The sequence below is a fragment of the Gossypium arboreum genome, chromosome 3 (assembly GCF_025698485.1).
Source record: "Gossypium arboreum isolate Shixiya-1 chromosome 3, ASM2569848v2, whole genome shotgun sequence".
Lineage (NCBI taxonomy): Eukaryota > Viridiplantae > Streptophyta > Magnoliopsida > Malvales > Malvaceae > Gossypium > Gossypium arboreum.
Window position 1 is genome coordinate 41,884,159 of NC_069072.1, and position 72,089 is coordinate 41,956,247.

The 72,089-nt window shown below is 33.9% G+C and overlaps 1 protein-coding gene and 2 non-coding genes across 5 annotated transcripts; 1 reads left to right on the forward strand and 2 right to left on the reverse strand.

Moving 5' to 3' along the window:
• The first annotated feature begins 10,873 nt into the window (after positions 1–10,873).
• LOC108465126 (protein PHYLLO, chloroplastic) lies at positions 10,874–36,418 on the forward strand. Of its 3 annotated transcripts, XM_017765441.2 has the most exons (28): positions 10,874–11,257; positions 11,351–11,551; positions 11,985–12,199; positions 12,861–12,978; positions 13,135–13,251; positions 18,691–18,792; positions 19,381–19,440; positions 19,611–19,679; positions 20,267–20,371; positions 20,439–20,633; positions 20,900–20,998; positions 21,242–21,811; positions 22,020–22,244; positions 22,886–23,188; positions 23,592–23,659; positions 29,115–29,273; positions 30,499–30,624; positions 30,718–30,846; positions 30,942–31,059; positions 31,244–31,399; positions 31,580–31,825; positions 31,999–32,166; positions 32,287–32,430; positions 33,064–33,537; positions 33,872–34,171; positions 34,252–34,409; positions 34,508–34,615; positions 35,004–36,418. In XM_017765441.2, exons 1-28 carry the CDS (start codon positions 11,114–11,116, stop codon positions 35,296–35,298), a joined length of 5,172 nt encoding a protein of 1,723 aa, XP_017620930.1. In that variant the 5' UTR covers positions 10,874–11,113; the 3' UTR covers positions 35,299–36,418. The 3 variants fall into 3 exon arrangements, with proteins under 3 accessions (XP_017620930.1, XP_017620931.1, XP_017620933.1); XM_017765442.2 differs by lacking the exons at positions 10,874–11,257; positions 11,351–11,551 and having other exon boundaries at positions 12,062–12,199; positions 12,850–12,978; XM_017765444.2 differs by lacking the exons at positions 10,874–11,257; positions 11,351–11,551; positions 11,985–12,199; ... (1 more) ...; positions 13,135–13,251; positions 18,691–18,792 and having other exon boundaries at positions 19,387–19,457.
• Positions 36,162–36,245, reverse strand: LOC128290894 (small nucleolar RNA R160). Its single transcript, XR_008280672.1, has one exon. It is a non-coding gene; the product is annotated as a small nucleolar RNA R160 (small nucleolar RNA).
• On the reverse strand, positions 36,341–36,420 carry LOC128290895 (small nucleolar RNA R160). Its single transcript, XR_008280673.1, has one exon. It is a non-coding gene; the product is annotated as a small nucleolar RNA R160 (small nucleolar RNA).
• Positions 36,421–72,089: the final 35,669 nt, after the last annotated feature.

Genomic DNA, 72,089 nt, shown 5'->3' on the forward strand with positions numbered 1-72,089 from the left:
ACTCAAGAACTTACCCCGGATGTTGTCGAATGATTCCGATGGCTATTCGACCACTTTTTCCTTCCCTTTATCGGATTTAGCTCCCCTTTGCTCTTGAGCTTAATTTAACAAATAAATTGATTTAATCATTTGAGCATCGAAAGAGCAATTCAAGTACTTAGCCCACATATTTTCATTAGACATTTAAGTCACATATGTACGGAAATCATGAATCAAACTCAACACATTAGTTAGTACTCTCCTTAGCCAATTTTCCAAGCCAAGAATAGGCATCAATATGCTTGCCTCTAACTGAATGCATGCACACCAATCCCCTCATGTGGCGAATATGCATGTCCATGTTGAGGCAATTATACACTTAATACCACACATAAACGGCATACATTTTACTAACTAACGATTCCATATTGTAACTCAATACGCATCAATCATTTACTTCATAACCAAACATCATCATATGAAAATATATACCTTGAGATAGTATATATGTCATACCAATACATCATGTGCAAACATATATATATATATATATATATATATATATATGTATATGCTAGAGCCGAATCTAAAGGTTGATTATAACTAAACATGAACATAAATCCAAAACACAAATCTTACCTACCATGCAATAAGCATAAATTATACTTATGGATGTACATTGGCCGAATACATCACAACACCATACCATTTCAATTTTGGTCATGGTTAAACAAAGAACTTAATGTCTCACTCAAAAATGCTAAAAAGAAAGTCCAAGAGCCATCAATCCACCATCACATGTATCATTAGCAAGCTTCATATTCAACATGCAATGGCATTAACACAAAATCCACCTTGGCGAATACCACCCCATGACATAGCAAGGATTTGAACCATGGGCTAATAAGAACATCAAGTTAGCAACCAAAACATGCATGAATCTCATGGCACAACATCAAACATACCTTAATCTTGATACAAGTATGGCCAAACCTCTTCCTAATCCTCTTCCAAACCAAACATGAAGCAAGAACTCCTCTTCTTCCTTAGAATTTTCGCCAAGAGAGAATGAAAAGGATGAACAAATTTTTTCTTTTCTTTTCTTCAACTCACGGAAATGGGGGGACACTCACCATTCTCTTTTTTTTTTCCCTTTCATTATTCAATTCCCATGCTCATTATTTTATTTTTTCTTACATACACCATTGTCCCAACATGTTTTATGACATGTTTTTGCCCATAATCCCTTGTCATGGCGGCCACTAGCTATTAGGGGGAAATTTGACATGCAAGTCCTCCTTTTGATTACATGCACTATTAGGTCCTTATAGATTGGCCTATCACATTTCAAAAGTGTCACACAAGTCCTAATAACTGAATTCACATGCAATCGACTAAATCGAAGCTTGAAATTTTCACACATTTATAAATACATATTCTAGACAATAAATATTACGTTCAAACATTTCGGTGACTCGGTTTAGCAGTCCCGAAACCACTTCCCGACTAGGGTCAATTTTGGGCTGTCACATAGTCATTTTCTTGGTTTCAGTTGTATGAAGAGAGATGAAAATGTTTTGTTCTTTTCCTTCCACTATCTATATTACTTAATTTATGTTTTATTTTGTTTAATAATTTTATCACATTTTTCTTAAAGTTACCATCCACTATATATAGTATAATTACTTCTTAAATCTATTCTAATTAAATATTCCTTAAGAATATAACTTTTGAAATTTTTACGATTTAGCCTTTGTACCTTAACTAAGCACTACTTCGACAAAATTACTTGACCAAAATTAAATTCACTTCTAATTTAACTCTGTAAATATTTAATAAAAATATTTATGAGTTCGGTTTACAAAATTGGTGTAACACCCCAAACCCAGCCCAGACGTAGGTGAATCTGGTAATGTCACATGATAGGGTGTTTGAAAACTAAGTTTCTACGATAAATCCATTTCCGTTTAATTACTTTTTTTATCTCTTATTAATTCCAAAATCCTTACTCGTTTAATCGATTGTTTTAAACATAATCCATTGCAGAAGCTTTTAAAATCGTTTTGAGTAAATCGTGTGTTTAGAGAAAACTTTGTCTTTTCGAAAACCGAGTTTTTGTATGTCTAGCAGTTATAAATCCATAAAAACAAATAAAAACCAAACTTAAGCAAAATTCCCAAAAAGTCCCCAAATTACATCCAAATAAACTACGGTAACTAAAACCATAAATCATAAATTATAAATTGTAAAATTCCAAAAACTGTGGCCATCATCGAGTCCTCCGCCGCTTGATCCATTTAGGTCTGGAGATTACCTACACATTAAACAGAGAGGGGTGAGTTTATGTAAACTCAGTGTATAATCCCATAGAAACAAACAACAGTAAACACAGTGCACCGTTAAAAACAGTCTTGGGCCTAAGCCCCTTTCAGTATCAGTATCAATATGCACAAGAGTCTTAGCCCATCATAATATCAATAACAGGTATACAGTATTCAGTAACAAAGTCCTACCCAACCAGCCTCTACACACCATCTCCGTCCAACCCTACACTCCATATGGGGATTAAATTAACCCACCCATCCCTACACTCCAGGTAGTACCAAATACAGCACAAAACAGTAGTTTGCAGCTAAGCTGCCAGTATATTAAGCTTAAGAGCCTTTCAGTGCACTTCCTCCAAATAAAATCCACCCAACCCCATGCAATGTAACATACAATATGTGACATGCTATCTCATGATATCAATACATATAATCAGTAAATCTATACATGCATACTATCATCATACTCAATATATATCCATCAATCAGTCAGTTCACATAATTAGGTGTCTAAGTAATGCGTACCGACCCTACAGTAGGTTCACAGCCGAATTGGGTGACTCGTGCAACCTTAGCAATCAATTCAATGAAAATGGGCTCACACGCCCATGTGGCCCACACGACCTAAATTGGCCTTGGCCGTGTGGCCCAGAACTCTACACGCCAGTGTGGACTACCCGTGTGGACCCACACGCCCGTGTGGCCCACACGCCCCAGATCAGTCTAACCCGTGTGTCACACACACCTACTTGGCCATCACACGATCGTGTCTTTTGCGCACAACCTGGCCTCGTCGACCACACGCCCGTGTTAGGGCACATAGCCTACCACATGGACAACCACATGCCCGTGTGGCGTCGACAGTTGGGTTTTTTGGCTTTTCGCTGAACCTCATTTTCTACGTTTTGGGTACACACCTGTATCGTTTTTGACGCGTAAGCTCTCCTAAGCCTCCAAAACCTAAAAATCGACCAATGTAACACTCAACTAAACACTTGTTTCGTCATTCAATCAAAAGCCTATCAAAATCTATCATCAGTAATCTAACGAAACCCTTATCGTCAACAACCGAAATCGCAACTCTTAATTCTCTATAATAGCACCGATCAGTTATTGCCCTTTGCCTAATAAAAAAGAACCAAAACAGCCTTCTTTAAGAGACTGTTCATGAAACCAAAAAGAAAAAGGCAGAATCGCTTCTTACCGAAGAATGAAATCACACGCTTAAACAATATGAACGGATGGAAAAAAATGAAAAGAATAGTTGAGGGGGAATGGATTTCGATAGAAATGGTGGGGGATGAAGGAGGAAAATGGCAAAGAGAGAAAAAAAATTTGAGATGGGAAGTAGTTTTGGAAAAACAAAATCAAATCCTATTAGATTTTCCCCAACTCCCCACTATCACACAACTTCACAGACTTTCAATCCCAATCAAACTCATCCACGCCACACGCCCAATGCAAAAAGAATTACTCCCTCGCTTATGCAGGGTTTCGAACACAGGACCTTTAGCAAATTAACACTCCACTTAACCACCAAACCAACTGGCCCATTCTGTTAATTACTTGCAAACTTTTAACTAAAAGCCTACTGAACAGAGATAGAGCTTAACTCATAAAAATATCAAAATTTGCCCAAGTCATGGCTTGAACTTGGGACTTCCCACACACACCCAGAACACTTAACCACTGAAGCAGACATATACTTGTGCCACACATATGCCAAAACAAAAGATTACAATTTTAGGGTGTTACATGCTCTTACTGAATGAGAGTGAATGTTAATATGAGGGCATGTTGAGCATACTACTAAAATGATAATGTACTGGAAATTTGTTCTGAATGGAATTTGTATGACATATCACATGTGCATGGGGTGGGATATTGTGGTTGACGGAGGAGTTCCATGGAGTAATGGCGGCATATTAAGTCAGCGTATATGTTGTAGTGCACTGCACTGGGAGTAATAAGGAGAACGACGATTATATCGTATTTTATGTTATTTTTCAGTATAAATGCATTATGTTTTATGATGATTTAACCACATCGAACTTTGCTTGCAATAGTTGGAGTTTGGCAGACGGGTTTTAGGGAACTTGTGTTGTACAGTAGTTGGTTTGGGTAGGAATTCATTATACATTAAGATATGTCCATGACACTTATGAATGATCATCTTTATGTTATGATTGTGATGCAAATTTGATTAATGGTGAATGATTTTTGCATGAATGTTTGAATGTACTTATGGTTTAGACTCACATTGATTTAGCTAACTCGCCCTATAGTTTCAACTATCTCAGGTAATGCTCAAGACTAGGATCGAACATGGCATGAGGACATACGATGGACTTCAGAATTTATTATTCTTTTGCTTGAGTTTTAATTAAATTTATTTGGTTTTTGGACTGTAAAGCTATTTGAATTGTGGTTGGGTCTTTTTTTCTACTTTGGTATTTTCAAGCATGCATACTTGACATATATATTTGGTTTTTATAGAAATATTTGAAATTGGACAAAGCATGATATTTGGCTTAAATGACTAATCTATTAAATACAGAGTTTTCTGTTGCAATAAAATATAACAAAGTTTCTGATAAGAACAATAGGTTGAGTGTTTTATAAACCATGCTAATGCTAATAACATGACCTAAGAATGATTGATTTAATTAATGTATTTTTTTCCCAAAATTAACAAAGGTAAACAGTGATTTTTCCTAAAAGAAAGGGAACTTAAGCTTAAAACTCGAATTAATAGAACCCTTCATAAACTCAATAGAACACATTCAAATTTTTCACATTTATACTACATTCAAACAATACAACAATCAACATGTCATGAATAAACTTAACCAATCAATCACTTAAAACAAGATGTTTATTCATCAATATACAAGAACTTTCAAGTCATTACAAAACAATTTGATACTAACACATGGCATAACTCAATTTGAATCTTCAAAACTCAAACATGTATGGAGATCTCAAATCAACATCCAAATATTTGTCATTCAAGCATTACAATATGGCTCAATACCATACCACACAAGTTATGCACCAAACTTTCCAACCAACTCCAATTCAACCTATTTGCATCTCCAAAATGACTAAATGAATAGTACCTAAACCTTTTGACATATCCAACTGCATTAAAAACATATGCAACTCATCAAATCCCATTCAACGAAAGTCAATTCATGTCTAACATGGTACACCACAAACCTATTTAGAATTCAAGTTACATATTTATATATACATTATGCTAACCACACCAATCAACTAGGGTCATAAGAAAAATAACCATTTGCCACATTTTCATGCCATTTCACTTACCTATCATTCTACTACACCATATCAACTAACCTATATCAAAACTTACCATTTTCAATTAGGCCTCAACCTTTCATACCATATTTACTTATCCAATTCACAGTTAAGCATATCACAACACCTTATTATTCACAAGATTCAAACCATTACCATTTATCATATATACACACACACACACACACAAATATATCACTACAAATATATCACTATAAAATATAAGATCCTATAGGTACATGCCATCAAAATAACAAAACACATCACCAACATTAAAACATATAATCTAATTAAAATAGCTTCCATTTCCAACTTTACAAACATAATTATAAGCACTGCATAGCAAAATGCAAGAGACTCTATAAAGTACATGCTCTTTTATATACTATAATTATTCACATCCAATTTCATACATTAATTAAATCATACAACTTTATATTATATTCAATTTAATCCAAGTCTTGACATTCACTTCCACTCTTAGCATTTTCATTTAATATGTAATACCCTATACCCGGCCCAATTGTCGAGCTCGAGTAATAGGACACTATATTAAACATCAAACTCATACATAGTCATACCGTCTCAAAAACATGCAACCATCGCCACTTTCAAATATTTAAAGGAGTAATGAGTCTTAAACACCTTATACAATATTCAAAATGATTTAACATACCTTAGTCAACATTAGAAATAATTTAAAAATATGCTTAAGGAGTGGGTGAGCTTAAACAAGCTTGATGAATGTTGAAATAACCATAAAGTATATACAACATCAAAGATTAAACAAGAGCATACTACAACATATCTACAACCATATTCTAACCAAGTTAAAATAACTATTCACACTTCATTAAATCATAAAACGAGCATATACTCTCACATGTAATTACACTCAACTCATATATATATATAATTCAAGTAACGATAATTTATCGAGACAAAACAATGTATTTCTACTTTATTGACCCACAAGTCTAGTTTATTTATTCACATGTATTTAGACACAACATTTTCATGTATTAATCAAATTAATGATAATTTGACAACCTGGAAACATGAAACATAAAATTAGCTCTATCACTACATTGGATATATGAATCTTCATCAAACCAATGACTCAAAGAGTCTTAACATATCCTATAAGTGTAGCATAAAGCTAAACACTCTCAAATACACTAACATATCCTGGTGAACGGAGCTTAGCTCGACATTCCCTTATCCCTCCAATCTGTCTTGGGGTTTCAATGCCCAAATCACAAAACACAAGGGTGAGTACTCACAATCCTATAACATGGCAACTATATCCAACATTTCACGAGATCACAAGGCCAAAGTATTCACAAATACACACATTTAATTAATATTCTTATGCACTTAATCTCTGTTCATAAACATCAATTCATATCATAATTTGTATGCATAGCACACTTATCGGATTCATATTAAATTACACTTTAAATGCCTCAACTATGCTTATTGAGTCATCACATATCCGTTCACATATGAATGCATTAAAAATCAGATTATCACATACCACATACCAATATTCATTTACTTTACTTGTCACATTAGTATCACATTCTACAATTCAACACATATGTACTTATCGTTTTCTACACACTTTCATTGCACATTTATATCGCTAACACAACATCATCACTGTCATTCGACATGTTTAGTATGCCCACAACTAACACATTCACAAGAGCTATCCCAATATATATTACATGTCATATTATCACAACTTAATACTCAATCCACTTCACACAATCACATACTTTGCAAATTAAACAAGAGGTATAAGAAAGCTTACACTTGGAACTTAGGATAGGGGTTTAGGCTATTCCTAAGCTCCTGATTAACACTATGAATTGTGTCTACAAGCAGTGATTCCAAACACTCACCGTTCGCACTTTCGCATTGTCGCTGAAAGCTTAAACTAGCTTTTCCTTGCCTTTCGCTTTACTCGCAGAAGGTCCTAACGATTCCGAAGCTTCCCAAAGTAAATCACGCAATAAACATAATTAATGTTCAGCCATAGATACTCCTAAATAAACCAAAAACGTAGACCTATGTTAGTTCCTCTTGGAACTGAAATTTTTGACTTGCAAATTTGAAACCCAAATATCTTAATCTCTACTCATTCCATTGCCTGAAATCAATTCCTATCATCTAATTATATATCTAAGAATAATTTTCAACCCTCAAACTACTCTAAACTACACATATTCATGGTTCTGAAATTTTGACGTACAATGGCCATTTTTCATGAAAACACAACAAAACCTTTGAATTCTTTAACGAAACTTTAGGGAAAGTTTAAAAACCTTCTAATAACATTAAAAAAAGTTGAAAAACATTTTGCAATATCATTTTCATTCAAAATCCTGAATTTCACCATTAATGATTTTGGCATTTACACAAAAATTTTAATTCAATGAATAAAAACTCAATCTAAAAGGCTAGATATCATCAAAAACTAATAGGAAAATGAAACATTACCTTTGTTGGGAGAAAAAAAAATGTTTGATTGAAAATTCAAAACCCACAAGTTGAACAATGGTAAAATTAACGATGTTTTATGATAGCAAGATGATAGAAAACAAGGGATTGGAGCTTTTGAAGATTGAATTGGAGGATGAAGGTTTGAGATTTTTCCTTCCTAATGGGCAGCATAAGAAAAAGATAAACAATGTTTTTGTTTTTTTTTAAATGTCAAAAGTAGGGTAAAGAAGGGGGAAAATAGGCTAATTTTAAAACTTGGTATATTTGTCCTTGTGGTACTCTTAATTTTAACCCCTTTTTCAAAATAGTCCTCTTTTCAAAATTGAAGGTCTTTTCTACATTATTTTAAAAAATTGATTTAACTTTCAAAAAGCCATAGACGAAGACATTTTCGGTTTACCATGCTTCAAATTTGTGAACACGTTTTAAGCTAAAATCCCTAAATTACCCTCAAAACTTCTAGGCCCAATGTTGGGTGTGACATAATATCTATTAATAGCTTACCTTAATGTTATATAATGTAATATATCATAAATAAGCATTAGCTAAAATTAGTTTCAAGTCATAGAAATACAAATCAAAAGCTCATGTCACTCGTTGTCGAATCTCTCCTTCCCTTTCCTTTTTGACGAACCTCCATCGTTTTTAGCTACAAATAATAATTCAGTAATGGTATAATATCAAATTCTATTTAAAACACATTCAAGTTCAAGTCATACATATTTTACAAATGATTAAATTTAATCCTCTATCTTGATAATCAATCAAATTCATACCAATCCTATTCAATCAATCATAATCAAATACCAGTTCATTAAGTATCTCAAATTGTAATTTATCATATTCAATATATCATTTCTTTATGATTTAGTCCATATCACACATTTCTGTACTAAATTGTAAACAATTCAAATTACAACCACACAAAAAAATTCATAAATCAAGAATATGGTACAATTATATATAACCATACCCTATGAACTCACTTGGTTAATATAATATACAAGTTGAAACTTTAAGGACTATTCACCAATTTTGTCTTTTCCCTAATTATTTTTTATTTAGTCCAATACTTGATCTAGACAATTATTCAATTCAATTTATCAATTTCAACTCACTTGTTTCATCCCATTATAAACATGTATAAACTCAATTTTATTTTTTGAATGCTCTCTAAAGTTTTGCATTTTATTCAATTTAGTCTTTAAAATAGAAATAGTTATAACTTTTAAATTTGAGCCTCGATTTCGAAACCAATCTCAATTTCATCCTTCTACAGCCACTGCTATCCATAATTACAGAAATTTCATACCAATTTTAAAATATTTAAACTTTAGTCCATATGTTCAAAACTAACAACTCTCACTTTGCAAACTAGTTCTTTTTCATATCTAAGCTTTAAATCTAACCATTGAACACCAAAAGCTTCAATATCCAATAATGGAAATATTTATAACTTTAAAATTTTTAAAAATTAACATATGAGTTAGCTAAATCAAACCCTCGAAACTTCAAAAACATAACAATTACAAGAAAGGAACTAAATTAAACTTACCAATTTAAGCCTCCAATTTCAAAACTCTTAGGTTGAAAGCTTCATTCTTTCATCTACAGTGGTTCAATGCATGGGAAAGAAGAAGAGAAAATGTTTTCTCTTTCTTTCCACCACATTTGTTTTATTTTATGTTTTATTTAATTAATTAAGTTTTATACTATTAATCATCACTAATCCATCCACCATCATTATTAGAAAAGTGGTTTAATTGCCACTTAATTCCCTTGTTTATTTTCTAATTAAAGATTCTTTAGCAATTAAACTTTTACTATTTTTACAGTTTAGTCATTGAACCTTAATTAAACACTAATTCAACAAAATTGATTATCCAAAATTCAATTCACTTATAATATAACTTCTTAATTATTTAATATAAACATTCAAGAGCTCGGTTTACGACAATGAGGTCCTGATACCTTATTTTCCAATATCACTGACTCTAAGGTCGAAACATTTGTACATGAACTAACTATCCAAATAACAAAATTAAAGAACCAAACTTTAATTAAACTTCATAGTAACCTCTTAATATTTCGAAAATGGGGTTTCGAAACCACCATTTCCAACACATTTGATTTTTGGGTCATTACACATTAATTTTCTCATTAGCAAAACATGTGAAAAACTCATAAATTAAAGCTTTTTTTAATTCAATCTATTTTGACTTAGTCCCTTTTTTCTTTTGCTATATTATTCATCTCAAATGCCTAATCAAAACTCAGAAAGAAGCTTAAAATTAAAAAATTCATAAACCCAAAAAATGATTGAATTGACGACCTCAACTCTAATCGCCTTACTCTTTGTTACAGGGATAGTACTAGTTTCAAGCTCTAATGTTCTTGCATCTTTATCATTTTTAGCTCAAGTATTAGAGAGAGATTGTAGGTTAAGGTCATAGCATTAAATATACTATTGAAAATCATTTTGGATACAAAAATATTAAAAATACATTTACTTTTACTTTTTAAAATATTAAGATTTTTAAATATTTTATAAATAGAATTAAAATGATAAATCTTGTAAATATTAATGGCCAAATTTATTAAAATTTTAAATTTAAGATTAAATTAATAAAATTTGTAAACTTAGACTTCTAAAAGAAAACTAATAGAAGACTGATTAAAAAAAATTGGAGAATAAAATAGAAAAAACTACAAAGTTGAGTGACGCTTCTTGGACTTCACTTTTTCTTTTTAATAATTAAGTCCGGTGTCGGACCGACTCACAAGTCTATTTTCTAATTTCTTCAAACTAAACAACAATTAAGCTTCCTAGCGAAGCCCGAAAACGGCCCAGCTCCGCCATGTAGCCAAGTCAAGCCGAGGCAATCAGTTTTCCTTATCTATCCGTCTCGTTTTATCCTCTAAATTTAACTCCATTGAAAACGTCTTTCTTCTCTGCTTAAAAAAATCTCCAAAATTCTCTGATGTTATTACAAAGAGACATTTCCGTGCCATTTTTTGCATTAACACCAAAACCGCACCTTAAAAACCATGTTTTTTGCGCCAAAAAAGCAATCCCATTTCCAGGACGTCCACTAAAAAATGATTTCGTCTCCTGCAATCTTAAGGTGTTTTACCTTTTTTTTTTTAAAATATTCTTCTAACTTATAGTTGGTCAATAAACGGGTTGTGATGGTTTCTTGTTGTTGGGATTTTTTTAGATGGTCAATGGGGCGAGGTTTCATGGTTCCGTAACGGATGCTACTGGTTTGGAAGATGATGATTTAGTGGTGGAGACCTGCATCACTCGCACTTTGCCACCTGCTTTGACACTTGAGCATGGTCTCCAGAGTATTACACAGGCTGTAGAAGAGTTGAAGTTTAATCCTCCATGTGCTTCTAGTGGAGTTTTGAGATTTCAGGTATAGCGCACACACAACACACAAGATTTTACTTACATGCAGTATAGGATAGTATGGTGTTGCTGCTCTTTTTCGAGTAATGAATGTATGGACATCATGTTCCCTTTTTAGAATAATTCTAATCCATGATGGTTCTGGAAGTAAAATGTGATCCTGTTCATTTAAAGTTCCATTTTTTAAAATCAGATCTCAAGGTGGTTTCCAATGAGAAATGAAACTTTATTCATGAATCATGATGTATCTTCTACATAAATTTATGGTTGTAGATTTGTTTGACATTAGTATATATGTAAGTAAATTAGTACTTACATAGTTGAAGTGTTTTATACTTCAGGACATGAAGAAAATAAATTTTGAAAATTACATTGTTAATTAATTTATTTGTTTTGATTTGTTTTTTAGAATCAATGCAATGTTACTGTTGTCTTTGCAGGTTGCTGTGCCCCCAAGTGCAAAAGCTTTAAATTGGTTTTGCTCTCAACCAGAATCTTCGGCTGTTTTTCCTATGTTTTTTCTTTCTAAGGAGACAATCAGCCCAACATGTAAATCATTATACTTGAACAAAGTTCGTGGTGTTTTTGGAATTGGAGCTGCCATTTCCTTTACAAACTCTATTTGTATCCCTGGAGGGCTAAGGTCAACCAAGAGGTTAATGCCATTCTTTCTTGTACATGTGTTTCCTCCTTTTTTACTTGTTAACTTTTTTGGGTAGTAAACATGCTTTCCTACAAAATTTGAGTTAATATTCTTGATATCCATGTGAATCAAATGATTCTCTCGAGGTGCCTTTTGATTCTTTGTTAGTTTTGCTAGTAAATAGTATTGCCCCTAGTTTCAGCTTATTGCTTTATGACAAGATAAAACACACAAGAACCCTTTATTCATACATCCAATTTATTCTGCAAAATTCATAAAACGAGTAGTGTGTAAAGAAGTAACTAGAAAATGGTCATGCTTTAATCTCCTAGGAAGTTAGTGTCTCTGTCCGGTTTGACCTGGAAAATTTGTCTCTAGTTCAACTTCGACTCCAACTTGCATGTCTGATATGAATGCAACTCACACTGTTCCAGTTCTGAAGGATCTTGTTGGAGTATGAACACCAAATGGAGGAAACTGAACCATGAAGTTTAATGTTTTGAATTATGGTTTTATAGTAACTTAGATTTGAAGTTCAGATTTTTTTCCTTTCATGTATTTTTTACCCAATGTTCTTCAGGTTTTGTTAGATTAGCTGGAAGACTTTATTATTTACTTCATCATTTTTTATGAAATAATTCACACTAAAGAATATACTATAGCTTGTTTGCAGATTTCTCTCAAATGATTCAGTCCTTATGTCAACTTATGGTTTTCTGGATATTAATTTCAACACAGACTTGTCTTCTGTGAAGCATAAGGCTGGTTCTTTTTACTTTTTCATTCCTCTGGTAAGCCTGCTTGCATTAGCAGTTAGCATGTATTTTCTGCAGCTAATACCATTTTTTGGCATAATTGCTGATCTAAGTTTGTTATTATTTGATCACTGTCAAACTCCTTCTGAAAGTGCTGCCTATATTTATGATTTTTTATTCTTTTTTCATCAGATTGAGTTAGATGAGCACGAGGATATCTCTATTTTAGCAGCCACATTGGCATGGAGTGACTCTTGCTTGTGTACATTTGAGCAGGCCATTCATTCGTATGAATCAGCCCTTTACCAGGTTCTCATAATTTTCCATACCTTACAATGTGTAGTATTTTGATGCCAAGTTCATAGGACTAATTAAACCAAGGAGCATGGATTTTTTATGTTGACTTAATTTTCATGACATGGTACCTGTACATGTCCAACTAACTTTTTGCTACATGAAACATTTTTTGTATCTATTGCTAGGAATTATATGATCTTATTCATAGTTTTCAAAATTAACTAACTGCCCATAATTATCTTTCATTCTGTTTTGCATTCTAAAATTTGGCTAAATGAATTATATATGAAATTTAAGCTAAAACTGAAGCTGCTTCAGCATGTGTGAGTGTTTGGTTTGTCAGATTTCAGAATATTTGAGTATATCAAATATGATTCTAAAAATATTCTATCCCTAACTTTAAGGCTGTACAGTATCCCTACAATTATTTTGTTTTCTAGCATAAAGTTACCTTAGTTAGGCTAACTATGTGTATAAAATGTCTGTAATCTCTTGTGGAAAATATAATAGAAAATATTCTGTTTTCACATGGTATCGAGCTTTGTTATTTAGCCAGATTTTTGGGATTTTTAGCCGCTTTCTTTGCTTTTTTTTTTCGACTCCCAACCAGTCCTCAAGTCTATAGAACTTGTTCGAGACACAACATGATTGGCTGTCAAGACCAAGAACACTGGAAGGGCTCGAAATTTCGTAAACAACTCAAATCCAATGAGTGAGTTTGAGAATATCCAAGTAGCCTCTGAGCTAAATGGAAAAATTATCTGAAATGGTCCCAACTGGTTCGTACCTTCTTGAAAGGAAGAGGAAAGTGAGTCACTTACTCAAATCTGGACCTAAAGAAGGGGACCCTAAGTTTGATGCTTGGGATGAACAAGACTCTATGGTAATGTCTTGGTTATGGAACTCTATGATGCCGAAATCGTTGATACATGCATGTTTCTTAGCCCATCCAAAGAAATATGGGAAGTCGTGAAGCGACTTATTCTAAAATTTGATATGTTGCTCAAATCTATGAAATCAAGAGTAAGATTTCATCCACCAAGCAAGGAAGTCGATCAATCACGGAGTATTCCAATCATTGCAAAGTTTGTGGCAAGAGATGGATCATTACCAGTGCATTCGGATGAAGTGCAAGGTGAAGATGCAAGACTCTTGAAAAGGTTTGTTGAAAAGGATCAATTTATGATTTTCTTCTTTGACCTGAATGTTGAGTTTGATGCGAGAAGAGTTCAAATACTTGGAAAAGAGGAACTACCATCACTAAATGAAACAATTGCAATTATTCGTGTTGAGGAAGGAAGAAGAGGAGTTATGGTGGAGAACAATCAAGTGGATAGTTCACCTTGGTTACTAATGTGTAAATGAGAGGAGATTTGGCTTGGAGCGACCAACTAGTGAAGATCATAGATGATAGAACGTACAAAGTCTTTTAACAAGGATTCCGTATGGTGCACCCTCTTGCAAAAAGGCTCGTCACACTAAAGACAGATCTTGGAAACTCTATGGGAAGCCACGGACAACAAACAAAAATTTTTCGAAAAAGGTGGACAATCAAAGGGACAAGGACGAGCAAATACAAATTTTGACAACTAGATAAAAAAACAATTCTCGGGAATTACCTATTGAATTCAATAAAGAAGAAATTGAGAAGTTAAAAATTTCTTTGGGATCATTGGAAAAACTTCTTCAACAGTACTTGTAGTTTGGCCTTTTCGGTATATCCTTTCCTCAAAGTTCTAAAGTCTCAAATCAGATACCAAAAGTTCTTGGGTCATTGACTCAGAGCTACTGCACCACATGACCCACTCCTCACAAAAATTTGTTTCATATACACCTTGTTCTAGTAGTAGAAAAATAACAAGATGTCGATGGTTCTATGATCACAAAGGCGGTCAAGGTGATATTGTTATAAACAAAACCTTACTCTTAAAAATGTCCTTCATGTTCCAAAATTATTTATCAATCTTTTATCCATTAAAAAATTACCAAAGACTCTAACGTAAAGTGGTTTTCTATCACAATCGGTGTCTTTTTAGGAATGTAATACGAGGAGGATGATTGGACATGCAAAGGAAATAAATGGCCTATACTATCTTGAAGAATCCAATGAAAAGTTAGTGTTCAATTCCTCACCTTTATCTCTCATATCCGAGTCTATTAAAACCAATAAAGACCAAATTTGGCTCTATCACCTTCGCCTTGGTAACCCATCGTTTAGAGTCCTTAAAATTATATTTCCTTCACTATTCAAAGGATTAACTGTTGAAAAATTTCATTGTGATATCTGTGAACTTGCAAAACATAAACGTACCTCTTTTCCATGAAGCAATAAAAGAACATCCACTCCTTTTACTCTTGTTCATAGTGATGTTTGGGGCCATCCACTATTTCAAATATTTCGAACTCGGTGGTTTGTATCCTTTATTGATGATTGTACTCGTGTGTCTTGGATTTTTCTTTTAAAACAAAAATCGATGTTAGGTCTGTCTTTCCAATTTTTTACAACATGATCAAAACACAATTTGGGGCCGAAATAAAAAGGTTTAGGTTAGACAATGCCAAGGATTATTTCAATCAATTCCTCTCAACATATTTTCAAGAAAGAGGCATTATACATGAGTCATCTTGTGTTAGTACACCCCAACAAAATGGTGTAGCCGAAAGAAAAAATGGTCACATTTTAGCCATTAAAAGAGCCCTATTGTTCTAAAAACGTCCCTAAACAATACTGGGGAGGTCGTTCTAATCGCTACTCATTTGTTAAATAGATTGCCTACAAAGGTCCTTGAATCTCAAAGTCCTATGCAAGCTCTAGCCAAATTTTTCCTGAATTCAATACCACCAGTAATCTTACTCCCAAAGTATTTGGTCATGTCGCCTTTGTCCATGTTCATTCTCAAAATAGAGGAAATTTGATCCACGGGTCATCAAGTGTGTCTTTCTTGGATATTCTTCCACTCAAAAGGGTACAAGTGCTATCATCCACCACAAATTTTTTTTTTGTAACGGTGATGTTACTTTTCTTTGAACAAGAAAATTTCTTCACTCGTCCTTATCTTAAGGGGAGATCTTATTCACGAAGATAAGGACAAAAATTCTTTCTTCTTGACATTCCAGCTCTGTCCAAGAACCAAACACTCTCATTCCAGCTCTAAACACTCCCATTTCGGCTCTGTCCAGAATCAAACACTCTCACTCGGACTTTGCTCGCTACCCAACCCGCCTAACTTGAAACAATGACCCTATACAACCTGAAATCGAGCCTAATACACCCAAATCACCAAGAGGAATTCAGGACACTACTACTTGTTCTTTGGTTTACTCAAGGAAGAAGGCACCAAGTGCAAGTTCAATCATCTTCTTCTCCTATACGACTGAGGTGACTCTTGAACCGACTTTGAATTCTAATACTACTGATTTAGATGATTTTCCCATTGCTATTAGAAAGGGACTAGAGCTTGTACAAAACATCTCTTGCACCTATTCATGTCTTACAAAAACTTGTCCCATAACCACAAAGCCTTTCTTACTAGCCTAAATTCTATTTCCATTCCTAAAACTGTATTCGAGGCATTAGAAGATGAAAATTGGAGAAATTCCATGAAGGTTGAAATGGAAGCTCTTGAAAAAATAAGACATGGGACTTAGTGAAATTACGGAAGGAAAGAAACCGTGGGATGTCATTGGGTGTACACAAGTGAAATATAAGTCGATGGTTCTTTGGAGAGGTACAAAGCAAGGTTGGTTGCTAAAGGGTACACTCAAATGTATGGGATAGACTATCTTGAGACATTTGCCCCGTTGTAAAGATGAACACTGTAAGAGTGTTGTTGTCACTAGCTGCCAACCGAGGCTGGAAATTACAGCAATTTGACATCAAAAAAGCCTTTTTACACGGTGACCTTGAGGAGGAAGTCTAAATGGATGTTCCTCCGTGATTCGGTCCGAATACTGAGACGAGCGCGCTTCTGACTAAAAAGGTTTTATATGGACTAAAACAGTCCCCGAGGGCTTGGTTTGGAAGATTTACCAAAGTGATGCTCAAGTTGGGATATAAACAGAGTCAAGGAGATTATACTCTATTCGTAACACATTCATCTTTAGGGGGAGTGACTGCTTTATTAGTCTATGTTGATGATATTATTGTGACTGGTGATGATCTAGAAGGAATGGAGAAATTAAAAAAATGCCTAGTAAAAGAATTCGAAGTCAAAGAGCTAGGTAAGTTAAAACATTTCCTTGGTATTGAAGTGGCACACTCTCGGAAGGAATATTCATATCTCAAAAAAAATACATAGTTGATTTGTTGACGAAAGTGCAAGTTAATGTAAACCAGCAGAGATACCCATAGAGGTGAACCACAGACTGGAGATGTATTAGAAGATACAATTGTTGATAGAAGGTCATATCAAAACTTGTGGGGAAGCTTATTTACTTGTCCCATACCGGACGGATATTGCCTATGCAAGAGGTGTTGTAAGTCGGTTTATGCACAATCCTAAGGAATCACATCTTAGTCTTTGTTTATCGATTTTACAAGATTTAAAAGGCACGCTTGACAAAGGAATCTTATTTAAAAAGGAGAAAATTTAACCCTTGAAGCCTATCTTGATCTGATTATGCGAGAATCTATGGTTGATAGAAGATCAACCTCTGTTCTCGCACTTTCCTAGGAGGCAACCTTGTGATTTGGAGGAGTAAAAACAAAACGTTGTGGCTAGATCTAGTGCGAAGCTGAATTTAAGGCAATAGCTCTTGGAGTTTGTGAGTTGTTATGGCTAAAGATTATATTGGAAGACTTGAAGATCAAGTGGGAAGGCTCAATGAAGTTGTATTGCGATAATAAGTCTGCTATCAATATCGCACATAATCCAGTTCAACATGATCGAACGAAGCACGTTGAGGTGGATGACATTTCATAAAGGAAAAAGCGGACGGTGGCTTAATTTGCACTCCATTTGTGTCCACCGATGAACAACTAGCGATATACTTACCAAAGGATTGTCAGGAAGTTGTTTGAGAATTAGTAAGCAAGTCGAGAATGGATGATATCCACTTCCCAGCTTGAGGGGAGTGTCGATTTCGAATATTTGAGTATATCAAATATGATTCTAAAAATATTCTATCCCTAACTTTAAGGCTATACAAGATCCATACAATTATTCTGTTTCCTAGCGTAAAGTTACCTTAGTTAGGCTAACTATGTGTATAAATATGTATGTAATCTCTTGTGGAAAATATAATAGAAAATATCCTATTTTTCACAGTTTTCATGTAAAATAAGTTCTTGATTTTAAAGTTGCAAATATGCTTATGTCCCAAGTCAATGGTAGTTGTTGAAACCTTGATTTTCTGCTCTTCACCTGGTTGGAATTCTTTTCCTGAGGTGTTTATGATTTTCACTCTCAGTCTTCTTCCTTTTTAAAAATATTTGTTGCTAAATTTGTTCAGGCAACTTCTCATTTTTGGCCCACTACAGAGAGATGCCACTCTGAACGCGTAAGAGCTGCCATTAGAAAACTTAATGTGGTTGAGGATAATACAGTGCAAATGGTATGCATTCTACGCTCTGCTTTTCCTTTTTCTTTCTCAAGTTCTGTCTTGTTTGTAGATTCTTGTTTGGATTCAATGAATTATTTTATGATATCTGAACTTTTGATCTTTACTTGTTTGAGGATGCTGAACAATTTTGCTTCCAGCAAATTATACTTTAATATGGTAATCTGTAAATTCTCAACTTTTTGAGGATTTATGCGTAAGTTTTAAGTCTTTGATCCCAACAATTTTCTTATCTCCTTGGTGAGAGAATTGAGAATTGAATGCCTTATTGTTCATTTAGCTAATGTTTCACATCAGCCTAGTTCTTTTCTGTTCTAATCTGTTGGCAGCCTTTCTCTATGTTTCTTGAAGCGGTCCGAGTTGCTGTATAACATTTTTTTTCCGTTTATTGTAATTATTTTGTATTTACTGTTACAGACTTTTCTGGTGTTCATGTTGAAGAGTAAAGACAAATGATTCTGATATACGTCTTCAAGCAAATTCTTTGTATGCATTTTTGAGTTTGTCTCTAGGAAGGGACATAATTGAGAGTCATGTCAGTGTTGTTTTTAGGTGCTATTATTGATGACAGTGTTTTGCTAGGCATACACGAATGGTATCCTGTTGGGCAGAAGGGATTTTGAAGCTCACACCATGGAACTGGTATCTCCTTTTTCCTGGTAATTATTTATTCTTTATTATTCGTATTTCAATTTGCTTCAGTATTTTTTTGGGTACTTATATACATTTCAATAAGTCCAACTATTGTTTACTTTTCTTGGTTAAAATGAATTGTCATTTGAATGGCCTTATGTACTAATATATTCTTGCAGAGAGGTGCACATTTTTTCAAGCAGTTCTGTTTCAAGTTTTCACCAACGATTGGTGTTGCCTGCAACATGGTATAATGCTTTTTGCTGGTTACTTTCGAGAACATTCTTTTAAATACTCTGTTTGGGCAGCTTCTGCGAATAGTTTAAAGAAAAATATCATTCTAATATTCTAAATACTAAGTTTGAGGAGGTGGATATGCTATTTGTATCAGTTTCATTTTTCAGTTAGTTTTTGTGCGAATACATTATTTCTTAAAAGGTATTTCATTGAACATAATTGCAAAGGTTACCAATTGCTTCATTTGTGTAAAGAAATGATGATGCTTTGCGGATTGAACGGACACATGGCATATTATATTTTTGCTTGAGTAATTTTGTTTATCCAAAGAAGTAGGAATAAAATAATTAAGATGCATGCAATTAATTGCTTTGGCAATTCATGTAATAGAACTTGAAGGCTATTTATTATGTTGACCGAATAAAGGTATCAATATCATCTTTAATCTTACCGTGTATCAAAGATAATAACCCAAAATATGCTTGTTTTTCCAAGTCAATGCAGAAAATGATGTGGTAAGAGGAACTTTGTATAGAATGTTGCCATAAACAAACTGGATGATGCTTATTGAAGTATTATGTCTCTTTCTGATTGTCAGTTGGATCATGCCAGTGAAATGGCCTATACCATTCAAGATCGTGCTAATATCAATGCTGTTTGGGCATCACTTATAGTTGAAGAATGTTTTCGCCTTGGTTTGACTGTGAGTTTTATCCCTGATCTGACATGTCTATACTCTGCTGCATCAGCCTGATAATTCTTCATTGCAGTATTTTTGTGTAGCTCCAGGATCCAGGTCATCCCCCCTTGCTCTTGCTGCTTCTGCTCATCCCTTAGTGACCTGTATTTCTTGCTTTGATGAGAGATCACTTGCATTTCATGCTATTGGGTATGCAAGAGGATCTCAGAAAGCGGCAGTCATCATAACTACATCAGGGACTGCAGTTTCTAACCTTTTTCCTGCTGTAAGTTTCATGCTCATCTATGAAAAGTGCAGTTCTAGTCTAGGAAGATCATATGGTCAACAATTTTTCATTTTTTAATTAATCAGTATGTCTATAGGGCTTTCACTACATATTTCGTTACGACATTCTATCTTGCATAATCATCATTGTGGAAGTGAAAAGTCTTCAATTGCACCCTCTTTCATCATTTACTTACCAGTAATGTTCATTTGTATTTCTCATTCACCAACATTGCCCACTTGATGCAAATATTTGGCATACCTTAGGTGGTTGAAGCCAGTGAAGACTTTGTACCCCTTCTGGTACTCTCAGCAGATCGTCCGCCGGAGCTTCAGGATTGTGGAGCAAACCAATCAATCAATCAGGTGAAACAAAATTGAATAACTTCTTTTCAAAATTTGTTTTGGGTTTTCTTGTATCAGGGTTATTTATAGCGTCAATATGTTACATGAAATATATACACATACAACAGTTTTTTATTTATGAGAATTTATTATCTTTTTGCTTGTATCACAACTGAATATTCTCTTAATCTTACACTATACACTTTCACACACACATATCCATCTGCTTATTTGTTAACATCTTTCTGTTAATTTGTGTGCTAGGTAAATCATTTTGGTTCTTTCATAAGGTTCTTCTTCAGTCTTCCTCCTCCTACTGATCAAATCCCTGCACGGATGGTGCTTACCACGCTGGACTCTGCTGTTCACTGGGCAACATCTTCACCAATTGGTCCTGTTCATATTAACTGTCCTTTTAGGGAACCATTAGATGATTGTCCACAAAATTGGAAATCAAGTTGTTTGGAAGGATTAGATACTTGGAGGTCTAATACTGAACCATTTACTAAGTATATTATAGTGCAGCATTCTTATTTATGTAATACTGCTACACGCGGTCAAATGGAAGAGGTTCTAGAAAAAATTCGAAGGGTTAACAAAGGGCTCTTAGTTGTTGGTGCCATCTCTGCAGAGGATGAGGTATGGGCAGTTCTTCTCATGGCAAAATACCTTCAATGGCCTGTTGTGGCTGACATATTATCTGGGATAAGGTTGAGAGAGCTCTTGTCTTCCTCTCCTGAAGTTGAAGAGAATATCCTTTTTGTTGACTATCTTGACCATGCATTGCTTTCAGATTCGGTTAGGGATTTGGTCCAGTGTGATGTAATTGTTCAGGTGGGACATCACTTCTTTCCTCTTTCACAGGGTTTAATACACTATTGCATGCAAGGGAAAATGCTTTCATTTACTGTAGGTAACAGCACATGGATTAAATGAATAAATGTTAATATATTGTATCTAAGTGGGTACTTCTTGATACCAAGTCATTCATGGTCTTATGTCTTTCTTGTTTATGATTTCTTCTGATTCCAATTCTTAACAGATTGGGAGTCGGATTACAAGCAATCGAATCTCTCAGATGCTGGAGAAATGTTTCCCATGCTCATATATCTTGGTTGACAATCATCCGCACCGTCATGATCCTTCACATTTTGTAACACATAGAATCCAAAGCTCTACCATTGAATTTGCTAATATTTTAATGAAAGCCCAAATTCCACATAGAAGCAGAAAATGGCATTATTATCTACAAGCATTAAATATGATGGTATTGATCTAAGGCTGTGATTCTCTCCATGTTTCGTTTAGCTGTGTGTTGAGCATTTTAATGCTTCATGCATGGTCTGCCTTTCTCATTTTATGTTTTTCTTGTCGATTATTAGGATAAATGAATCAATAGGTTGAATATGGTTGGACCATGCATTTGGTTGGTCTAGCTTGTAACAATTTGGTAAAAGCAAAATTTGAAAATGCAACTAGAATAGTCTTTGCATATGATGTTATTCTATTGTCATGGATACTTGTTGCCTTGTTTTATGCCATTCCGTAACTTTCGGCATGAATTAATTCAATATTTTTCCGTATTCAGGGCATTAAATTCATTTTCATCTTTATTCTAGGCTTTAGCTTGACTTTCTTTTTTTGTCTAAACGGAAGTCTCTACAGCCTCTCTGTAGTATCTCGTCATTTTACATATTTTTGGTATTTTTCCTTATTTGGCATGGATGTTATATGATTACATCCAGTGGTAGGATAAATGAATGTACTATGATATATATATATATATATATATTCTTTATTGCTTCCTACCAAAATGACTGATAATTTGCCCTCTGTAAATTGTTTATATTATGGTCTGTCATCTTTGTATTCTTCTGTATCTCTGAAGTACTCTTGCCATCTATGTAGGTTGGACAGGAGATATCATTTCATCTTTCTGTTGAATACTCTTTGTCAGAACCTTATATTGCACATGTAATCTCAGAAGCACTTTCAGCTGAGTCGGCTCTTTTTATTGGAAACAGCATGGTAATACGTGATGCAGACATGTATGGATGCAATTGGACAAGTGATAATCACAGTGTCGCAGATATGATGTTAAAGACAGAATTACCATGTACTGGGATATTGGTTGCTGGAAATAGGGGTGCTAGTGGAATTGACGGTTTGCTTAGCACTGCTATTGGTTTTGCTGTAGGATGCAATAAGCGAGTATGTATTCACTTTAGTCCTTTTGACATTCTGAAGCAGTTATACATATTACTTCTGGTAGAATGTGTTCATTATGGTACTATTATTTCTTATTCTTTTCCTGTTTTTCTTGATTTGGGATGCAAGAATGACATCTTTCATAAAGATAGAAAACTTGTTGAAACTTTTGAATTTCCATAAACAGATGCTTTTCTTAGTTTACTTTTTCATTTTCCCATAATTAATGATGCTAAAACTTCATAGGGAATTAGGGAAAACTTTGTTAAGTTCTTGCTTCTTTTCTTCTTCCCGTAAACAATAACATTCCTGTCATACCCATGGCTTATATTATGTGTTTAGTTTCTGTTTTTGTTTCTATTTCCCATTCCATTTTAAGGATACTTACAGAAAAAAATATATTTAGGTGCTCTGTGTGGTTGGAGATATTTCATTCCTTCATGATACAAATGGCTTGGCAATTCTGAAGCAGAGGTAGGATTCTTTGTTCTCTTTGTTTTTAAGCAATAACCTAAAAAGAGAAGAACCTAAAACTGGCAGTGTTCCAATACCCATTAATGGGATGTACATGATAGAAAGGACCGAAATAAAGAAAGAAAGAGTTGTAAATTTTAAAGCATCTGAAAGCTCAATGAAATAATAGGTAAAAGTCAACTTTATGTCTTGAACAATAAATTTCGTGAAGTGTGAAAAACAGGATATTTTCTATTATATTTTCCACAAGAGATTACATACATATTTATACACATAGTTAGCCTAACTAAGGTAACTTTACGCTAGGAAACAGAATAATTGTAGGGATACTGTACAGCCTTAAAGCTAGGGATAGAATATTTTAGAATCATATTTGATATACTCAAATATTCGAAATCGACACTCCCCTCAAGTTGGGAAGTGGATATCATCCATTCTAAGCTTGCTTACTAATTTCGAAACAACTTCCTGCACAATCCTTTGGTAAGTATATCTCGCTAGTTGTTCATCGGTGGACACAAATGGAATGCAAATTAAGCGATCGTCCGCTTTTTCCTTTATGAAATGTCTGTCCACCTCAACGTGCTTCGTTCGATCATGTTGAACTGGATTATGTGCGATATTGATAGCAGACTTATTATCGCAATACAACTTCATTGGACCTTCCCACTTGATCTTCAAGTCTTCCAATATAATCTTTAGCCATAACAACTCACAAACTCCAAGAGCCATTGCCCTAAATTCAGCTTCGCACTAGATCTAGCCACAACGTTTTTTTTTACTCCTCCAAGTCACAAGGTTGCCTTCTAGGAAAGTGCAATAACGAGAGGTTGATCTTCTATCAACCATAGATCCCGCATAATCAGATCGGTATAAGCTTCAAGGGTTAAATTTTCTCATTTTTTAAATAAGATTCCTTTGCCTAGCGTGCCTTTTAAGTCTTGTAGAATCGATATACAGACTAAGATGTGATTCCTTAGGATTGTGCATAAACCGACTTACAACACCTCTTGCATAGGCAATATCCGGTCTAGTATGGGACAAGTAAATAAGCTTCCCCACAAGTTTTTGATATGACCTTCTATCAACTCAGTGTATCTTCTAATACATCTCCAGTCTGTGGTTCACCTCTATGGGTGTCTCTGCTGGTTTACAGCCCAACTTGCATGTTTCACAACAAATCAACTATGTATTTTTCTTTGAGATATGAATATTCCTTCCCGAGAGTGTGCCACTTCAATACCAAGGAAATATTTTAGCTTACCTAGCTCTTTGACTTGAATTCTTTTACTAGGCATTTTTTAACTTCTCCATTCCTTCTAGATCATCACCACCACAATAATATCATCAACATAGACTAATAAAGCAGCCACTCCCCGAAGATGAATGTTTTACTGAGCAGTATGATCTCCTTGACTCTGTTTATACCCCAACTTGAGCATCACTTTGGTAAATCTTCCAAACCAAGCCCTCGGGACTGTTTTTAGTCCATATAAAGCCTTTTTAGTCTGCAAACCGCTGTCATCAGTATTTGGACCGAATCTCGGAGGAACATCCATATAGACTTTCTCCTCAAGGTCACCGTGTAAAAGGCATTTTGATGTCAAATTGTTGTAATTTCCACCTCGGTTGGCGACTAGTGACAACAACACTCTTACAGTGTTCATCTTTGCAACAGGGCAAATGTCTCAAGATAGTCTATCCCATACATTTGAGTGTACCCTTTAGCAACCAACCTTGCTTTGTACCTCTCCAAAGAACCATCGACTTATATTTCACTGTGTACACCAAGCGACATCCCACCGTTTCTTTCCTTCCTAATTTCACTAAGTCCCATGTCTTATTTTTTCAAGAGCTTCCATTTCAACCTTCATGGCATTTCTCCAATTCTCATCTTCTAATGCCTCGAATACGCTTTTAGGAATGGAAATAGAATTTAGGCTAGTAAGAAAGGCTTTGTGGTTATGGGACAAGTTTTTGTAAGACATGAATAGGTGCAAGGGATGTTTTGTACAAGCTCTAGTCTCCTTTCTAATAGCAATGGGAAAATCATCTAAATCAGTAGTATTAGAATTCAAAGTAGGTTCAGTGATTACCTCGTGTCGTATAGGAGAAGAAGATGATTGAACTTGCATGGTGCCTTCTTCCTTGAGTAAACCAAGAATTGACGAGTAGTGTCCTGAATTCCTCTTGTTGATTTGGGTGTACTAGGCTCGGTTTGAGTTGTATAGGGTCATTGTTTCAAGTTTGGCGGGTTGGGTAGCAGGCAAAGTCCGAGTGAGAGTGTTTGATTGCTGGACAGAGCCGGAATGGGAGTGTTTAGAGTGGAATGAGAGTGTTTGGTTCTTGGACAGAGCTGGAATGTCAAGAAGAAAGAATTCTTTGTCCTTATCTTCGTGAATAAGATCTCCCCGAAGATAAGGACGAGTGAAGAAATTTTCTTGTTCAAAAAAAGTAACATCGCTTGTTGCAAAAAAATTTTTGTGGTGGATGATAGCACTTGTACCCTTTTGAGTGGAAGAATATCCAAGAAAGACACACTTGACAGCCCGTGGATCAAATTTCCTCTATTTTGAGAATGAACATGGACAAAGGCGACACTGACCAAATACTTTGGGAGTAAGATTACTGGAGGTATTGAAATCGGGAAAAATTTGGCTAGAACTTGCATAGGACTTTAAGATTCAAGGACCTTTGTAGGCAATCTATTTAACAAATGAGTAGCAATTAGAACAGCCTCCCCCCAGTATTGTTTAGGGACGTTTTTTTGGAACAATAGGGCTCTTGTAATGGCTAAAATGTGACCATTCTTACTTTCGGCTACACCATTTTGTTGGGGTGTACTAACACAAGATGACTCATGTATAATGCCTCTTTCTTGAAAATATGTTGAGAGGAATTGATTGAAATAATCCTTGGCATTGTCTGACCTAAACCTTTTTATTTCGGCCTTAAATTGTGTTTTGATAATGTTGTAAAAAATTGGAAAGACAGACCTAACATTAGATTTTTGTTTTAAAAGAAAAATCCAAGACACACGAGTACAATCATCAATAAAGGATACAAACCACGAGTTCGAAATATTTGAAATAGTGGATGGCCCCAAACATCACTATGAACAAGAGTAAAAGGAGTGGATGTTCTTTTATTGCTTCTTGGAAAAGAGGTACGTTTATGTTTTGCAAGTTCACGAGATATCACAATGAAATTTTTCAACAGTTAATCCTTTGAATAGTGAAGGAAACATAATTTTAAGGACTCTAAACGATGGGTGACCAAGGCGAAGGTGATAGAGCCAAATTTGGTCTTTATTGGTTTTAATAGACTCGGATATGAGAGATAAAGGTGAGGAATTCGAACACTAACTTCTTCACTTGGATTCTTCAAGATAGTATAGGCCATTTATTTCCTTAGCATGTCCAATCATCCTCCTCGTATTCATTCTGAAAAAGACACCGATTGTGATAGAAAACCACTTTACGTTAGAGTTTTGGTAATTTTTTAATGGATAAAAGATTGGTAATAGTTTTGGAACATGAAGGACATTTTTAAGAGTAAGGTTTTGTTTATAACAATATCACCTTGACTGCCATTGTGATAATGAACCATCACCATCTGTTATTTTTCTACTACTAGAACAAGGTGTATATGAAACAAATTTTTGTGAGGAGTGGGTCATGTGGTCTCAGTAGCTCTGAGTCAATGACCCAAGAACTTTTGGTATCTGTATTTGAGACTTTAGAACTTTGAGGAGAGGATATACCGAAAAGGCCAAACTACAAGTACTGTTGAAGAAGTTTTTCCAATGATCCCAAAAAATATTTTAACTTCTCAATTTCTTCTTTATTGAATTCAATAGGTAATTCACGAGAATTGTTTTTTTATCTAGTCTGTCTAGTTGTATTTGCTCATCCTTGTCCCTTTGATTGTCCACCTTTTTCGAAAAATTTTTGTTTGTTGTCCGTGGCTTCCCATGGAGTTTCCAAAGATCTGTCTTTAGTGTGACGAGCCTTTTTGCAAGAGGGTGCACCATACGGAATCCTTGTTAAAAGACTTTGTATGTTCTATCTGCTATTATCTTCACTAGTTGGTCGCTCCAGGCCAAATCTCCTCTCATTTACAGCATTAGTAACCAAGGTGAACTATCCACTTGATTGTTCTCCACCATAACTCCTCTTCTTCCTTCCTCAAGACGAACAATTGCAATTGTTTCATTTAGTGATGGTAGTTCCTCTTTCCAAGTATTTGAATTCTTCTCGCATCAAACTCAACATTCATCCAAAGAAGAAAATCATAAATTCAATCCTTTTCAACAAACCTGTTCGAGTCTCTGCATCTTCACTGCACTTCATCTGAATGCACTGGTAATGATCCATCTCTTGCTACAAACTTTGCAACAGACTAGAATACTCCGTGATTGATCGACTTCCTTGCTTGGTGGATGAAATTTTAGTCTTGATTTCATACATTTGAGCAGCATCTTGAACTTTAGAATAAGTTTGCTTCACAGCTTCCCATATTTCTTTGGATGTGCTAAGAAACATGCATGTATCACTAATTTCGGCATCATAGAGTTCCATAACCAAGACATTACCATAGAGTCTTGTTCATCCCAAGCATCAAACTTAGGGTCCCTTCTTTAGGTCCAGATTCGAGTAAGTGACTCACTTTCCTCTTCCTTTCAAGAAGGTACGAACCGGTTGGGACCATTTCAGATAATTTTTCCATATAGCCTGTAGGCTACTTGGATATTCTGAAACTCACTCATTGGATTTGAGTTGTTTACGAAATTTCGAGCCCTCCCGTGTTCTTGGTCTTGATAGTTTCAGTCATGTTGTGTCGAACAAGTTCTATAGACTTGAGGACTGGTTGGGAGTCGAAAAAAAAACAGGCTAAAGAAACCGGCTAAAAAATCCCAAAAATCTGGCTAAATAACAGGCTCTGATACCATGTGAAAAACAGAATATTTTCTATTATATTTTCCACAAGAGATTACATACATATTTATACACATAGTTAGCCTAATTAAGGTAACTTTACGCTAGAAAACAGAATAATTGTAGGGATACTGTACAGCCTTAAAGTTAGGGATAGAATATTTTTAGAATCATATTTGATATACTCAAATATTCTGAAATCTGACATGAAGTCTTTTCTCTTTTGACATATTATATACACTTCTCTCCTATAATTATCTTAATAGATCTTTTATTCAAAAATTTAGAAATAAAAAGGATTGAGATATGACATGCTAGACTAGACCTGCCCATGGATGTCATCACTAGAGTCTTGTTAGTTAACTCTTTTCTGTTAAGTTTCTCTATTTTAACAATGTATATGAATGTCAGATGCATGGTTTGCATTCTCTAAATGGTTGTATAAAAAAACTGATTTATCCTTATTTATTTCGTACTGACCATGGAAACATTTTAACTTTCAACCTTTTTGTTTAAAGGATGTTGCGAAAACCAATGACAATACTTGTGATCAATAATCGTGGTGGTGCAATATTCAGCCTCCTCCCAGTTGCAGATAGAACTGATCCAAGAGTGTTGAATCAGTATTTCTATACATCCCATAACATTTCAATCCACAGGCTATGTGAGGCACACGGGTAATTTCTTCAACTTTTTGTTGGCAATTACGATAAGTGAATGTTAAATCAGAGAAAAGAGCAGTGAATAAGAGTGGGAGAAGAATTTCTTTGATTTCTGATATCCCAGTTGTGAAGAATTACAAACAATTTATACACATTCAATAGAGAAAGAAAAGGAAACTAAATAATTTTATTATCCGTAATAATAAGCAATTAGCTGATAATAATCTCTAAAATTCTGCTATACACTGTCAATTAGTCAACAAGTAATCATGTAATTATCATGAGTGCAGTGGGCTTTCACCCTATATGTATCGAGTTGCATGTGCTTTATATTAAAAGCAGAATGTATTAGGTTTTTGTCAGCTTAATGCCTACCACATCTTATCTATTTAAACAATTTGTTGAGGGCAGCAATATTTCAGGGTTATGTTTCTTTTTTTTTCTTTTTCTTTCTAATCTTTTACATTTTTTGAGGTTCAACCTCTTATGCTATTCTTCTGCAACTGTATCAATCCTTGTTTCTGAACAATTTTGTACTAGTGTATGTTTCAGTTAAATAGTTTGTTAGAAGATTATAATTTGTTGAATATCTCAACAACAGAAGTAAATGTTGAATGCTGGTTACAAACTTTAGTAGAAAGAAAAGAAATAGCTGAAATGGCAATAATTGGTTCAAATGAGTATGAATCCAGGAAGAAATAGAGTGGCAATCAAATGTGAGTTAAAGAAGATGAATGTAGACTTATGATGGGGATGATAGGAATCATTTCCTAAATGTTTTTGTTGGTCATAACAAATATATGTAGCTGATCATAATGCTGATCTACCGAGCTGAAAGCGGGTACTATGGATGAATTTATTCATGCCATTTCCAGGTCAAAGTGGAATATGAGCTAAAGCTGCAAGATAAAGCATTATTACGATGTGTTCATTTGACTATTAATAGAGCTTATTGGTGAGAAAAAGATGCACATACATTGTTTAGGTTTTGTCTTAGTCTATTGTATTAAAAAAAAAAAAAACTTTGACTTCAATTTAAGGAATATGTGTCATCCAGGTCGTTCTGGACTTTGTTCATTGAGAGATGATACATCATACATATTCATTGATTTGTATGTCTTTATTTGTGTTGGGGATTAAATAAATCTTTTATGATTTACCTTTCACTGTAGCAAATTAGTTCCAAGCCTTCTCATTAGGGTTTACATTGGAAAGTTCTCATTTGATGCTGAATACACAGGGTGAAACATTTGGAAGTAAAAACGAAAATGGAATTACATGAGGCTTTAATCTCATCTCAGAAAGGAGACACAGACTGTATCATTGAAGTTGAGAGCTCCATTGATTCTAATGCCACTTTCCACAGGTAGTTAGGTTCTAAAGTTTATTCAGCAATTATGATTCTTAGTTAACAGGTAAATACCTGGTCAATCTGCTGACATATCTCTCTTTTTCTCAGTTATATAAGAAAATTTGCTTGCCGAGCGGCTGAACATGCTTTGGGTGTCATTTCAAAACTCTCTCCTCCAGAATCTATGTCACAAGGGTGCCACTGCAAAATCCAATCAATTAGTTATTCAGTCTATAGGTATACTTTTGTAAGAAGAGTAGATTTGAAGCTTTCTTAACTTTGCCAGTTGCAGGGATTATTTAGTATTCATCTTTCAATTATGTGTGGTTCAGGATTCAGCTTTGTGCTCCACCTACTTCAAGCGCGCTCTATCATGACCGTACTGTATTTTATAGAGAAGGTTTTATTTTGTCTTTGACTCTTGAAGATGGAAGTATAGGGTATGGAGAGGTTAGGTTCTGCTAAATTCTTTTTTTGTTTGTTTATGAGTCTGTATGTTGTTATCACTGGTTCTTTTTCTCTTTTCTTGAAATAATTATTCCATCTTTTTTACCTGTTTTTTCCCATAAATTTCTGTTATCCTTGTTCTTGTATAAGCTACTGTTCAATCCTATTTATTTTTGTAAGCAAACAGGTTGCGCCTCTTGAAATTTCCCAAGAAAATCTGCTGGATGTAGAAGAGCAACTTCGTTTTCTTTTTCATGTAATGAAAGGAGTTACCATTAATTATTTTCTACCAATGCTCAAGAGTTCATTTTCATCTTGGATATGGAAGACTTTAGGCATTCCGGTAGGTAGAACTATCTACATTCTATTAATAAAATGTGTATCTAGTAAATAGGGATATTAGAAAGGAAAAATGTCGGTAAGAGGATTAGAAGAATGGCTGTTCCTAGGCGCATGTATCTTTAACATTTCTTGATTGGATCCTGATATTCTATGCTTGGCTTATTTAGTTTTTGTTATACAGGTATGTTCGCTCTTTCCAAGTGTCAGATGTGGTCTGGAGATGGCCATTCTCAATGCTATAGCAATGAGCCATGGTTCAAGTTTATTGAACATACTTTATCCTTTGAGGGAAAGAAATGAAGAAAAATCTGAAAATTTGGCTAGCATACGGATATGTGCTCTTATTGATAGTAGTGGTACTCCAGAAGAGGTTGCTCGTATTGCTGTTGATCTTGTTGAAGAAGGATTTACTGCAATTAAGATAAAGGTGAGCTAAACCTAAGTGATTATGCTTTTGATATTGCAATTCACTTATATTAACTGGTGTCTTTTCCAGTACTTTTGCCTAGAGTGATGCAGCATATGTTTAGTTAGTTTTATTGAGTCTGTTATATATATATATAAACCTTAATTTGCTCTTTGATGATTCTTCTACAAAAGGTCGCACGTAGGGCAGATCCAGTCGAAGATGCTGCTGTAATACAAGAAGTAAGAAAGAAGGTCGGTTGCCACATTGATCTTCGTGTTGACGCCAACCGTAACTGGACTTATGAGCAAGCTATTAAATTTGGCTTCTTGGTTAAGGATTACAACCTGCAATATATTGAGGTACATCTCTGTGAACTTGACTGATTTACTCCCACATCGGTCCCAATTGGACTACTGTCTTACTGATTTGGATAACAATTCTGGCATTTTTTATGTGACTTTAACATTGATATATTTCAGGAGCCTGTTCAACATGAATCTGATATTATAAGGTACTGTGAAGAAAGTGGCTTGCCTGTGGCCTTGGATGAAACTATTGATAATTGCCCTGAAAATCCTCTGAATATGCTTGTCAAGTATAACCACCATCAGATAGTTGCTCTGGTGAGTGACATTAAATTAACATTTATTAAATCAACAGGGCATGGGCCATATACCCTTGGTGACATGCTTTATGTAGTGGTGAGGCACTGTTAGTTGAATGTGTTTATTGATTAAGTTGAATCACTCTAAACCTCAACCTGTATGCTTAAATTTACCGGGCAAAAATCATAGGAATGTTGAGCTAGAATTCTGCAATCACTTTGTTGGAATCATAATGATAAGCACATTCGTAATAAGGCTTTTTTGGTATCGCAATGTATGCTACAGAAATAATCAGCAATTAAGCTAATCCATGAGAAGTCAAAGAGTGAATTCTATACTGATCTCATTTCTAGCTTTCCGGGAGCATTGTTCTGTTAAGTATCCATCTTCTTATTGCTGTAGTCATCATAAATCATAATCATCATTGTCAAGAGCAGCATGATTCTGATAGGAGTCTGTGTAAGATTTTTAACTGGGGCCAACTTACCAGCATAACTTACAACTGGTAGGAGGCACACCATGTCTTTGATAAAAGGAAACCACTCATATTTTGTGCATCTTTTAGGGCATACCAATGTTATCAAAATCTTTCACCTCGAAGTGACTTTTTGGTAAAATCCTCATCTTCATCAGCTTTATTTGTTCTTCCAGGTCATTAAACCAACTGTAATTGGTGGATTTGAAAAGGCTGCAATGATTGCACAATGGGCACATATACAAGGAAAGATGGCCGTAATTAGTGCTGCATTTGAAAGTGGCCTAGCTTTGTCAGCATATATTCTGTTTTCCTGTTATCTAGATTTGCAGAATGCTGATACATGCAAATTGATGAATAATAGCCCAGCTTCTTCTGTTGCTCATGGTTTTGGGACATATCGCTGGCTTGAAGAAGATATAACAACTGATCCACTTGGCATTGGTCGGAATCCAAGTACTGGCTTTATAGAAGCATCTGTTGCTGATGCCACCCATCTCTTGCATAAATTTCAAATGAACCACAATTTTATTCGTAGAACCTTTACTGGTGAAAAGGTCCTAGGATATCACCTGGATCTGGATTCAAATGATTTCTCTTTCTCCGTCAACGTACAAGAGATTGGTCAAAGAAATAATTTGAGGAACTCGGTAACATCTACATACCTTGTTTTGCCCTTCCCCTATTTCTTTCCTTTCATATTGAAAGGAAATATCTTTCAATACCATCTTCTTATCCACAAGGAAGCGGCAAATATGAAATTGATCGGATTCATCTCTTTTTTGGTTATGTTTAGCTGAAAATATTAGTGCTTGTGAAATTCATTGCACATATTTGTCTTGACTGCATATCTGTGGTTGGAAAATGGCCATGCATGAAAGAAAGCTTGAGATATACTGTAGCTATTGCTTTCAGAATGATGCAGGGCATATTTTTTGTGCTCCCTTCTCGAGTGCTAACCATACCTTACCTTTGCCAATGCAGGGTAGCACAATTCTATTTCTTCATGGTTTTCTTGGGACTAATGAAGAGTGGGTACCTATCATGCATGCCATCTCAGGATCTGCAAGATGCATTTCAGTTGACCTGCCTGGTCATGGGGCAACAAAGATAAAGAATTGTGATGATGACAAAGCTGCGCTGCGATCTCTGTTATCAATCGAGATTATTGCAGATTTGCTGTTGAAATTAATTGAACATGTCACTCCTGATAAAGTTACTCTCGTTGGATATTCTATGGGAGCAAGGATCGCATTGTACATGGCGCTGAAATTCAGTGATAAGGTAAATTTATGGAGTATGAGATAGCGGTAGTCTCTGGAGTAAATTATTATATTTGCATTATTGAAGGCAAACCTTTTCAGATTGAAGGGGCTGTTATATTATCGGGAAGTCCTGGACTAGAAGATGCAGTGGCAAGAAAAATTCGTAGGGCGAAAGATGACTCTAAAGCTCGTTCTATCGTTACACATGGTTTACAGCTCTTCCTAAACACCTGGTATTCTGGAGGCTTGTGGAAGAGGTGTTTTTCTTGTCTCTGTTCTCAGCTTTTGATAATTATATTAAAAGTGCTTTGCTAGTGTGCTGTTCTTCACCTCTTTGCTGATATCCATTGAACAGCTTGAGGAGCCATCCCTATTTTAATCATATTGTTGTTAGACGGTCGGTGCATGATGACTTGCAAGGTCTCGCGAAAGTCTTGTCTGGTTTAAGCCCTGGAAGACAGCCGTAAGCCCTTTCATTTACTTATTTGTTTATTTTTTGCTATTTCGTTTTTGGTTAGATTTTTAGTTTGTTAATAGTCCCAACCCATGTTTTATTTTTTCCCTGGAAGACAGCCGCAAGCCTTTCATTTACTTTTATTTGTTTATTTTTTGCTTTTTCATTTTGGTTAAGAGTTTTAGTTTGTTAATAGTCCCAACCCATGTTTTATTTTTGAAAGCAAAGGCTTTTATTGAAGTTTTAATGCAAAGTGCATGACTGATGGTAAAACAATGGAAGAGCCATGCATCAGTTCTGATTTCTGACATAGATTATCTACCTTGAAGGCCATTAAGTGGTTGAACTTGTAAATGCATGCTCCCATTTTAACATGTTTTTTCAATTTATTATACAGATCATTATGGGAAGACTTGAAACATTGCAAAGTGCCTCTTATGCTCGTAGTTGGGGAGAAAGATGAGAAATTCAAAAGGGTGGCTCAGAAAATGTGGCATGAAATCGGGCATGATAGAGATGATGCAGTGAGCAAGCTCCATCAGATGGTTGTGGTGCCCAGCTGCGGGCATGCTGTTCATTTAGAGAACCCTCTTCCCATCATCCGATTAGTGAGACAATTTGTGACCAGTTTAAGAAGTGTTAAGTTACAAGAAAAAGGGAATGTTAGAGATTTGTTGATTTATAATCAGTGACAAAGATACCATCTCCAGAATCTCCCAAATGATTCATCTGTAATACTTGAATTATAAGATTGTATACATTCACAATATGTAAGTTGTTAATGTATTTAATTAAGTTGAATAGGACAAAAGTCAAATCCTCATTTTAGATAGAAATCCAGGCCAAGAAACATATTTATTGCATCCTTCAAATGTCAAGCTCAAAGTTAAAAAGCAAACGAAGAATCAGATCCATTCCCATGGTATCATATCTTAAGCCTCACAAAAGATGCCATTTTCAACAGTACAGTTTTTCAAATAGTGCAAATCAAGCCCATTATATAGTTTTTAAAATATAGTGGTCGAAGATGTCATATTTCTTTCCCAGCAGATACAATGTAACAAATTAGATCCAATACCCTAAACAGGAACATTGTGGCCATTCATTTTAAAGGGTAAATCAGCACTTCCAACCTGAAAAAGTCACTCATCCCAACGTCAAACAAGTAGCATTGACACAAGAGACGGGTTACTTTCAAGGATGCAAGTAAAGACTCGAGAGATACATCCCAGCTATATGATATAAATAAGATGGAAACCAAGAAAAAGCAAAGCATGTGTTCTTCACAGTTCTTGCTGCACCAGTCATTTGATATTTCCAAGTCCAGCTATGAGTGAACATAAAGAAGAAACAATTTCTATTGCACCATGCTCGTATAGCCTGAAGTAATATATACACATCAGACTATGAATTTTGGTGCCCAATTATTCTGGCCCTTAACTTCCCTATGCAACACAACTTAAAACCCGTAATAGCAAATTAACGGAAGCCAAAATGCCAAAAAGAAGCAGCTCTTTAGCCATAAGCATAGCACTTCAGTATTTTTAAGTATGAAAGCAATCAGAGAACTTTGAAGACCATTAGAACTGTAGAAATTCCACATTAAATTCAGCTGTCAAACGGATCTCCTCATCTTGCTTACCATACAGTTTTTTTTATTAGAAAACAAAAAAGAGAATAAAACCAACCCATCTTTGTAAACAACAAATTGAAGAAAAACACATAGTTCCGCAAAGCAATCAGAGAACTTCGAAGACCCAGAATGGGATTCCCACACAGAATTCAGATTTTTAAATTACTTTCATCATTTTGCTTTGCAATTATTCTGAAAAAAAAAACAAATGAACAAATGAAAGAAAACCCAATTTTCTGGCACCAAACATTGTTTGAGTGAGATAAAATTCAAACAAAAAACTGAAATGTGGCGCCAACAAACTTCAATTTTGCACAATACCCTTTTCTCGTGTATTCCTTGCAACTAAAAACTTTAGGAAGCAAGGGGCTATTTCGTGCTTAACACTGCCGTAATTTGCAAAACAAATAGCACATACCTGAGAAGATGTTCTGAGAGACGAAGGGATTAGGGTTTACAATATACTTATAGAAGAGGTTAGTAAGAAACGACGACGCACTTGGTTTTTGAGATTAGAATGCAATCCAAAATTCCAAGATTAGTGCTCTATTTTTGGGTCTGATTGCGAAGTGTTGTGGTCCAAACAAGCTTAATTTTCAGGGCCCAAGCCTCCAAGGCCTATTCCCAGATTTCTTAGGTTCTAGTTCCTTGGTTTATGTATATATGCCAAACTCACACTGATAAAATAGTAACGTTGAAGACATTACATTTGGAGTTACAAATTTTGATTTATTTAAGTCACATTGTAACATTATTTTTTTTTTAAATTATAAATCTAAGACTAATCATTTACAAGCTAAGATGCTTCAAAATTAAAGTTTAATCCACAATACCTCGGAAGGAAAAGGAGACAATTTCCAAGGTACCTCCTAACCCCTTTTTCTTAGTCGTAATGAAATTTTTATATTTTAAAACCCATTACTTTTCTAACTTTATTTAAAAAAAAAAAAAAAGGCGGCAGCTTTTTTGCAGCTTTTTAATATTGTGTGACATGTTAGAAAAAATGGATATGAAATGTTTAAAGTTTTATTCCTGAAATAGGGATGCCTTTTTTAAGTTAAAAGTTGGCATAATTTGAAATATAGACCTAAAGGTAAAAGAATCATGTATATAAGAAGGAATTTGGATTTTTTTCTTATAATTCATTTCCCATATATTGCTGTCAAAAGTAGGAAATTAATTGTCAAAGAAATATGGAAATGGTAGGATGGAATTATCAATCAATTAGAATTTAGCAACTCCAATTCCACTTTTTTGGGTAGAAAACAACAACATGATATATTAAATTTTGGCAAATTGATTCTCTTTAAAAGAAAATTGAAATTAAATTATATATTTTATAATAGTAAAATATAATTTTATTATTTTAATAGTTTATATTTTATAATTTTTAAAAATTAAATTAAATTTTTATTATTTTAAGAGTAAAATACAATTTTATTATTATTAATTTAAAATTTTATAAATTGTAAAGAAATCTAAATAAAAAAAAATTTATTTTAGGAGGTAAAAACCCTTACCTCCCCTTCACTTCACCACTAAATTCATTGCCAGACCAATAAAACATAATAAATTATCTTGACTGACTCATTAATAGTACACAAAATACCATTAGTTTGAATATTGTTGTCTAATTATATTATGTTATATTTTTTAAACGTGGGAACTGTTTTAAGTGGATTTAGTGGTTCATATTGTGAGGATCACTAAAATATAAAAGCAATTCTTATATTCTCATTTACATACTCATAATTTCTAATTATGGTCATGAAATTAGGAGAAAATGATTATGGTAGTTCTTAATGATAGAACTAGTATAAATATGTGTAAAAGCGAATCAAGGTCCCTTAGTAGAAAATAATTCCATGTCCTTAAACTATACTATCTAATGAGATGTTTTCAAATGTTTAAAAGATTTTGGCAATTCTATTTTATATTACAAAATTCAACATCCTTCTTGGTGTTGTTATTCTTCTCATTTCAAGTGTTTTTTTTTTTTTTTTTTACTTCGATAATGTTTGGAGGTAATAATTGATCATTCTTTCATTATTTTATTTTTGAATTGCTTGAATTTGTTAACATTTGTTGTCAGAACATTGTTTCTTGCCTCTGTCTTGTTCTATTTGAGTGTATAAAAAAAGGGTTAAAAATTGTTTGAAGTTCTCTATGCAAATTTTGTTAGCAATCATTGGGAAAATTTTGTGTTTTAAAATCTTAAGTTTTCTATAGAAATATATTATAGGAATTTCTTATTGGGTCTCTTTGAAAATTTTAGGAAATTTTATTGATTATTTGAGTTATTAAGTATCGTATATGTATTGTCTAGTTATTTTTATGCATACAATTTTGAAAAATCTTATAAATGCATAAAAATTAAATTTATTGTATAAATTTTTAGCAATAAAATTTAGAATAGATATCTAGTGATCCATATAATTTTATTTAATTAGGAATTAACCACAATAACCTTATCTTTTTTTTTTATAAAACACAATAACCTTACTTAAATAAATGTTTAAGGGTGCAAAAGCCCTCAAACTTTTAAAAAAATTAAAACTTTTTTTTTTTTGCACTCATTTAGGTACTTGAACTTTTAAAATGTAACAAAAAGCTCTCAAACCTTTTCAAAAAAGCAATTAAGCTTATTGATTTTAAAAGGAGAGGCTTAATATTGTTTTTTTTTTTTAAGTTTAAGGGCTTTTATACCCTTAAACCTTAAATAAAATTATATATTGTCCTTAAGATCACATAAGGATTGCAAACATTTGATATTTTGCATAATGAACTTGAATTAGATTAATATCTACCTAGTTTCTTTAGTTAAATACCATTACTAAGGTTAAAATCACATACAAAAGCATATATATTAATGTTAAGATAGAATTATCCACAAGAGTTATGAAGATTAATTTAATAATTTTATCATGTTGATAGAATTTTATCTTAGAAACAAAATTATATTTCTATCATAAAGTGAATATAATTGAATTACAAATTTAGTCCACGAGAAATTTTTATGTCACTAGATTCATTAATTACATAATTTGTATCACTAGATTCATTAATTACATAATTTGTATGGGTAAATTGTGATTTATGTTTGTCTCAAATTTATGTTAAGCATGCATGTTCATATATTTTGCAGTTTTACAACCTGTGAATATGTCTGATAATAGAGTAGATGTCCCTGAATTAACCAGTGAGAATTTAAAGTTATGGAAGGAAAGTATTCTCCTCCATTTGGGGTGCTTGATATTGACTATGCCATAAGGAGATATGAGCCACACGTAATTGAAACCAGCACTGAGGATGATCTTGATCTGTTTGAAGAATAGGAACGGTCTAACTACTTAACCATCATGTTCATAAAAAGTAAGATTCCTATTATGTTCATGGCTCAATTAAGCAACACGAGAATGTCCAAGAATTAATAGCAGTTATTTAGAGTTCAAAACTTCTCAAAAGTCATTAGCCAGCACCCTAATCATGAAATTCACATCAATGAAGCTCATTAGTGTGAGAAGCATGTGTGACTGTATCAACAAGCTGAGGGATTTAGTGACTCGACTAAAAGCACTTGAGGTTGAAATGTCTGATTCTTGGTGCACTTCATACTGAACACTCTTTCACCTCAATACGGGTCATTTAAGGTTTCCTAGAACATACATAAGGATAAATGGAATATCGACGATCTTTTAACCATGTGTGATCAGGAAGAGGCTCGATTTCGTCAAGGGCAAATAGACTAACAAGTCAAAGAAATGTGCCAAGAGGACTTCAACCATATTGGAAATCATCCATTCTGATGTTTTTTGCCCAGATATGGATGCTCAAGATAAAAAAAATTACTTCTTCACCTTAATAAATAATTACTCATGATGTAACAGCCCGGTTTTAGCTAAATTGGAACAGTGGTTTCAGAACCACAAATCCGAAGTTATAAAATCATTTTAATATTATTTTATATGTTTACAACATGTGATTATATATGTGTGAAAATTTCATGAGCTAATTTTATCGTTTAATAGCTCAATTTGAGAAAAAAGGACTTAATTGTGTAAAATGCAAAAGTGGCATGCTATAAGTTAAAAGTGTTTATTTGCTATGACTTGTTATTTATGAGGTCCTTATGATGTTATTAACCCATTGATAATGTTAATGGACATTAATGGGCATTATATCATGAATTTTGGTGGTTTTAATTAATGGATAAAATGGTAATTTGATTATTAAGTTATTATAATAAAAACAAAATCAATTTTTGTTTCATATTTCATCATACTTAACCGAAATTAAAGAATAAAGAAGCCATTTTCATGTTCTAGGGTTCGACCATTGATAAGCTTAATCGAGATATGTATTTTGCTTGGTTTTCGATGATTTTTATGTTTTTGTGATCGTTGCTTTGAGTACTAGCTAGCCCCTACCTTAATTTCTGATTTTTTGGTGATTTTGAAAGTTTCCATTGATGATTTCATGTGTTTTTGAATGTTTTATGATGAATTATTAAAGCTTGATGATAGATATCTATGTTTTGTAAAGTGTTTTTTAGTGAAAATGCTTAAATAGGATTAAATTGTGAAAAGTGTAAATTGAGGGGTTAAATTGTGAAATAAATAAAAATATGGGCTTCTAGGGACCTATAGAGAATTATTCTAAGCATGAGCTTTGTCAAATTTTGTGAATTTTGTGTATTTATGAAATAGGGACTAAATTGAATAAATGTGTAATTTTAGAGGCTAAAGTGAAAAAATGCCTAAATATGTGTTTGAGGATGAAATTGAATGTGATGATGAATAAAAGGGTTAATTTTGAATGTATATAGATCAAGAAAGAAATCAGATTTAGATCGGGGGAAAACAAAAGTTACCGAGTAGTCGACTTGTCCGTTTATCCCAACTACGAGGTAAGTTCATATGCCAATAAATGTATTTGAATTGATTTATTCATGCTTATATGATATTGAAATGTAATGAATGACCATGGTAGATGAATATGTGAAACTGAGAAAGCATCGACAGTGTTACGACGTCTGAAAGTCCCGTACGAACCATAGGAATAGAATATGATACTTATGTCATGACCATTTCGAGATGTGATATCGTGTAAGACCATGTCTGGGACATCAGTATTGATTTGAGATTTACGTGTAAGACCATGTCTAGGACATTGGCATCGTATATAATTTCATATAAGACCCTGTCTAGGATAGTGGCATCGATATTTGATAACATGTAAGACCATATCTGGGATATGGCAATGTACCAGTTTTACGAGTTATCCGAGTATCCTTATTGATTCCAAATGATTCAATGAGCATTATTGAGAAAGGAATTAATATGTGAATGAGTATCCGATTCAGGTACGTATAAAATGTACATGTTATTCAAGAATGAAAGGTGAGTATGTTATAAATGATGACATGCTATAAGAGAATGAAATGTGATTATATGTAAGTGAACTATGAACAAGTGAACTAGATGTGATTTATGAAGTGGAATTGTGATTTGAATGATCTTTCTATTGATGAATTGGTTTAAGTTTATCTCATGTGTTATGATTATTTGTATATGGCTTACTAAGCTCTTAAAGCTTACTTTGTGTGGTCTTTTCATGTTTTTATAAATCATCGAAGCTAGCTCGGACTCTGGGATCATCGAGAAACATCATCGCACTATCGATCATCTCGTTGGTATTTTTAGAAGCTTTGAATATATGGTATATGGCATGTATAGGCTGGTGTCATTTTGGAATATTTTTGAGTTGTGATTTTAGCCATGTGATTTGGCTTGTAAATGTTAGTATATGGTCATTTAAGTTGGCTTGAATTATATGCTTGATAAATGATATATGAGATGTATAATATGTTCTAAGTGTTGGCTTGTTTGGAATTGTTGTTCTTTTGATTGGTTATTAATTGTGGTAATAATGTTGGAAAGTTGGCATATTGTGGCTTGATTTTGAGATGACCATATGGTATATTAAGTGACTTGAAATGGATGATAGGTTGATGAGTTAATGTATTTGGAAATGAGATAAATTATGATGATTATGGTACATTGTTTTGGTATGTTTTGAATATAGAATTGAGAGGTTGAATGGTTATGAATAGATGACATAATATGAGTATGAATTGGCATGTTTTTGGTTGCTTAAAGATGTACTAAAATGGTATCATTTGGGTTACTTTGTGTACTTGAGAGTAAGGCGGCAAATTGGCTTTTCAAATGGCCTATTTTTGTCCACACGGGCAGAGACATGGGCATGTGTCTCAACCGTGTGTGACACACGGTCATGTTATACGGCCGTGTGTCCCCTGGGGTACCCTTCGAATTAAAGTTAGTATACCTTACAGTTTTGATACAGCCTAGACACACGGGCGTGTCTATTGGCTGTGTGTGGCATACGGGCTAGCACATAGGCGTGTGGTCAGCCGTGTGATCTAAGTCAGTAACCACTCTAGATTTTACACGGCCTGGCACACAAACATGTCCTCGGCCGTGTGGTGTAAGTTAGTATGTATGCCCTATTTTCACACGGTCTGTGACACAGGCGTGTCTGGTAGCCGTGTGAGGCACACAACCTGTTCACACGGGCGTGTGGCCCTTATATCTTTAGAATTTTTTTATGTTTTCCAAAGTTTTTGCTTGTTATCAGTTTAGTCTCGAACCACTTCTAAGCATGTTTTAAGGTCTCATAGGACCTTACAGGGGATAATGTGATTGATATGAATAGATTTTGATTATGAATGTATGAATGAATGTGAATTGTGTGTGATTTTCGGTAATGCCTCGTAACCCTATTTTGGAAACAGATATGGGTTAGGGGTGTTACACATGATACATGTATCTCTATATGCTTCATCACAAGAACAAAACATTAGAAGCTTTTAAGGTCTTTAAGGTTGAAGTAGAGAAACAATATAATAAAATGAGAACTAATAGAGGTGCTGAGTATTATGGTAGATACACTAAAGATAACGATATAGTTGCCCAATGTAACGCCCCAAATTTGGGCCTAGAAGGATTGGGCCTTGAGTGTAGGAACACACAAAAGTTTATGTGTGCGAGAAATTTCACAAATTGCATGTTGGCTTTAGTGGATAAGTATTTGGGCATATTTGGGAGCGTTGGAGAAGTCCTAGGTTCAAACATGGGCTTTAGCTAAATTTTTGTTTTTAGTGAATAAAACCCTTGGTGCTTGGAAATAGGATTTTTAAATATTTATGGTTAAAATATATCATAAAAGGAGCTTGTGGTCTAGTGGCAAGGTGGCATGTGTGGTGTGCATGAGGTTTTGTGGCATAGATAAAGGAATTATTTATTTTGCTGGCTGAGCTTGGAAGGAGGTGGAGTTGGACTGAGACTCTGAGGTTGAATTGGTCATGAGTGTTTCAAGGAAAGTTGAATTGAATGTTGAGTGGTTTGGGGAGAAAATCAAGGAATTTGAAATAGGAGAGTTACATGGGAGGAGTGTTGGTGCCAAATTTGAACTCCCTTTCTTACTCAAAATTTCGGCAGGGGGTTGTGGTCACATTTCGATTTTTCTTTGCTCAATTTTGGGTTTTTGGTGGTGTTTGACATCTAGTTTTGGTTTCTCTATTGTCTTTTCTCTTGTGTTTCTTGATCAATTTTTGGGATCGAATATTGACTTCTTTTCTTACTTTGGCCGAATAGGCACTCTCATTTTGGGCATTCTTATTTCTTTCTTCAAGCCGAATTTGGTTTCTTCCTCTCAATCTTTTCTCTTAATTTTTGAATCTCTGCTCTCCTCCTCCTTTGATATTTCCTTTTCAATCATTGGTCGAATACTTCTTCTTCTTTTTTTCCCTCTCAAACCCCTTTCGGTTTAGCCTTGGTTTAGCGGATTTTCTGCTTCTACATCCCATACTCTTTCCTTTTCTGTTCTCGTTTTGGCAAGTAATCTCTGTTAATCGAACTCTCGATGAGCAAAGGGGGTTCTTGCAATAAAGTGATGACAGTAGTGTTGACTAGGAGTGGACGCGTAGCTTCTTCCCCCAAGTTTAAGCGACATAGGGTATCAGCGGTTCGAGACTTTTCGCCAGGTTACGGAAGGGTGGCTGCACCAAACTTTGGATTAAGTAGGCAAATCACAGTTGACCGTTCGAGTCAAGGCAAGTGGTAGTCGATCCTTCAGCTAGGGGTTTGGTTATTATTCTTTTAACTTTGTTGATAAGTGATTAACCGTTATTATGTTTGAATAAGTTTTGACGCTCGGGAATTCTTAGTACTCTACGTGATCAGGTGTGTAACCGTATGCTATGTTTGATGATCGGCTGAAAAGCTAAAAGTATGTGTATTTGTATGCGGTTTTCGATAATCGTTTAAAAGCCGAAAGTATGTGTTGTTTACACTGTTATGACTATAGATCGGAAAAATACCAAAAAGCCAGAAATATGGCATATGATGCCACACAAGCATGCAATTGCACGTGTGGTGAGCTGAGCCCACGAACATGGCCATTAGACTGTAGAGGCCATCACGAGCGCTATCGTGGTCTTGGACTGCTCTGGGCCTTGTTGGGCTAAATAGGCCATGTGAGCCCAGTGAGCTTGTGGGCCCACACGGACAAAATGTATGTGATGCAAGAAATGTTGTTTGGACTGTGACGTTTGCATAGCTGTGGCTGTTTCTGGGCTAAATGGGCAACACGAGTGTATGGGCCCACTTGGGCCGAGTAATGGGCCTTAGGCCCATTTGCACCATTATGTCTGTTTAGGTTACTTAAGTTGCTTGAGGCGACGATGGACCATCTGTTGGGTCGTTAAAACCTCGATTTGTAAAATTACCAAAATACCCCTATAGTGTAAAATTACTGAAATACCGCTGTAGGGCAAAATGACTGACTTAGACTATGAATTTGACTAATTTGACTATGATTGCATGACTGTGTTTTAACTGACTTTACTGTGGTTGTAAAACAGATATGCTTTTAATATATGTTTAAATGACTGTTACTGAGCATGGCTATTCTGCATAGACATGTGATGATTGAGCATGACATAAACGACATATTGCATGGGGTTGGGACATTGACATGGAGGAAGTACTATTCTGATAAGGTCACACAGGTCACATGAGACGATTGTAGATCCAGTATTGATCTGTTAAGGTCGCACGGGTTGCACGAGATGATAGTGGATTGGCAGACGGCTTAATGCCGCTTAATCTATTTATGGCTCTGTGCCAGCCTAAATATGGCTCTGTGCTATCCTGACTATGGCTTTGTGCCAATTGTATTTACCTATGGCTATGTGTCTATCATATTTATTGAGGACTTTGTGTCGATCATATTTACCCATGGCTATGTACTGATTATATTACCGTCGCTGATGGCTATGTGCAGAATTTATTACAGTTATCGATGGCTTTGTGCCAATTATAATATCGCTACTGAAGGCTTAAAGCCGTATATATACTAGCAGCTTTGCTGCTATTTCAGTTAGTGCTGCAACTAGTGCTAACATTGTAAGTGTAGGGATGGCGTGGGTGAGTTATTCCCCACAGGTAGTGCAGGGTTGGACGGAGGCAAGTGCAGGGTTGGATGGGATAGCATGCATCCATGCATTCACACATTCTGTTTTATTACTAAGATGGGCTAGGCCCAATTGATTCTATTATGGGCTGTGACCCAAATGATATTGTAATAAGCTTTGGCCCACGTATGCTCTGAACTGGACTGTACTTGTGACATCCCTAAATTGACCCTAGTCGGAAAGTGGTTTCGGGACCACTAAACCGAGTCGTAATAATAATTAACCATCATAATTGATGCTCATTATATGCATATATGCATGTGTGAAAATTTCATGTTTGGATTTTGTTAATTGTAAGTGAATTTTATCAATTAGGACTTGTGTGAGAAAACTTAGAAATGTGATAGGCAAATGTTGAAGTGGCCTATTGATGCATGCTAGAAAATGTTGTCCTTGCATGTCAAATTACCCAATTTATTCTCTAGTGGCCGGCCAAGATGGATGTGGATGGGCAAATATATATGTTTAATAGATATTAAATTAAAAAGTGGCATTAATTTAGATAAAATAATATTAGTTACATAAAGTAAAGAAAACAAAGGTGAAGGAAGACTTACCTACCAGCTTCTCCATTTTGCCGTGAATGAGCAAAGAAAACAAAAAAAAATAATAATAATAGTAATACAAGAGAAATTAGAAGAGGAGTGTTCATCTTCTTCTCCATCTTGCCAAAGCCGAAAACCAAAGGAAGGAATTAGAGAGCTCTTCATTAAGCAAATTCGGCAACCCTTCTTCTAGTTGGAGGTAAGTCTTGAGATGTTGGCTTTAACTTCTTTGCATTTTGAGCTAATTGTCAAAGTGCATTTCGGCAATGTCATGAAAAATCAAACTTTCATGGTGGTTGGAACATCAAGCCGTGTATCAAGAGGTTAGGAGAAGAGGTTGTTTCATGTTGTATTGAATAAGTAGAGGCGATATAAGGTTAAAATTTGTGAAATCTTAGTTAGGTAATGCTTGGTGCATTCGGCCATAGTTGATAGTGAAGCGGGTGATTTATTTCCTTTATGTTAAATGAATAAGTGTGAATGGGTGAAGTTTGGATTGGTTAAATGTTCATATAGGTTGTTTGATGAAAAGGAAAAGAGAAGAATTAGATATCATCTTTGATGCTAGTGTCGATAGGAGGATGTTGAACTTGAATAAGTAATATTCGCTAGCATGATAGGTACGAAATATTAAGTAGATGAGATAATTGATGGGGAAGTGGCTAATAGGGACTTTTAAATGAAATTATGCTAAGGCGAATGTATCAAATGCTAAGTGTGCTTATATGTGTATTCGCCAAGGAAGCATGATAGGAAGCTTCGATAGGTTTGAGAGATGAATGACCAAATGAACTATGGGTCATGTATGAATAAATTTTTATGTATGTGTGTGATTGATTGGGAAGTAAATTTGTTTGATGTAGCTCAAGAGCTCAAAGGATCGAAGTTGGACAAGGGGAAAGAAAAAGTAATTGAATAGCCGTTGAAGACGGTGCGACAACATCCGAGGTAAGTCGTTAAGCATATATGTTTGATATTGCTTGAATGATTGGAAAATCTATGCAATTGTGTTTAATGGAATGCTATATATGTATAAATGATATTGTATGTGTATGGAGTGATGACAATTGTTGAATGTAAAAGAAATAGTGAAATCAGAGAAAGTTTGCTTTCGGCACTAAGTGTGCGGGCAATACGTGTGTATGGTGACGAGATTGGCACTAAGTGTGCGTGCTGGAAATATATGGCACTAAGTGTGCGTGCTGGAAATATATGGCACTATGTGTGCGATTTACTATGGCACTATGTGTGCGATTTACTATGGCACTATGTGTGCGATTTACTATGGCACTATGTGTGCGATTTACTATGGCACTATGTGTGCGATTCGCTATGGCACTATGGGTGCGAACATAATAAGCACTATGTGTGCCACATTCGGTTGTGGAAATAACTTGTGCATGAACGAGGTAAGTGATTGAGCTACTAACTAAATATCGAAATTGGGACCTGCGGTGTATGCATAAAATTATCTAGTACGTTGTTGTTCCAACTTGAGGAAACGGATCCAAATCGATTGGGCTGACTTGGCGTTTGATTCGGTTGAAGGTCTTGGCATGAGATCGAACCAAAATTTAAGAAATTGTAGTATAGGTTGTTATGGTTGGAAACATCGATTTGTATTATTTGTTTATTCACTTATGATTGTTATTGTTGGATGGTAGAGTAGTGCTTACGACTTACTGAGTTATGTACTTATTTGGTGTGCTTATTTGTTGTTTATTTAGGTTCTTGATCCATTTTGCATGCTCGGACTGTCATCGAAGTCATCACACCGTCTAGCGACTTTTTGGTATCTTCTTCTTAGATGGTTTAAGAAAACATTTCGGCATGTATAGGCTATTATGTTTTGTTTGAACTTGGTATGTAAAATTTTGAATAGCCATGCGAAAATGGCTTATAAATGTTTTGAGCATAATGTTATAATCATTTGGTATGTATATGCTCATTAAGAGGCATGGAAGTGTTTGGCAATGACCAGCCATTAGAATGGGTCATCATGCTTATATTTTGGACCATATATGAAAAAGGGTGGTTGAATCATAGAAACTATGTGTTAGAGAAAGTCTATCCTAGAAAATGATGCAGGCAGCAACAGTGACGTGGATGTGAAAAACCACTAAAAATAGTAGGAATAGAATTAAATAGTGAATAAATTATGTAAATGAACCTTGATGAATCTATTTTCATATGGAGGAAACGAAACGGTTATATGAGTTGTATGTTAAGAGATATTTGGGTTTTAGTGAAACGGGGCCAGAACGGTTTCTGGATTCCCTGTTCCGACTTTGAAAATTCATTATAAATTAACCAGAAATAATTAGGAGTCATACCATATATGTATAAATTCCTCTTTGAGTATAGTTTCCATAGAAACAAACGGCACCAGTATTGAAGCCCTGCACAGGGAGTTATTTGAGTTGTAACGCATGAAGGTCAGTGTAGTCGGCCCCTGTAATATGGGAGACTTTAACTAATAAACTGTACTAATTGGCTTGACCAAAAATTCTAGAAAAAAATCTGTAGACGGAAATATGAGTCTAGTTTCAGAAAAAAATTACGAAACTGATTTTCGAGTTCTAAAACTCAAGTTATGATTTTTGAAGCGACTAGTACACAGATTGGCAGCTTGTCTGGAACTTCTCAATAAGTGGTTTGAAGTCTGTTAACACCTCGTGTTCGACTCCGGCGACGGTCTCGGTTCGGGGTGTTACAGTACTGTTACTGTTAACGGGCTCTCAAAGAAGAGAAAAATTATGTAAGTATTATGAATTGGTACTGGTATGAACGTAAATTCTATATGCATTGACATACCTATTGAATTTCCCGTTGAACCACTTGGAATACTAAAGGATACTAGGGAATCTCGTACATACAGTACCATACCAATGCCATATGCCATATATGGTCTTACATGAAATTTCGTATCGATGCTAGTAGCCTAGCTATGGTATTACATGAAGTATCGTATCAATGTCATATTCCAGATATGGTCTTACACGTAATCTGAGTAACCCTAATGTCATGACATTTGTATCCTATCTATTCCTAAGGTTCAACTGGGTCTTTAGCTGTATCGAATCTCTATCAGTCATTTCTATAATATCGTACTCAATAGCATTCACATTTTATTTCAATAATATAGAATTTACCACAATTATATCAATTAGGTATTTATACATATATAATTTAATGCTTATTATACATACGAACTTACCTCGGCATAAAAATGGCGAAAAGGGTCTAACCGTTATATACTTGTTTTTCCTCCGTTTTATTTTCGAACCTCGTTTTTCTTGATCTATATTATCACATTTAACTTATTTAATTATTATACTATTCAAATCAGCCCAAAATCATTTTATGAAAAAATTACATTTTTACCCCTAAAGTTTCAAATTTTTACATTTTAGTCCCTAGTCTCGTAAAATGAAATGTACTCAATTTATTCAATACCCATGCCTAGCCGAACCTTATACATGCTTATAGAAGCCCATATTTTTCTTTTATTCTCATTTTAACACCCATTGTACAAGTTTTCACAAATAAGTCCTTTTTAGGCATTTTCATCGAAAATCACTTAGCAAAAGTCATTTACCAAACAACTAGCATGCATTTTCTACCATGAAAGATCAAAATACACAAATATCCATCATGGGTAAAATTTTATACTTTGATTATGTCTTAAATTAGTGGTAGAAATAGATAGATCATGTTACAACGATTTCAAAAACATAAAAATCATTAAAAATGGGGCTAGAACGGGCTCACAATTGAGCTTGGTAGCTTGAAAAATCCTAGCCATGGTTTACTATTGTAAGTTTCGGGCATGGGAGGAAGATGGAAAAAAATTGGCTTTTAATTTGGCTTTTTAATTCATTTAATTACCAAATTACTAAATTGCCTTTAATGAAAAACTTTAGAAACATACCTAACCATGTCCATTTTTGTCCACCAACTTAACAAATGGTATAATTACCATTTAAGGACCTCGTTTTTAAAATTTCATATCAATTAGACACCTCTAGCTTATAGAACTCAAGTTTTGCACTTTTTACAATTTAGTCCTTTTGACCAAATTGAGTGCCCAAACGTCAAAATTTTCGAACGAAATTTTCACGAAATCACACAATAAAAATATAATAAAAATAATTTTTTCTGAGTCGAAATTGTGGTCCCAAAACAATTGTTCCGACTAGACCCAAAATCGAGCTATTTCAACTCTCTTCTCCTTTAGGGATTTTCGTCCCAAAAAATCTTACCAGAAAATAGATTCAAGTAACGTTCTCGTAGTTTCCTCTACCTCATTGAAGAGTCCTTTCGAGGGAAATACTTCTAGAAGCACTCTGTCTTTGATTTGGAATCCAATATCCTAAATTTTCAAATCTGTATAGTACTTATATCAATCTGAAGTTGCTTTCAACTTTCATGAATCACTTTTGCCTTTTTCCCTCAGAATCACAAATCAATTTCACCTCGTATATCTCTTTCCAATCATCTTTGAACTTTGAAACACAGTGTCAGAGCATATCGTCAAAAATCTGAATTACTCCCTGAATGAACAAACGAGCTACTATTGAGTCTCGTACAACATTTTCTGCAGAAGTTCTGGATAATTTATTGCGCGATTTCTATCTCAAAGTAGTAATAGCAGAATCAGAATCAAAAGTCGTCTAACACTATACTCATTTAGTTTACCACTCACTATCATATTCTTGAGGTTCTCAACCTTACAAAGAAAACATCATTTTAGCTTTTTAATTTAGCTAGATTCAGACTTCCATCAAATAATATTAATCATGTAACCAACACTCACAAAATGAACAAAGGCTTTCCATTCAAGAATCGGCAACTATATTTACTTCCCCAAAGGTTAATCGTTAACTATTCACATTATTTCAATAGTTCAAGCCATCAACGTTGTCTTAATTTCAGATTTTTATGTAACATAAGGTACTTTAAACTCTTGGAATCAAGATGCATATGACATTTTTCTTCGAACAAATGATGTCATCAATTTCTAAACATAGACATACTAGCGGCCGGCTCTAAGTCACTCGTCGAACAATTCTTTTAATGAGACTTTAACTGTCTGAAGGCAAAGGCTGTCACTTTACATTCTTGTATTAAAACACATTCCAATCCGTTCAATAGTGCATTATTGAAAAATCATGAATTCTTTACTCAATTAGAACAGAACCCAGAACCAGTGCTTCGGTTAATAACACCTTCAATTGTATTCAACTTTACTAACATGCAACGGACCATTCAAACAAATGTGATAACTCTATCAATCGGAACAACTTTAACTCATAACAACATCATTCAATTAGAACAAATCTAATAGGTATACCTCTGTATCATACTTTCTAGAATATGAACTCTTCCTTCAAACTGTCCGTCTATTCCCCCATAAATGTACAAGATTTTATTTTCTTACCTGAGGATAAACTTAAATGCATATAACTCAAATTACCTCTCAACTGACCAGCTCACTCAGATAAAAACAACTGAGTCGTTCTCAACTATCAAATAATAACTTATTAAAATACTCATTTCTTTATTATGTTAAACAACTCAAACATACAATCTTTTATAATTCCCTTAACATGCTAATCAAAGATCTTTACAATTTGAGATTGAACTTCCACTATCTATACCTTTTCCAATGTCAATTCCTTTCACGAAAATTAGAGAAATCCTGATACCAGAATCACCGTGTTCCTATGATCGAACTAGAAATACACTCATAATAGACATAGTTATCACAAGTCGAATAACACACTTTAAAGATGAGCATTGATTGATAATTTATGAAATAATGATGATAAGAAAACTGAGATAAAGAACTCCAGGATGCGATACCATACTGGCAGTCCGAGAACATAACTCATAAGAAAATAATAAAGATCTTGATGATTCATTAGAGAATACCAGAAGAAAATAATGCTTACATGCTCTAGAATCAATTGTAACAGAGATAATATATTTTCCAAATATATATAAAACAAAACAACATCCAATAGAAACAGAAGAATAACCTCACATAAATTTTCACCATTAACTTTTATTCTAAACATAATAGAATAGAACCCTTAAGAGAGAGAGATAAGCTATGCTGATCATCAACCAACTAGACCAACGGTACTTTCATCTAACATTATAATCAGCTAGCATTCTCATATGATAAGAATTTCATCAGAAAACGAACAATCACATATATCTCTAAGGATAAGTGAATATATAAAATACCCAAAAGAGATCATTATATTCTATTCAATTACAACTGTTACACTCAGACATCTTTACGATTCAAATATCATTTCTTTGACTAATTTTGTCATCACTAATCCCATATTATTACATTCACTAGAAAAAAACAATCCGTAAGAAATTCCAGCAAATACATACTTTAAATATCATACCTGAATGAGTCGATTAGTCAAGATTAACTTTTTCTTTAACCGTGACATTGCGAAATCTGAATGATCTTTAGAATAACCTGGCATCTTTTCCAAAACTGTATTCACTTGCCAAACTATTCTTAACTCTGACCATATTATTAATTATTTCACTACTGAACTCTTTAGTCTCTCACTTGTGATCTCATTCAACATAAATCTCGTGAAATTTCGTTATAAAATACCATAATGCTAAGGGGGTGAGGTCGTAAAGCCTCTAACTCGACTCTCATATATACACACATGTAACTTAACATTCATCATCATCATAATATCATCATAGTTGTATAAGTCACTTTAGGAAATTTAACATATATATTTATGTTACACGAACTTTTCGATTATCTTATTCAAACAAGTGCACTTATACATACATTCCATAAATTTTGAGTAAGTTTACTTATCGCATTCACTTAATCAAACAAGTTAGGCACATAATATCATATGAATGCAAAACAAACATGGATGAGTTTATCATAATATAAACTGTCATTTCGTTTCATAAAATCACCATAATCCATCGAAACACAACGTTCAATCGGAACAATGACATTTTACCTATATTTCTCAACTTATGGTTATTTCATTTTGTACACCATCACATACATATCATGAACTCTTATTAACACCTTTCCAAGTTTCAACTTATCACAAACACATTTTCGAATATCTTAGTATCACTTTCAGCGTTTCCGAAAGTAGCTTGGTTAGAAAACATCTCTGTCTCAACAAAACAATTTCATCAGAGTCGGGAGATATCACACTATCATGGCATATATAGCTAGACTCTTACACATGCTAGGTTAGTCTGAGAATCGACTAAATCGTAGCTCTGATACCACTAAATGTAACACCCCTTACCCGTATTTGACATTGGAACATGGTACGAGGCATTACTAGACTTAAACATAAACAACCACACATTTCTAATTCAATCATAATGTCTCTATTACGAGCCTACGAGGGCCAAAACATATATTGGAGGTAGTTCGGGACTAAACCAGATACTTTAGAAAATTTTACAACACTTAAAAAATTTTTCCACCAAACAGGGGTCACAGGTCCGTATGGGCAGGCCGTGTGGTCACATATGCTCATGTCCCTAACCAGTGTGACTCTATATTTGTCATCCAAGAACAAATTGAAGATAGACGGCCTAGACACATGTCCGTGTCCCGAGGCCGTGTCTTTCACACGGCTGAGACACACTGTTGTCTCTCATACCTGTGTACTTGATACTGAGCATTCTGTTTTGCAACAATTTAGGTGTAGAGGACACACGGCCGGATCACATGCCCATGTTGCTGACCGTGTGTCACACATGGCCTAGACACATGCCCGTGTGTCTACTAGTGTGGACAAGAACAAGGCTATTTACCAAGCCAATTTGCCACCCCCTCTTGCACGCATCTACACAACATCTCATGACACAAATTCAAGCATGTAAGAGCAACCAAACCATTTACAATTATAACCATCACATACCAGTACCATATCAACATCTATCACACACACAACATTTATCATGCCATAATTTATTCATGTCAATTTCACCTTCATTAGGCTTTATTTAACTACTTTTAGTTACCTTATTGTACACACAAATTTATCATCTCAGATAGACCACATTACCAAACATTTCACATTCATGCCATAAATCACATTTCCAAAGAATTCACATTCACCAAGCATACCATGATCATATCACCAAAGACATTGACATATATATATGAATGTACTTAGGCTCATAACCATGTGAGCCAATTAAGCCAATTTACATGGCCAAATATCAAAACAAGCCTTTGGCCCTTACAAGGCAATACATTGGCCAAAAGACCAAGTCCTTATACATGACATAAACTCAAAATACTTGAATTCATCAATACTAAAAATGATAGCTTGATAATGTGATAGGATCTCCAACGATCTCCAACTTGAGCTAGCTTGGCTGCACTATAAAACATGGGAAAGGAAATAGCTTAGTAAGTCCGTATGAACATAATAAGCAACTCTTACCAATCATTTACCAAGTCTACAATATAAACACAAAACAAAATAGTATAAATTGTTATAAACCTCATAATTATAAATTATTCAGTCACATTGTTTGCTATATCAATTGGCAAGCATAATTTAACATGTCTTGACTTTAGCCTAACAACCGTAATCTCTCCATTATAATCGATTACCACAATCAACCAATCATTTCAAACCTCATAATAAACATACACATTAATTATGAGTATTCACTTTTCAAGCATATATTTTAACATCTTTCAATTGTTAAAGCTCTTATCTTCCCATACTTCCATAGTTATTTTAATAGGAAATTATGCCAATAATTCTTATAACATCCCGAATTAGGGTCTAGTCAAAACAGTGATTTTGAGACCATAAATCTGAAATAGAAATAATTATTTTATGATTATTTGATGGTCCATGATATGATTGTATGTTTTTTTTGAAATTTTCATGAAGAAATTCTATGCCTAAAGTGTCCAATTTGAAGTTAGGGACTAAATTGAATAAGTTGCAAAATATGTGTTCTAGAGGATTCAAGCATGAAATTGCATTGGATTATAAATTAGAAGGTCTTAAATAGCAATTTGACCAATTTCTATAATTTTGGACAAAAATGGGCATGAATAGGAAAAAATTGAAAGAAAGGCTTAAAGGGCATTTTTGTCATTTGGTAAAGAAAAGAATAAAAAAGGAAAATGAAGTGAAAATCTTGTCTATATTCTCCAAGTGCTAGTAAAAAATTTCATGCTCTCCATAGCTAGGGTTTTCAACTTTTCAAGCTTGATTGTAAGTGCTCCCAAGCCCTGTTTTTAGTGTTCTTTACATTTTTGAGATCCTTGAAGCATGATCTATCCGTTTCTAGCCATATTTTGAAGTAGGGTTCATGTATGAAATTTTACCCATGAGTGACATGGTTTTATTTTGATTTTTAATTGAAGAATATGAAAGTTTGATGTGTGTTTCTTTTACTAAGTGATTTTAGTGAAAACACCTAAAAAGGACTTATTTGTAAAAGGTGTAAAAATGAGTAGTAAAATTGTGAAATAAAGGAAAATGTGGGATGATATGAGCTTGGTATAGGTTCGGCTAAGCTTGGGTAACCAAGAGAATGCATGCATTTCATTTTACGAGCCTAGGGACTAAAGTGTAAATAAGTGAAAAGTTAAGGGTAAAATGGTAATTTTACCAAAGTATGAATTATGGGTCAATTCAAACAATATGTGTATTGAACAAGTTAAATGTGGTATTATAGATCAAGAAAAATGTGATTCGAGTCTTGATCGGGGGAAAAATAAGGTTTACGAGGATTAGACTCGTTTCTATCATTTTGTACCGAGGTAAGTTCATATGTAAATTATGCAACGTGCACCATACTTTAAATGCTTTAATATTGCATGCATGGTAAGTACATAAATATTTAAGCTGATGTTGTATCATGTATTTAATGCTAAAATTTTATTATGAATTATGCTTTGATTATTCCATGAGCATGTGATTGGTGCTACAGATACTGAAATCGACATTAAGAGCAAGTTCGACAGAAATATGATATCGAAGAAAATCCCGTTTGAACCTTAGGAATAGATTATGATATGAGTGACATGTCACTAGGAACTATGTAATCTGAGCTCATGAGTTGTGGTCTGAGTTCATGATATATGTGACATATGTTATGGCGGTCCGGGTGCTGGTCTTGTATGTTCTACCGTGCTAGGTAGTCCGGCATGTGTTGTGGATACCTGACAGCTTGTGTGATCAGCTCATGTAGTTACATCCTGACCGGCAACTTGTGTGAGCAGACTCGTGAGTAGCTCGAAAACAAGCAATATGTGATATGTGATATGAGGTAGCATTGGCTATATATGGGGCTCTTAGGTGTAAGATTCCAATGTATCCGATGGTATTTTGAGTGTTTAACGAGTAATCTAAAGAGAAGTTCAATGAGAAATCTTAATAAATACGTCAAAGACAAGAAAGTAAGCTATTACGTGCAAGTGGGCACATGTATGTACATCGAACTCATGAGAATGCCATTAGATATGATGAACTTGTGGTAAGAAAATGTATATATATACATGTGAAGAGTAAGTTTAAGAGATTTGATAACAAATGTTTGATTATGTTCATTATGTTAAATGTATGATCAATGCTTGTTTAAGTTGTATTTTTTTACATGTGAACTTACTAATCTTTTAAAGCTTACCCCCTTCCTTTCCTTTTTCTCATAGTGTCGCCAAGCTAGCTCGAGGATCGGTGGACGTCGGAGTTTTTGATCACACAATCAATTGGAAAATTTGGTATAGTTAGATTCAACATTTTGAATATGGCATGTATAAGGACTTAGTCTTTTTATTATGTGTCATATTGATTAGCTAAATGTCTTAGTCTTTTTATTATGTGTCATATTGATTAGCTAAATGTGTTGGCCCTTGTTGGTATTGTGATTCATTTTGTATATGGCCATGAGAAGTGGCTCATATTGATTATTTGGGTTGTAACCCTAATCAATTATGCATGCATGCAAATGTGTTTATGCTTGTTGTGGTTGCTTGATGGATGTTTGATGTGGCTTGTGATTGTTTATGATAATGAGTGTGATGGATGGCATGTATGTTTAATGGATGAAATAGGATTAATGTGTATGGAAATGAATGTGGTACAAATGTATAACTTGGAAATAGAATAGCAAAGATGATTATTCACGAAATGGGTGTAGAATACCTTAGGTAAACCTACTAACTTGAAAATGTTAATACATTGACTTATTAAAAACATAAAATGTCTATGCTTCATATGATAAAAGTGCCATGTTGTATGCCATGAAGTGGGTTTAAGTGTGTGAGTGCTTAAGGGTGGCAAATGGCTTGGAAAATAGCCTAGAAATTATCCACACGGTTAGACACACGGGTAGGTGTCTAGGCTGTATGTGACACACGGTCTGCCCCATGGGTGTGTGATCTGGCCGTGTGTCCCCTGCACCCTACTTATGCAAAATAGAATGCTTAGTTGTAAACATACGGGTAGAGACATGGCCGTGTATCTCAGCCGTGTGAGAGACACAGCCTCAGGGCTTGGGCATGTGCCCAGGCCGTGTGAAGTCTGCACTTATCTTTTGGAATTTAATTCATCACACGGCCTAAGCATACGGGCGTGTGACTTGGCCGTGTGACCCTAAATGGTTGATGACATCATAAATAGAGTGTTACACAGGCTAAGGACACGGGCGTGTCCCAAGCCACACGGGCGTGTGTAACCACACGGCCTGCCCATACGGGCGTGTGACTTTCCAAAACAAGAAAATTTTCCAAGTCTTCTCAAAGTTTTCTAAAGTTCTCGGTTTAGTCCCGAATCACTCTCGATGTATGTTTTGGGCCTCGTAGGCCCTTATAAGGGACAGTTTGCATGTGATTGAAAAGTTTCAGATTTAGACGAAATTTTATAGCTCGGTTTTGTATGTTTGCTTATGTTTAAGTCTGGTAACGCCTCGAACCCTGTCTCAGTATCGAATACGGGTAAGGGGTGTTACAATTCCTTTTTCTCATATCCGATAAATCACAATTTGTGTGAATAAAACATGCTATATCATAACTCAATTTGGCCCTGAATCCAATCACATGATCCTCAACCAAATTTATCATGAATTTCATACGTCACAAGTATAGGCCAAGAATCACAAGGTTTTCACAAAATCATTCTCGTGGAAATAATGAACTCACAATTTCATAAAGTTAATGCATATAGACTTTACGTGCATACCTATACCAATTCATAATACTTACATACTTTTTCTCTTCTTTGACATACCCGTTGAATTTCCCATTGAACCACTTGGAATACTAAAGGATACTAAGGAATCTCGTATATAAAGTACCATAACAATGGCATATCCTAGATATGGTCTTACATGAAATCTCGTATCGATGCCAATAGCCCAACTATGGTCTTACACGAAGTCTCGTATTAATGCCATATCCCAAATATGGTCTTACATGTAATCTCAGTAACCCTAATGTCATGACATTTGTATCCTATCTATTCCTAAGGTTCAACTAGGACTTTCGCTGTATTGAATCTCTATTGGTCATTTCCGTAGTATTGTACTCAATAGCATTCACATTTTATTTCTATAATATAACATTTACCACAATTATATCAATTAGGCATTTATACATATATAATTTAATGCTTGTTAAACATAAGAACTTACATTGGCTTAAAAATGGCGAAAAGGGCCTAACCGTCAAATACTTGCTTTTTCCCCGTTCTATTTCCGTACCTCATTTTTCTTTACCTATATTATCACATTTAACTTATTTAATCATTATACTATTCAAATCAGCCCAAAATCATTTTATGAAAAAATTACATTTTTACCCCTAAAGTTTTACATTTTTACATTTTAGTCCCTAGGCTCGTAAAATGAAATGTACTCAATTTCTTCAATACCCATGCCTAGCCGAACCTTATACATGCTTATAGCAGCCCACAATTTTCTTTTATTAGCATTTTAATACCCATTTTATAACTTTTTACAAATAAGTCCTTTTTAGGCATTTTCATCTAAAATCACTTAGCTAAAGTCGTTTATCAAACAATTAACATGCATTTTCTACCATTAAACATCAAAATAAAAAAAAATCCATAACGGGCAAAATTTTAGACTTTGATTATGTCTTAAATTAATGGTAAAAATAGATAGATCATGTTACAAGGATTTCAAAAACATAAAAATCATTAAAAATGAGGCTAGAATGGACTTACAATCGAGCTTGGTAGCTTGACTGTAATGACCCAAAATTCACGAGAATCGAAAAAAGTACATTATCGGGTCTCCGTCTTAGTAAACCGAATTCGTAAATATTTATTAGAAGTAATTATGAGTCTAGGGGTGTGTTTAATTAGGTTTTGATTAAGTGAATTTAGCTTAATTAAGAGAAATTAAGAAAATAACTAAATTGAATAAGGTGTGAAAGTCTAATTATAGATTAAAAGAAAATAAAAGGGACTAAATAGGCAATTAAGCCTATTCCATTAAATGAGGCGACAAACACTTATAATAATATTAGATTTTTGCAATTAAATATTGTTTAAGTATAATGTATATTATTATTATATTATAATATTGTAATTTATATTAATTATAAATAAGATATTATATTATGAAATAAATAAATTTATGCCAAATGTATGGTGATGATAATGTATATGTGTAAAATACATAATAATACACTTGTACTTTATTTATATATTTTCTTAAATAATAAGTAAAAGATATTTATATATTATATTATTATTTATATTATGACATTGATATTATTATTATTATTATTATTATTATTATTATTATTATTATTATTATTATTATTAAAATTAAAGAAAGACAAGTGTATGGTGATGATAGTATACAAATGTAATAATATATATGTATATATTTGTAATACAAATATTTATTTAAGTAATAGATATTTGTTAAAAATATATTATGATGTATAATTATAAATAGCTAAATAAGATACAGGAAAAAAAAGAAGAGAAAGAAACAAAACAAAAAGATACAGAGAGCAAATGAAAATAGGAAGGAAAGAAAAGGGAAATAAGGATAAAGGGAAAATTAGAGATTTCAAGCTTGAAGTTTAATTGGTAAGTTAAATTAAGTCCTTTTCTTGTAAATTTTTGAGTTTTTAGAATCCTAGAGATAAATACTACTTGATTTATGTTGAAATTTTGAAAGTTAGTAGATTATTAGATGTTGTTCATGTTGAATAAATTGAAGTGTTAGGGGTTAAATTGATATCATTTCAAGTTAGAATTGAAAAAGGGATTAAATTGTGAAATAAATTATTGGTTTTGAAATAATAGGGACTAAATTGAGAGAATTTCAAAATTAGGGATTATGGTGAAATTTGAAAGTGGAAATTAGTCTAAAGTGGGATTTAAATGAAAACATGAAATTAGTTTTAAATAAAATAAAGTTAGTTTTGATCAATGGAATAAATTAAAATGTGAGCAAAGGTTGAGCATAAGTTGAAATATTTAATATGAAAATTGTAGTGTATTGATAAATTTTAATTGTTTCAATTTCTGTAGCTAACATTGAGTCGGAGATCTCGGTTTAGAAAGGAAAGGACCTAATTGAAGAAAATGGAAAAAAGAAGGCTAAGGAGTGAAGGAAGAATAAAATACATCATCTCAACCTTTTTGTTGTAAGTACTACAAGATTTTTAAATTATATTATTTAAATGCTTATATTACGGTATAGAATTACTTAGAATAAAAGTTAGATTATAGAATTATGGAATTTTATTTAAGAAAATTATAGGTGGAAAATAAAAGAATATATGAATTTTGTAATCCAAACTACAATTATTTCCTAAGTTGTGAAAACTAAGGGTTAAATCGTAAATTTGAGAAATTTTATATTAGAAATAGAAAAGTGAAGTGCATAACACTTAGAATGAGAAACATTTATGTTATAATCTATTTTGGAATATTAATAAGTATTGAATTATGTTATATATGTTATTAAAAGTAAAATATATTGCTATATGAAATTTTGTGCTAAGGACTAAATTAAAAATATATAGAAGTGATATGTGAAATACATGATAAGGATTATTAGTGAATTATAGGTGATTATTGAATTTATTACATTTATTAAATATAGTGAAGATATAAGTATATGGATTATTGTTACAAGGATTAAATAGTAAAGTATGTAAAAGCATTATACGGAAAGTGTAAAAGAGATATGTGTGCATGATATAATTTGCCCAAGTAGACGAGATTAAAACTACTTGGATCTTAGTGGTATGCCATTAAGGAACCTTAGCGTGCTATTTGATTATTAGCACATCAGTGCTTTTTGATTATTAGCATGTTAGTGCTCTCTGATTAGCACATCTGTTCTCTCTCTATAGCACTTTAGTGCTCTCTGTTCATTAGTGCATAATAATGCACCTTTGTATTTGTTCTGTATATCCAGTGTGTTCTATAAAGTCTACTTTGGGCTAAGAATATGAGATGTGAACAAAAGTGATATACCAATGTGTTAAGGTAAGTTTGATAACTTACAAAAGATAAGTTAAAATTTTTTATTTAAAAATAAGACATAATTGAAGAAACTTATATGTGTGCAAATATGTATTAATTGAATAAGTTTTAAAATAATTTGTTATGATTTATTTTCATATTTATTCTTGTAGTACTTACTAAGCCTTCACCGGCTTAACGCATTTATTTTTAACGCGTAGGTACGGTTAGACTCTAAGAGGTAAAGTCGGGTTAGGATATCTCTCATCTCATCACATCCTCAAGAGCTACAAAAGTAGGTACCATATTTTGAATTAAAATGACATGTAAATAGGTAGACTAAATGTGGTTGATCTAAGTTGAAAATAATATGTTTAAATGTTTAAATTAAACAGTATCCAGCCATAACCGTTCTGGCACCAAACGTAATAGTCTTATACCGAATCCGTACGTTTGGATCAGGTATAGGGGTGTTACATTGACAAACCCTAGCCATGGTTTCCTCTTGTAAATTTCGGCCATGGGAGGAAGATGGACAAAAATTGGCTTTTAATTTGGCTTTTTAATTCATTTAATTACCAAATTACTAAAATGCCCTTAATGAAAAACTTTAGAAACATACCTAACCATGTCCATTTTTGTCCACCAACTTAACCAATGGTCTAATTACCATTTAAGGACCTCCAATTTAAAATTTCATAACAATTAGACATCTCTAGCTTATAGAACTTAAGTTTTGCACTTTTTGCAATTTAGTCCTTTTGACCAAATTGAGTGCACAAACGTCAAAATTTTCGAACAAAATTTTCATGAAATCATTCCATAAAACTGTAGACCATAAAAATTTTTCTGTGTCGGATTTGTAGTCCTAAAATCACTGTTCCGACTAGACCCAAAATTGGGCTGTTACAACACAGTCGTGTAACATAACCATGTGTCACACACGACTGAGACACACGCCTGTGTCTCTTCCCGTGTGGACAAAAATAGGCTATTTACTAAGCCAATTTGCCACCCTATTTTTACATACCTACACAAGCATAATTTGCAACATTTCTAAAACTTAATAGGCAGCAAATCCATAACATTTCATACACATATTAAACCAATTCAACTACAATCATTTCTAAATTCAATATTCAAACGATATAACCAACCGAACATGGTATTCAAATACCTAAATTATAATCAATCATTTTCCATTCATATCAAGACAACATTTGCATATTTCCATTCCATTTAATACTTGCCAAAACATACCATATTGAATACTTATATGCAACCAAAACATTATACCAAGTTAAGCCAAATCACATGAATTTATCTTATACCACAACATTTACCAAAATCACTATCTCAAGTAACTATAACTATTATCTTTATTACTAGCCTATACATGCCATATTTACATAAATCCATGAGTTAAAAGGTACCAATCGGCAACTGGATAGTGTGATGTGTATCTCCAACTTTATTCGAATCGAGCGAGCTATCGAACCTCTATAAAACACGGAAGAGAAACAGAATAAGCTTTATAGCTTAGTAAGCCTGTATAATTCAGAATTAAACTTACCATTTATACATAATCAAGACCAATAAATAAGGTATACTTAATTCAATTATCAAATGCCTGAACAAAAGCATTCATCAACAAGTTAATCACATAAGTGCATGTAATCATCCATTATCTCAATTTAATACTCAATACATTGTATCATATCAAATTCATATGTCACGTACATTATTTGTAACATTCCACTATCAATCATATAAACAATAATTCATTCGATAACAGTAACTCATCTGTATAAACATTACTTCATCCATATAAACAGTAATTCATCCGTATAAACACATAGATTTTTCACATAACCAATAATAGAATTTATTCCCGTTGAACCTATTAGAATATCGAGGGATAATCGGGAGATATACATTACATGTATAAATCAGTAATCCAGTAATCATTATCATTTCTAGTCTTTCGAGTTATGATCAGTAAGCTCCTCCTGAGCTGATAGACAATAAGCTCTATTGAGCTGAAACGGTAAGCTCTAACAAGCTGAAAACAGTAAGCTCTTACGAGCTGATATATCGGTAAGCTCATGCGAGCTATGGTGAGTCCGCAACACATGTAGGATCTCGACCAAAACAGTAACCCTAATGACATGTCAATCGTATCCTATGACTTTCTACGGTTCAAACGGGACTCGATATTCAATAATTCTCATCAATTAGGCATTCTAACTTAGTAATACCATTTACTCAATTATACTTTCATTTCAAATAATTTACAAGTATTTAAAAATTCAATTCTAATCATATGAACTTACCTCGAGTTGCTCGAATAGAAATTATCGACTATTCGTCCACTTTTCCTTTTTCCCAATCTAATCTCAATCTCGGCTTGTCTTGATCTATATATTATCAAATTTAGCACATTTAGCATTCTGTCTATTCAATTTAGCCTATAATCTATAGTTATTTGATACCTTTAACTAATAGAATAGCATTTTTGCACTTTACGTGATTTAGTCCTTTTTATCAAATTGACCATTTAATCAATAAAAATTTCTTACAAAATTTTCACACATACATGCTATCATGCTGTAAACATTAAAATAATAATAAAATAAATATTTTGATCTCAGATTTGTGGTCCTGAAACCACTATTCCCGTTTAACTAAAAATGGGTTGTTACATTCTGGTAATGCTTCGTAACCCTATTCCGGCAACGGATACGGTTAGGGGTGTTACATTTCTAGTGGATATATTGTGTATATGCAATAGTATACTATAACATTGGAGTTGAAAATGATTTTTAGACTTTTTCACAAGCTATGAGTTGCAAAGAGTCAAAATTATGGTATAATGCTATGGAGGAAGAAATGAACTCCATGAAAAGTAATGATCTCTAAGATCTTGTATCTTTTCCTGAAGGTGCAAAAGCCATTGTATATGTAAATGAGTTTTCAAAAAAAAAAAAAAAAAGAAAGAGACTCAATTGGAAACATATAAAGATATAGAGTTGACTCATTGTGAAAAGGTTCACTCAACTCGAAGGAGTTGATTATACAAAGACTTTTAGTCCTATATCTAAGAAAGATTCCTTGTGTATCATGTAGGCCTTGGTAGCTTATTTTGACCTTGAGTTGCAACAAATGGATGTGAAAATTGTCTTTCTCAATTTTGACCTAGAGGAAGAGGCATACATGCAACAATATAAAGGATTCTTCTCTAGTGATGGTGAAGACTTGGTATGCAAGCTAAAAAAGTCCATATATGGATTGAAACAAGTCTCCTGTCAGTGTTATTTAAAATTCCATAATGTAATATCTTCTTTTGGTTTTGTCGAGAATATCATGGATCAACGTATATACTAGAATATTGGTGAGAGTAAAATTTTTTTTCCTTATTCTATATGTAGATGATATCTTACTTGCAACAGATGACATGTGTATGCAACAGGGGTGAAACAATTTCTTTTTAAAAAAAATTATATGAAGGATATAGGTGATGCGTCTTATGTCATTGGTGTTAAGATTCGTCGTGATAGACATTGAGGTATGTTAGATCTATTTCAAGAAACTTAGATAAAAAAAATAAGAGAAATTTGAGATGAAAAATTGTTCACCGTGTTTAGCTCCTATCGTGAATGGTGATAAGTTCAGTTTGAACAAGTGCCCGAAGAACAACCTTGAGAGGGAGCAAATGAAATTCCATATGCTTATGTTGTTGGAAGCCTGATGTATGCTCAAGTTTGTACTATACCTGACATTGCATTTGTGGTATGAATGTTAGGAAGATATTAGAGTAGTCCCAGGTATTGACCACTAGAGAGCTACAAAGAACTACATTCTTACATGCAAATAATAGGACAATTTGGAGATGATTGGCTACCCCGATTCAGACTTCGTGTATGTGTTAATTCACGTAAATCAACATCAGGATCCATATTCATGTTTGCTGGTGTAGCCATATCTTGGAGGAGTGCCAAGCAAATCTTGACTGTTACCTCCACTATGGAGACTAAGTTCATTTTGTGTTTTGAGGCTACTCACATAGAGTATGACTGAGGAGTTTTATTTTAGGGCTTAAACTTGTCGATTCAATTTCTAGGTCATTGAGGGTATATTTTAACAATTCAACTGTTAACTTTATGGCTAAGAATAACAAAAGTAGAAGTTGAAACAAGCACATCGACATTAAATATCTGGCCATAAGGAAACATTTTAAGGAAAATAAAGTGGCCATTAAGCACATTAACACTAAGTAGATGTTACTTGATCCTTTAACTAAAGGCATACGACCACAAAAATTTGAGGATCATGTAATCACTATGAAACTTGTTCCCACTAGGTGAACTTTTTTTGTAAGAATAATAATAAAAAAATATTTTTTTTGATGTTTCTCATATTTTATTTCTATGTACATTAAGTTATTTCGAGAAATATGATTGCAATATGGACCTAGAATAAAAATTAGGTTTATTCATTAAGAAATTTTGGCTAAAACATGAAAGCAAGATATATCGTGATGCATGGAAGATACTGCTCAAATTTTTAGAGGAAATGTCACTATGATTCATGTACTATTGACCTGAGTCAAATATGGTATTAATTTTGGTATATTTTCGCATTTAAGGAATTTGTTTTCTAGTACTTTTATTATTAATTATTGCATTTTTAGTAGTTAGTAGTTAGGTAGTAAAAGTTAATAAAATAAGTGCTTTTAACACATTTTGTGAGTGTTTGTGACCTATTAGGTCGACATGGGCCTTAGGTAGTTTTAATATGTTAATTTGAGTGAGTGGGATGCTTAATTCTAGGCCCATTTGACGTAAGAACTTGGGATGAGTGTTGCACAAGCTTCCCAAGCCACTAAAAGGTGAAATGGACTCAAGAACCCATATTTTTATCGTCGTGTCATGCCATGCAATGTCTATGGTGTGATATAAAACCTTATATGAGCCCAAGCCCTTTAAAGCTCTTTTCGTCTGTACAATTAAACTTATACGAAGACTTAGAATGTGCTAATGACCTAATTAGAGCTTCTAACACTTCTATAATTGAGACCTTATGGGTTTGATGTAACTAAGTTTGTCTTGGACGCATATAAAAACCCCAGTAGTTTAGGATTAGTTTTAGTTTAGTTTTCTCTTTTATTTTTTGAACTCTTTTATTTTTTTTTCTTGGAATCAGTTTTGATCCAAGATCTCTTTTATAATATCAAATTAATTTAGTTTATTTTTCTTTGTAAGCAAAGATTCTCGTCATTCTAATCGAGAGATTTACTACTCTACGCTTCCATGTATATCAAACAAGATTATTTCTTTATCTTTTTTTCTCTTTAGATTTAATTGTATTTGCTTACATGTTTATTTCAATTGAGATTGAAGTTATGAATATCATAACTAGCTAATTCCCTTAAGGTAGATTAAGTGTGGATGTGGGAGTGATTAACGGAGGATTAAGAGTTTCTTATAGAATTATTTGGCATAGATTACGTGTTTTTAAATCCTAGGCTTGACAACCCTAAGAAGTAATCAAAGGATAAATGAGTTTAGGAGATAAGTTTGCTGAGTAAATCGTAATTTATCCTGGTTAAAACAGTGAGGTCGGGAGATAAGCAACTATCAATCAATTAATTAATTAATTAATTAGAGGCCGGGATGTAATAATTGGCTAGTTAATAGCTAATTCACCCTAAAACCCTAGTCCAAAGTTAATTACAACCATTGAAACGAGTTAATCTATAACAAACCGTTTTTTAGTCAAATTGAAACAGTGGTTTTGAGACCACAAATCTGAAGTTGAAATAAATATTTTTTTAATATTTTAATATTTACAGTATGATTAAATGATCGTGTGAAAATTTCATTGTTTGACTGGTCAATTTGATAAAGAGGACTAAATCGCGTAAAGTGCAAAAGTGATGTTCTAATAGTTAAAGGTATTAAATGACAATGAAATTAAATAATGGAGGTCCTTATGTGGTAAATATACCATTGTTAAAATGGGCGGACATTTATGGACATGCATTAAGTGTTTTTAATGGTTTATAATAAAGGTTAATTAAGTAATTTAAAAATTTATGTTAAAATAACTGAAATAAAACAAAGTACCATCTCTTCTTCTTCTTCATATTTTCAACCGAAACTGGGAAAGGAAACACCATTTTCATCTTTTTCATTTGTCCAAGCTTAAATAGCTCATTAAGGTACAAATTTTGTCCCGTTTTTAATGACTTCTACGTTTTTGAGATCATTGCAGCTTAATCTATCTAGCCCAGGGACTATTTTGCAAAACTGTTGAAGGTTTACGATTTTCCCATTGATGAATTTTGGTGTATTTTGATGTTTAATGGTAGAAAATGCATGCTTGTTGTTAGATAAACAACATTTTAAAGTGATTTTTAGTAAAATGTTCAATTAGGGATTAAATTGTGAAATGTGTAACTTTGTGAAATAAATGAAAAAAATGAGCTGCTAAGACCTAATTAAAATTCAGCTACCATGGGTTTTGGTTGAATTGCATGAATTTGTGATTTTATGAGATAAGGACTGAATTGTAAAAATGTTGAAATGTTAGGGGAAAAAGTGTAAATTTACCTTAATGTGTATTTTGGACTAAACTGAATAGAGTGATAATTAAATAAGCAAAATTTGATATTATTTAGATTAAGAAAGGTGAAATACAGATTTAGATCAGGGATAGAATAAGGTTTCAGATTAATCGACTTATTACGCCGTTTTTGCATTTTAGGTAAGTTTGTATGTAATAAGTTTTTTTTATGAATTGTATTTTAAATTCTTTGATATTGCATAAATTGTGAGTACGACTCTATGGACATGTTTGATGACGTTTTGGCAAGTGAGAAATCCTGGTTGAACCTTAGGAATGATTAGGATACGAAGGACATGTCATTAGGGGTTATGTGATTTGGGTGCGGGTCTGTACGTCCTACCGGTGGCTGAGTTATCCGGCATGTGTTGCGGATACTTGTCAGCTTATATGAGCAGATCCATTGATAGCTCGAGAGTGAGCATTATATGTGATACGAGATTGAGATAGCTTCGGCTATATATATGTGTCACTTAGGGTGAGAGATTCCCAAGTATCCGATAGTATTCCGAATGGTTCAACGGGTGTATATGTCAAAGATGTGGTTGATTATAAGTTGATACAAGATCGTACAGGTATGTACATGAACCATATGAACTTTGAATCAAAGAAAATTGTGAATTTTACACCAAATCTTATGAGTGAATATGTGAAAGGTTTGTTAGCTAATATGAGTTACATGTTGAAATATTCAATTGGTTGAATTGTATATTTGTGGTTAATTGAATTTATTATTATACAAACTTACTAAACTTTATAGCTTACTTTGTTTATTTTTTGTGTTTTATAGTGAAATCAAAGCTATCTTGGATTCGAGAATCGTCAGAAACTTCATCACACTATCCAACCATCACTTGGTACTTTTGAACTTGAGTTTTATGGGTATATGGCATGTATAGGATTATGGTCATTTTGATATATAGTTTGGTAATTAATTTAGTCATTCGAAATGGCTTGTAAATGTTAATGTTTTGGTTTTGTATATAACCACGAGAGTTGGCTTAACTTGGTTGATTTGGTTGTGTATTCATATGTGCATATGGCTTTGGTTATGTGTTTATTGATGGATATGTGATGCTTGAAGATAATTCATAATTAGGGATACTAAATGGTTGAGATATGAGATTTGGTATGTTTGAATTATAAGTAAAATAATGCATGTTTGAAATGTAACCATATTGATGATTTAAGAATGTGATAATTTGGTATAAATTGAATGGCATATTGTGGTATTGTCTGCCTTGTATTTGTTGGTATGAAATGGTATAAATGATGCTTGGTTAAGGTTGATTGAATGCCTATTTATGTCTGGTTTTGGTGCCATTTGGTTTGGTGTAGGTGTATACAAATTTGGGTGGCAAGATGGCTTGGGAAATAGCCTATTTTTGTCCACACGGGCGTGTGTCTTAGCCGTGTGTCTCCTGGTGTTGAATTAAAAATCAAGTCAGTATGCTCCACACAGTTTAGCACATGGTCGTGTGACTTGGCCATGTGGCATAAGTCAGTATACCCTATAGGTTTGGCACGGCCTAGTATACGGCCTGGCTCATGGGCATGTGAGGCCATTTTTAGGGGCACACAGGCTAGCCATACGGGCGTGTGTGTTGGCTATGTGATCGCGTGATTCCGTGATAGGTTTTAAATATTTATAATTAATCGTTCTTGAAACTAACTATTATCGCGATGTAGGCAAGTGTACCTATCGAACAGTAGTATTGTTTTAGCAAGATCGAATTGTCAAACCCAAGGGAACTAAAAGTAGTAGTAATGACTGTCTTTTTATTATCTAGCCTAAGAATAAAGAGGTTTTTGTTTTAACTAACTAATTATCTAAACTAAGAATTCATAGAGAATGGAATTGGGGAATTGCTTTTGGAAAAATTGATTGAATTAAGACAATACCTAAGGAAAAATCCACCTAGACTTACTTGTTATTCTGGCTCCAAATCGGACGATTTATTCATTTAACTTGTTCGTAGAGATCCCTAAGTTATGTTCTTATCCCTATTCAAGACTAATAACGTCTAATCCCTAGATTGAATAATTGAGACTTTTCTCTAATTAACACCCTAGGGTTGCATTAACTCGATCTATGGATCCCCTTATTAGGTTTCACCCTAATCCGGCAAAATCTTGTCACCCTATGTCTAGGCACGTAAACAACTCCACTTAATAATGACAAATGTACTCTTAGACAGGGTCTATTCCTCCTCTGAATAAGAGCTTATCTTGAATCAGTATCCTGTGATATCAAAACAAGAATTAAGAACACATAATTAAAAACAAGTTAAATAATTATCATACAATTCAGAAAATAATAACAAGATTCGTCTTAGGTTTCATTCCCCTTAGGTATTTAGGGGATTTAGTTCATAACTAAAAAGGAAAACATCTCAGAAGAACAACGAATTCAAAACATATAGAAAACCCAAAACTCCTGAAGGGAAATTGAGGAGAGATCTTCAGTCTTGATGGTGAATAGGCTTTTGAGATGGATCAATCGGCTTCCTTGGAGTAATTCCTTACTCCCTATTCTGTGCCTCCCTTTTCTTCCTCCTTTAGGGTGTATTTATAGGCTTTGGAATGCCTAAGAGCCCTCAAAATGAGCCTTTTCCAAATTGGACTCAACTTGGGCTCGGCAGGGACATGCCCGTGTAACACGCTCGTGTGTGATTACTTTAAGCCGTGCTTGAGCCTGCCAAATTGACACGGCTGTGTGGTCTGCCCGTGTAAGGAGGTCCAGGCCGTGTTGATTTCGTACTTTGGCCCATTTTCTCCAGTTTTGGCCCGTTTCTCGTTCTTTTCGCTCTCCTATGCTCTCCTAAGTATAAAACATCATTAGGAGCATCGAATTCACCAATTCTAATAGGAAATCATCTATAGAATGCGTTAAACATGGGGTAAAAATATGTATAAATTACGGTTTATCAAATACCCCCACACTTAAGCATTTGCTTGTCCTCAAGCAAAATTCTCAACTCATAATCAAAATAAATTCTTCTCAACTTATAATTTCTATCGATAATATCTCAAAATAATTCATAGGTAATCATACATTGAGAATTCAACTAAAAGAACATAAAAGTTTCAAAAATTCCAAGTTGAGCATTGTCTTCTGAAAACATAGGTGTCTCTCCTTATTTAAGTAATTACCTTTGATTCGGAATATCAAAGAGTTTCACATCCTCACTAAAGATTCACTCAAATCACTCGAGGTGTTTTAAGGACAATAAATGAAGCACTAAATAGTTAGTAATGAAAAGTCATTACCATAGGCTTGCATGAAAATCAAATCTCCACCACTGATAAATTGAGATGAAACATCAATCAAAAGGCCTTTAAAGGGTTGTAATGAGGCTTGGTTAGGGGCTATGGTCACAAGCTGAAAGAAAGGGTTAGAATTGAGATTGAATTGAAAAATTGCCTAACTAGAAAAAGAGTTAATCATCACTTGCGTACAACAGAGCTTCTTCTCAGAATATGGAATTACTAATGTGACAGCCTTAAAACGACCCTAGTCGGAATATGGTTTCGGGACCACAAAACCGAGGCATAAAAATAATTTAATGTTCATTTTGATGCCTATGATATGTGTTAATTCGTGTGACATTTT

Excerpts from the sequence above, each read along its gene's own strand:
- LOC108465126 (XM_017765441.2), top strand. The coding sequence starts at position 11,114 with ATGTTATTACAAAGAGACATTTCCGTGCCATTTTTTGCATTAACACCA. Across the intron at positions 19,680-20,266 it reads TTGGTGTTGCCTGCAACATG|TTGGATCATGCCAGTGAAAT; the intron begins GTATAATGCTTT and ends TCTGATTGTCAG. Across the intron at positions 23,189-23,591 it reads CTGTAGGATGCAATAAGCGA|GTGCTCTGTGTGGTTGGAGA; the intron begins GTATGTATTCAC and ends AAATATATTTAG.